Genomic DNA, 72089 nt, shown 5'->3' with positions numbered 1-72089 from the left:
TTCCATATGTTGCGAGCTTTTGTTTTATTATTATTATTGCCACAGCCCATATACAAACACAGACAACAATTATTTTATCGACGGGCAAAGTTTGCACATAAATGTAAGATTTTTCCGATCCTCACCAACCTCGTCATAAAACCTGTTTAATTGATAGTGCGCGTCCTCTACGCTCTTTGCTTTGTCACCGGTGGCCGCGGTGCGACACTGGTGGCTGGTGTTGCCAGAATGGGTGTTTTTTCGCTACATTTTAAGGCATGTTTACATGTGTTTTAGCCAGGTTTTCGCCTGGAACGCTCTATAGAAATCTGGCACCCTACTGTACGAAGTTAAACTGACAGAGAGCGCACGTTCACAGACACCAGAATGAACGTGTTCACAGTAATGTTCATCAGGCAGTAATACAGTATATGAACGCGTTCATGCACTATCGTTCATTGAACGCGTTCAGGCACAACACTGGGGAAGAGACACGTCTGCAGCGGTCCATAACAGTGCAGAAACGCGTTGGAGTTAGCGTGTATTGGCTAGCTACAGGTGAGTGCAATGACGTGCGGGTCGGATATATGTGTCCTGGCCGTTCAGATTGAATTCGCATTTCAAAAGATCGGATACATATCGGATTTGGACCACATACCCAAGTGGCCTGGGTCGCATTTGAAAAGATCGGATCTGTGTCGTTCAGACTGTCATGAAAAAATCAGATACAGGTCGCATGGGGCAAAAAAAATCGGAATTAGGTCGTTTCAGCCTGCAGTGTGAACGTAGCCTTAAACCTTATTTTGGGGAAAAGTCATCACACTTTTTCAGCGATTTTTGTCATATTGTACTGTTGTTTCTATACATGCAGTTTTTATGTCCCGGTGACCAGTGAAACTGCAGTTCTGACTCTCTGCCCATTAATTTAGATAGGAACCTGGTCTTTTTAGTCCGAAATAGCTGCCCAGAGGCGTTGCCAAGATGGCGGCCGAGTGGCAGGACTTGCCTAAAAGGACTTTGCTATCACTTCCGCTAGCATCATCCAGAGACATTTCTACGCGTTGAAGTGTCAACTGGTGTACTACAAGTGTAACCTCTTCGTCAACTGGTGCTCTACTCGCAGAGAAGACCCCCGTAGATGCTCGATTAGTGTCGTGCTTTCCTTCCTGCAAGATGGGATGGAGCGAAGGAAGTGTATGTTGCCGCTATCACCGCATATCATGACGCAGTCGGAAGTAAGTCCTTGGGAAAGCACGACCTGATCGTCAGGTTCCTGACAGGAGTGAGGAGACTAAATCCTCCTCGTTCCCTCTTGGGACCTCTCAATGGTTCTATCTCCCCGGGAGAGTGCTCCCTTTGAGCCTCTGCAATCAGTGGAGTGGTTGCACTGGCCTCCATCAAGAGGGTAGGGGACCTACACGCATTCTCCACTTACAAAGCCATTGACGTGATCCTGAGACCCCGGCCTGGATATGTGCCTAGGTTCCCACCACTCTCTTTCGGGACCAGGTGGTGAACCTGCAAGTGCTGCCCCTGGAGGAGGCAGACCCAGCCTTGGCACTGCTCTGTCCAGTACGCACTCTCCGTGCCTATGTTGACAGAACGCAGTGTTTCAGGACCTCGGACCAGCTCTTTGTCTGTTATGGAGGAAAGTTCAAGTTTCCCTTTATTGTCATTGTAACCTGTACAACGAAATTACAAGTTCCAACCAGTTGGTGCGTCAATAAAATCAAAACATAAACATAAAAAATAGAATAATAAATAACAATAAAAACCTCCCCAACTTATTGGGGATACACGTCGATGTATAATGCTACGTTCACACCGGACGCGAATCGCGCGTCAAATTCGCGCCTGACGCGTCTAGTTTGACGCTTGACCACTAGTGTTAATTCGCGTGTCAAGAGCGAAACTGCCGCGCGTAAAGTTTGAAGCGAAATTTACGCGCGTCAGAATCAAAATCCGTTGGCGGCCATTGTTTTTATGTCGACCGAGCATTCATCAAGAGAGTTACCGCTCTCTATTTACTCTGGAGAGTAGAACAGCGGCGTGGGGATCATCGTCGCCGTATATTTGTGTCCACCGGACCCTTCGGAGCCGAACCGTTTGGCGAGTTTCACCATTTGCTCTCTCCAGGAGCTGCGCTGGATGACGGCCGCTGTCAGCGGTACTTCCGCCTGTCACACGCCCAGTTTGATGACCTGTTGTCCCGCATCTGAGCGAGGATCACCCTCGCCCTCATCCATCTAATCTAGCTGTCATTTATTTTTGTTTTGATGATAAATAGAGCCAGCCTTCAAAAGTTATTAACCTGTCCTGTGATTTTTTTTTCTCTCTCTCACGTCCAGACACGAATTTATGCACATATGTTGATTGTCTTTACAACATAATACTATTTCTAGATATGGAATGAATAACATTCAATACAAAATGAACATGTCCCGTATATAGAAATAATGTTTTAAGTGATGAAACATTTGCTTTGTTGTGCATAATCCCACCATGCATTTAGTCATATTAACAAAATAATTTATTGAAGCATCCAGACACTTCACCACGTGAGCAAGCAGCTAGGCTCCTGATTGGCAAGCGCTCGACGCCTCATTCGCGCCGCAGGAATTTTTCACGCGCGTAAAGCGTCTTTGCATTGACTTAACATTGAAATCATTCGCGCCTGACGCCCTATTCGCGTCCGGTGTGAACGTAGCATAATGGCCAACTCTTACCCTCTGGGTGCGACAGGTGAGAAAGCTTTCAATCCACATACAGGTAGAGTATGGGATGCCTAGATCCATCAGTTTGTTCGACAGTTTTTGAGGAAGGAAGGCAGGGTCCCTTTTTTCTTTTACCTTTATAGATGACAAATCCAGTGAGAAACCAACCTTCGCTGTCCACGGTCACGAAACGGCTATAGATGACCCAACTAAAATAGCAAGCAGACACATCAAATGAAAAACTAAACAGTGTGAGCGAGGTTTCATAAGTCACATTAGAAAATTCTGCAGTGTGTTTGAATAATTACGTATCTTATTTATCTGATGTAAATTAAACTAAATACTCACGTATGCTAGATAAAGAATGAGACGGCACAATGAGCCCATCGTCATCGGGCGGTTGAATTTAGGCTGATTTTCGTGCTTCATTCAGGGCAGTGACGAGACTAGTAGCTGTCGTCCGTTAAGCAATGGCCCTGAACGGTGGTTTAATGTCAACATTGGGTCAAGTTCAACACAACACTGTATGAAATTCAAAAATAAAGAAATTAAAAGTGCCAAAAATTTGTATGCTGCAATGAGCCTGTTTTGCATTGCACAATTTCTCAAAGCAGGGTTGCAGCAGAGCCCGTCTAATGGAGAGCCCCATTGTGCATCACCTTGGTTGCAGTTCCATTAGAATTCCACTGGAGGTGATTGCGGGCGAGTGCAGAATGAATGGGAGTCTATGGGGCTAAACGGCTAAATGTGTCTCTTTCACCTGCTTGTCGTTAAATCAAAATAGATTTTATTGTTGATTCCGCAAGTTCAATATAGATTATAGGCCAAAAGTCGAATGAACGAGTACTTATGTCCTTTTGATTTCTTACAGGTTAGGCTGTTGTTGGCTGGAACACGCTAGCATTCTGCTATTGTGTGACGTCATAACAATTTTGAACAGATTTTTCGAACAGATAAGTGAAATTAAAAATGAAATTTTCTGCTGAGTGTATTTTCTTAGCCCTCCCTTTTGAATGCAACTTTCAAATTACTTGACAAAAAATTACATCCTGAGAAAAGTGGATTTCTGGGGGTGAAACCCCATTGACTCCCATTCATCTGCACTCGACCGCGAGCGCCCCTGCATGGACAGAGACGCGTTACTGCAGCCAGTCCAGAACCCGGAAGTAACCAGCCAGTGCCAATTCTCTTCAATTAGACATTCTCTGGTTGCAGGCTTTATACTGCCACTCTCAAAGTCCTGTTCAATGTTCAGCTGAGATCTGTACTTTGTTTTTCAGTGAAACAAAAGCTGAAAAGCCCATCTCACAGTGATATGATGTGGCAAATGGAAGAAGAAAGCACACTTATCATTTTCATAAGATATAAACTAATGATTAATTATTTTAATATTCCTTTGTTCCGATCAGAGCATGTGAACGGAGAGCGCATTTCTGAATATTCCGCTCAGGGGCGCGCGCTCAACCCAGAATGGCCTGCTAGTGCTAGCTGGTTAAATAATATGTGGACTATGTGCTGCCTCCGACTAAAGTTTTTTTTTCTAGCCGACTAGTAGTTGTTTATTTAAGCCATGACACATCGCCCCTTTATATTGATTAATTACTTAAATAGGCTACATAATGAACGTTATAATGCCGCTCTCAAGCAAGCGCATGACCGCATAAAGCTTGCCACAAAGAACCGGCAAAAGTCAAATTATGAATGTGTAAAAAAAATAAGAACGCAGCGATTAATGCATTATGACCTCTGATAATGGGCTCTATGCACGGCGGTATTTCCGGTGAAGGTTTAAGGATGCTCGATAACTTCCGCCGATCGTAGAGTCCAATGCAAAACCGAGAATTTATATTGAATTTTATACTCCATGGTAAAGAAACGTTAGTCACAAAAGACGAGAGGACAGTAAATTTTGAAGACTCTGCCATAATCCCGTTTTCCTCCGCTTTAATTTCCACAACCGGAAATGGACGAGCATCCTTGCGTCAAATGCGGAACTTATGCGTGCATATAGCCCATTCCATGTAGCCTGGATGTCTCTGTGTAGTCTTGCTAATTATTCATTCTCTGTCTTATACCATGTATTTACCAGGAGATTAAAAATAATTCAAGCTGAGCTCTGGCAGGGTGTGTTGTGGACCCTTGTAAACTTGTAACATTGAGTTAATACTTTTAAAAACACATACCAACACATTCTCACCTTATCGCAGTTCTTCGGGAGTTAAAATCTAGGCATTTTCACATCCAGAAGCTGCCCTATGTTGTGGCGTCATTGATTTTTTCTGTGAGTGACGACCATAGACAGTAAAAGATGACGATACGCTGACCGTTGTAAGATGGCGGGCGCGACTACGTGTGGAGTCGGTGGAATGAGGCTTCTACGTATGCTTTATGCCCCCAGCGGTGATCCATTGAAATGTCGACACGTTTCGGAACAGTTATGATGTTTTTTTCGTAATCGTTTCCTAGTTTGAGACACAGACAGGGGGTGCTCGCTGGACTCGGTAGCTGGGGTGCTGGGCATACAGCGGTAAACACACGGCTAGTTTTTGGCGGGTTAGCATCAACTGTGCTGAGACTGGAGAAGATGGATGCAGGTAGTATGGATGATGAAGATGATCCCTCAGTGATTGATAGTGGAGGGTGGTCTCAGATAACTGATGCATCAAACAAAAGGAAAAATAGAGATTCTGAGTCTGATGATAACAATTCAAGAGTAGTAATAAACAAAACAAGGAAAATGGAGGTAGAATTCAAAGTAATGGTTGCATTTTCTGGAACGGTCGAAAACATCAATAATCCAATGAAACTAACAAAAATGATCAAAAAATCAATCGGAAATATTAAATCGGCAAGGTATCTTTCTAACAACCGTGTCAGAGAGAGGATATGAGGCACAACCCATCAAACTGACAGGTTTATTGCCCCTCATAAAAATAAGCCCCGCCCCCTTTTTTACCCCTCCCGCTCACTTCCGGTCTGACCGCGTGACCGTGGGAAATTCCTACGGTCTCCCCTCCTCTTACCACCCACCAACACCCCTCACCACCACCTCCACTTCTGGACTGGTCACGTGATCGTGGGAAAATTTTCCCACGATACGGAACCCCTCACCACCACCAACTCCGCTTCTGGAGAGGTCATGTGAACCACATTTGATGATGTACTTTTACACAATTACATACAGTTTAAAAGTATTAAATAATATTGATTATAATAATAATTATCGATGTTCAAACACTAAAATGTTAAATTGTTTAGACGTAAAAATAAATAATTAATAAACGTTATCAAAATGCATATTAAAACAGTGTGTATTTACATTACATCAAACAATTATTAAAGGATATCAAAACTTAAAAGCATAAAAACTGACTTACCTTCTGTTTTCTTGGTGAAAGAAGAACAAAATTATCCCGTTTAAAGATTAATCACCTCCAAAGATATATCCAACAGCAACGCTTTTATCCAAAAGGTATATATCCAAAACTTTAGATAATTCCAAAAGTCCTCCGATTCAAACTTGTGTAAATGTAATCCCGGGAGTCCCAAGAAAGCACGTCCTAACAGGCCGAAGTCAGAGAGAGCAATGACATATCCAACCTCTCTACTGTGACCAGACTCAAGCTCCGCCTCTTAGATCCCTCCCACAACACGTGATGAAGATGGGCGTGGAAATAGAAAGTCCCCACGCCTCTTCACGCAGGATTAGAGGAGGAGCGTTCTAGTAGCTCCTCCCAATTCTACAACCGTTAATATCCTCCCACGCAGTCATTCTATCTCAAAACACACAACATGTCTCAAGAGGATATCACATCACCAAACCCCCCTTCCGGATCTGTTGATGGATATGGTACAAATGGATACCCCCACCAAAGCAACGACTGGCTAAATAAATTTTGTACGGAACTTGGATTTCACAATCTCGCATTCCTCACGAGCTACGGTGCTGACGTTTGTGCCGTCGCTGCTGCCACTGCTGCTGCTACTGCTACTATTGCAGCCGAGACTCCTGGCACCACGTCTAGTGACGAGCTGGACGGGTGCCTTGGTGATACCGGCCACAGGATTATTAAAGCAGTCGTTACCATCATACTGGAATATCTGATTGATAAGCAAATGAAGAAGGATTGCGCTGGATGTACCGTAGACCATCCGTCCCAAACAAGACATTCGTGCCTGTTTGAGCCTACACCATATTATTTTTACAATTGTTTTGACGAAATCAGTCTGAAACTCCTCAAACCTGAGCTGAAAACTATCTTAGCTCAGGCTTTGAATCTGTACGGGGCTACCCCACACCTGCAAAGAATTCAGGGAGCTGTGGAGACCATTTTGTTTGAGCTCAAAGATGAGATGTACATTGTGGAGCATCTGGCATCTATCAGGCAGAAGCTAGTCGACGAAAGCTGTGAACAGATCGTATACAACGCTGTTGACAACTGGAAACACGTTGATGCTGAAAACCTTGATTCTACCTCAGTTTGAAGATGGGAAACTGCTGCACCTCCTGGATAGCCAAACATTTCTTTAAATCATATGTAAAACGTGTGATATCAAACTTGCTGTACAAGATTATCGATGATAATCATGCAACAGGTGATAACGTTACTATGGTTGATAAACGTCTGACAAATTTATCGAATCAGATGAACGCTGTAAGAGGGATATCAAATCAATGGAATAATATGATAAACATGTCCGTCAAACACATACCTTGCACGACTATCAACAACATTCTTGAACTGATGCCTGAATGCAAGGAATCTCTTAGAATAGGAAATATATTATGTCTTTGTACGTATGTGACTGATGTTTGTAAATTGTCAAGGAATGAATACCCCGATGTTTGTAAAATGATTGATATTTTAGTTGAATACATGTTGGAGAAAAATTTTGAAATGTGTGTAAATTTTATTTTGATGTTCGGATGATCCGTGTAGATATCTGAAATAAAAATCTGTGTGACATCAAGACAACGGGTCATTATTTTATGAAGAGTGACAGAGATAGTAACATGTCAGAGCTAATGAAAAAAGTTTACTATAACCCCTCAAGCCCCGGAGCTTTTGGCGGTAAGGACAGATTAAAACAGGCTGTGTTACAGGAATACGGCGTAAAATTAAATGATAAGGATATTAACGAATGGTTGTCCAAACAGGACGTATATACGTTACACAAGACTGCACCAATAAATTATAAATGGAACCGTGTAGTCGTATACGGTAAGGATCATCAATTCCAGGCTGACTTGGTCGATATGACCGCATACTCAAAAGAGAACGATAATATTAAATTTATTCTTACAGTTATCGATGTGTTCAGCAAGTACTCATGGACACGTGCATTGAAAAATAAAACGGGTCTGGAGGTGACTAAAGCTTTCGAATCTATCTTGAAAGAAGGACGCGTACCGATAAAGTTGCAAACAGATAAGGGGGCAGAGTTTTTCAATAAACATTTTCAACTACTGATGAAAAAATATGGCATACATCATTTTGCCACAGCAACCGATTTAAAAGCGTGTGTAGTCGAGAGGTTTAATAGAACTCTAAAAGGACGGATGTGGAAGTTTTTAACGGCTGTAAACTCCAAACGTTACTGCGATATACTGCAAGACCTGACAGAGGGTTATAATTGTAGTTATCACAAATCCATCAAAATGCGCCCCATGGACGTTCATAAAGAAAATGAGACGGTAGTGTTTAATAATTTATACGGTAAAATACGTAAAGAGACACCCGTCTTTAAATACTCTGTAGGGGACGTTGTTAGAGTCTCTAAAGTCCGAGGCATATTTACTAAGGGGTATGAGCAGAATTATACGGAGGAATACTTCACCATAACCGCATGCATTCCACGTGTCCCTCCCGTATACCGGTTACAAGACTTAGATGGTGAAATCATCGATGGATGTTTTTATGAGGAAGAACTACAGAAAATTGTGAGGAGGCGTGGTTAGCGCGCCTCATTGCAAGGCGTTAATTCTCTCATTTAAGTTTCATGCTCCGTCCTGAACGGACGTTTTTTAAAACAGTCCGCCGTATGGGGGTGGACGTGCTGTACGTATGGATACCGCGTGCACTGGGGTCACGTGATGTGGGAGTGTCGTGGGAGGAGTCTGCGTGTGGTTCCATGCACAGATGCAAACAGTCACTATGGTTTCTCCCGGTCGAGATGAATGGACGTGTTTCGTGGGGCTCCCGGGATTACATTTACACAAGTTTGAATCGGAGGACTTTTGGAATATCTCTAAAGTTTTGGATATTTTGGATAAAGTGTTGCAGCCGGATAATCCTTGCTGTTGGATATGGTGTTGGATCTTTTTAAACAGGATAAAACGTAAGTCTGCAATGAAAAACTTGTTTGACTTTTTCTGTAAAATGACCGGTCTTTTGACTTTTTTCACATATGAATAAATTTTTAAACTGTTTTAAAGGTTTTAACATTTACAGATGTATAAAACAGTAAAGAGACGTGTATTTTAATACTTTTAAACGGCATGTAATTGTAAAACTTTTGCTCAAATACTTTTATTTTTTTTGTTATTGAAGACTCTAAAACACCCGTCTTATTTTAAAATGCATTGGATGTAACGTTAAAGGCTTGCACTGTATCTATAAATGGGTTAATAGATTTAAACATTATACATGTTATGTGAAAAGTAATACTTTTTTAAAATGTATGATAGAAATAGGTCTATTTGTTTGATATAGAACAACCGGTTTTATATGTTTTATTAAGAAAACATAACTATTTACTTGATATAAGTTTAATACATACGCTTTTAGATGTTTTTAAAAACACGATTTAATGCCCGCAGATGCATGAACGCTAAAGACACATGTATTTTAACTTTATACAATATTTTAATACTTTTAAAACGCGTAATTGTGAAAAGAGCGAAACAGATGTTTTATATAAAACGGAGCAATTTACTAAATAGCGTGTAAAGGTAAAGACTCCTGCCGTGTCTTAATGATATAAATTGACTAAAAACGGATTTTAAAACATTGTTTTGTAAACGTATGTCTTTTTAAAAAATAAATGGTTTAGAAAAAACAGTTTTCTGTAATGAAAAACCCCTTTGTTTGACTTTTTCTGTAAAATGGTCGATCTTTGACTTTTTAATACAATTTTTAAACTGTTTTAACATAAAATATATATGAAGCCGTGCATTTTTAATGAAACACTAAAGATGTATTTTAGAAAACTTTTTTAATAGAACACTATTACAACGTTATTGTATTTGTTATAGTTTGTACAACTTCAAGTCTGTGTAAAAGATTTTTCTTTTAATAAAAATCACTAAACCTATCTTTGTTTTATGTCATCATTAAAGTTTGAAAATGTATTGTTTTTTCACTATCGTGGGGATCGTGCGATCACCCTGAAGTGGTGAGGGGGTGGTGACACGACCCCTCCGTAACAGGTGTCCAGTTCGGTACCGGGTCGGATGGATGGGGGTCCGGTTCGTGGGGAAATTTTTCCCCCGATCACGTGACCAGTCCAGAAGTGGAGGTGGTGGTGAGGGGTGGTGGTGGGTGGTAAGAGGAGGGGAGACCGTGGGAATTTCCCACGGTGTACGTACAGTTCATAAGTGGGAGGGGTGGGAGGGGTAAAAGGGGCGGGGCTTATTTTTATGGGGGGCAATAAACCTGTCAGTTTGATGGGTTGTGCCGCACATCCTCTCTCTCGTGTCCTCCTTTTTTTGTGTTGACAAAAAGCAACACGAGATTGCATTGATGACCAAAGAGCTAGGAGGTAAACCAGTCAAATGTTATGTACCGGGTGAACTTGATAATCTTAAAGGAGTGATTACGGGGGTTCCTGTAGCTATATCAAATGAGGTCTTAAAGGCACAAATTACAAACGACATGGTGACAGAAGTGAATCGTCTGCTTTCAAGTAGAAATGGTAAAAAAGAAAGTAGTACTACTGTTGTTCTAACTTTCAATGGGAAAAACGTACCGGAGCGTATTAAGATAGGATATATGTCCTATACTGTCAGACCATTTGTGAGACCAGCATTGAGATGTTTTAATTGTCAACGTTTGGGGCATGTGGCAACAGTTTGTAAAGGAAAAAAAAAAGATGCTGCAAATGCGGCGGAGAACATGATTACAGGCAATGTCGAGAGGGGGTTGAACCCAAATGTTGTAATTGTGGAGGACCACATAGTGCAGCGTTTCTTGGTTGTAAAGCCCAAAAACAAGCTACAGAAGCAATGAGAATCAAAACTGTTCAGAATATATCATATGCTCAAGCAGTCAAACAAGTTCAAGTGACTAATGGAGATTTGATTGAAAACAACATAACCCATGCAGTCTAAAGATACTTGTAGTCATAAGTGTGTTGAGGACGGAAACATACTTGTGATAAACAAAATTAATTTTGTAGCTTTTATTGCAGAAGTCATTAATTGGTCAGCTCAAACAGACAAAAGAACAGAAAAGCTGAAAATTATAATATCTGCAGCTGAGCTGCCAGACATCTGGGTATTACTGAAGTATCTGTGGAACAGATTCAAACGATACTTGGACAAACTGATGGAACAGTAGGGATGGGTGATCCCTCAGGAAGTCAAAGAGGTAAAAAATAAAATATGAAAATTGTACAATGGAATGCTAGAAGTTTGATTGCGAATGGACAAGAATTTAAAAGATTTGTATATCAGCTTGCAGGTTTACCTGATATTTTATGCATTCAGGAGACTTGGCTTCGTCCACAATTACATTTTAGCATTCCTGGCTACAATTTGGTTAGAAAGGATAGAGTTGGTACAAACGGTGGAGGATGTGGGACATTTGTTAAAGAGGGGGTAGCTTTTAGAGAATAGACGCTCCAGGGGAATGTGTGATTGTAGAAGTGTGGACACGGGGAGGGGGAATAAAGGTAGTAAACTTTTATAACCCTTGCAATCAGTTAGTATTAGAGGATCTAAGTAAAATAAGGAGCAAAGCTGGGGACAATTTTATATGGTGTGGGGATTTTAATGCACATAACTCACTTTGGGGAAGTTTATGCACAGATAATAATGGAAGGATTGTAGAAGAGTTTATGGAGGAATTTGGTCTAGTGTGTTTAAATAATGGGAGGGGTACTAGATACAATATTAGGGAGTCATCAACTTCTTGTATAGATCTAACAATAGTCTCTGGAGCTATAGCTCTGGATTGTCAATGGGAAGTTCAAGATCAATCAACATTAGGAAGTGATCACTTTCCAATAACATGTGATGTGGGATTGGAAATTTATCAGCAAAATAAAATAGTGCAAAATAGATGGAGGTTTGATAAAGCTGATTGGGATAAATTTAACAGTTTTTGTAATGATGGATTTAAGAATTTTAGCTTAGAAGATGATATAGACCTGTGTACAGAACGATTAAATGCAATTATTATAAAGGCAGCTGAAGAATCCATTCCTAAATCAGAAGGTAAAGGCAGGTTGAAAATTGTTCCATGGTGGAATGATGAGTGCACTAAAGCCGTTAAAGATAGAAATAAAGCATTTAGAGAGTTAAAGAAAACCTTAATACCCATAACTTTAATTGTATATCAGAGGAAACGGGCTCTGGCAAGGAAGATAATAAAGCAGGCAAAAAGGAAGTATTGGCAATCATTCTGCTCCACTATAGGAAGGGAAACCCAACTAGGAGAAGTATGGTGTGTCCTTAAAAAGATGGTTGGTGTTGATAGAACTCGGAATATTCCAGTCATGATATGATTAAACAGATGGATGAAGTAACACTTAAAGTATTATTAGATCTTTTTAACAAAATTTGGAAGGAAGGTCAACTACCGTTATCATGGAAACAAGCTATAGTAATCCCTATTCAAAAACCAGGGAAAGATCTTGTAGGACACAATGCATAGTTTGTCCAATTTTAATTTGGCATTAGGCTAACAGTTTTACTGATTAAAAAAACAGTTTTGGGAGTAAAGTTAATAAATTATTGTTCTTTCCCATATGATTTAGTAAAACTATATTGAGACCTCTGTCCTTCTAGGGGGGTTCGGGGGCATGCTCCCCCGGAAGAAAATTTTGTACATTTTAAGGTTAAATGCATCAAATCTGGTGCACTTTGAGAGCTCAAAATTAAGAGTTTTAACCGGCTTCAAATCATGAACTGTGACATTCAACAAAGCAAAAGCCTCGACTTGTACCTGGACATAAAGAGGGATCAAACATCTTTTTAGTTATGATATAAAGTCTATGATATAAAGACTTTATGATATAAAGTCTCAGTCTCTTTTAGGATGCCAAACGATTATTATAATAATGTAATAATGATTTATATAATTATTCCTATTACGTAAAATCCATATTGGCCTAGTCTATAAATGTAGGCTGCTGTATAAATGAAAATGAATATTTCAAAAGTATATTTTACTTACACTATTGTATAGGAAAATTACAATAGTTTTGTCCTAATTTCTTCACTTGCAAGAAATAAACCCTTGAGCTTTTATTTTGGTGAAAACACCAGATGAGAAGAGAGAGTAAAAGGCAAAAGCCGGTTTCGAACTCGGGTCGAACACGTCAAAGTTTGCTATCAGCACCTCACGCCCTCGCCCTACGCCACTGTAGATATTAGTGAAAGATATCTTTTTTGCTAAAAAGACAGGCACGTAGTGCAAATGTACGCTCTCAACTCACGTTCAAGGTCATAGGCAGCGCAGGGTCTCTCTGTGCATCGTAAAAGCCCGTGTTGACAGTTTGTTAATATAAAGCGGGAGATTACAGTATTTTGCTCGTGCCCTGTGGGTGTTGTAGCCTAGGCAACTGTATCACGTGCCGTTTGAACTGACGCGCTACTGCGTTCTGTCACATTTAAAAGCGCCAAAACGCTCCATGTCAGGAGTAAACTTCTCTGTAGTCTGTCGGTGTCGGTGTCATCTTTTTCCGCGATTTTTCTCTGCGTCCAATCAGTAGTTAAGAGCCTGAACTTGGATATAGTAATACAAAAAAAATACAGCCCAGAAGAATGTCTAATTTAGCGTGAGATTTCTATGTTGAGCGTGAGACCGTGAGATTGAGGCTGAATGCGTGAGTGTCACGCCAGATGCGTGAGAGTTGGCAACCCTAGATTAGAAACGGATGTTAAAAAGGCTTTAGCAATGAAAGAGGTGTTAGTGGCAGTATACTTTGACATTGAAAAGGCATATGATATGATGTGGAGAGAAGGACTGCTTTTAAAGTTGCAAAGAATTGGAATTGAAGGAAGATTTTATAATTGGGTTTCAAGTTTCTTATTTGGACGTTCGATTCAAGTCAAGGCAATTCATTATCTCAGATGGTGAATGTAGAAAACGGAACACCACAGGGAAGTGCCATAAGTCCTGTATTATTTAACATAATGATCAATGATATATATGTAGGAATGCATCCAGGAATTAAAACAGCATTATATGCAGATGACGGAGCAATTTGGAAGAGGGGAAGAAATGTTAAATATACAGTGAAAAAAATACAAGAAGCAATTGAGAATGTTGAGAAATGGTCAGTGGAATGGGGATTTAGATTCTCTATTTCCAAAACGTGCTGTCAGTTTTTTACTAAAAAGAGGATTTCAGAAAATATTAAACTTTATTTATATAAACAGCCACTAGAAAGGGTAACAAATTTTAAATATTTAGGTTTATGGTTTGACTCGAAATTGACTTGGAAAATTCATATCAAATATATTGAAGAGAAATGCAGCAAAGTACTAAATCTAATGAGATGTATAGTAGGCCAAGAATGGGGGACTGATAAACAATCTTTAATCAATATATATTGTGCTCTATTACGATCCATTTTGGATTATGGATGCATTATTTATGGATCAGCATCAATTAGTATGCTAAAAGGTTAGACTTAATTCAGGCTCGAGCTTTGAGATGCATCACTGGAGCAATTAGAACAACTCCAATCTCAGCAATGCAAGTGGAAACAGGAGAGCCCCTATTAGAAATAAGACGCCAAAAATTATCTGTTGCTTATTGGATCAATTTACTTGGGCATAAACAGGATCATTTTACAATGTCACCACCCTTGGACCTTCTGTGTGTTGTCATTTTCCATGTGTGCCCCTCGTCTGAGTTCCCCGCCCTCATCTGTTTCCATGGACACTAATCACCTCCCGCACAGCTGATTGTCATCTGTTATCACCGTCACTGTGTATTTAAGTTCCTGCCTGTCTTCACTCCCTTGTCCGGTATTGTTCGTGTCTACACGCTGTCAACCTGTTCCTGAGCTCCATTTATTAAAGTTATATGTTTACTCTACTCTCCTCGTCGTCTTCCTTGGACTACCCCGTGACAGAATACCGGACCCAACCTCAAGATGAACGTCGTTTTCATCACCCTCGCTGAATTATTGACAGATCTTGTTTCGTTTTCCAGAGACTTTGTTTCACTTGCACTCTCCAGCCCCCTAGATGACGAAACCCTGAAGCCCCTGTTCTGGATCGGGGCCACCTACCACCAGCACTTCGACCTCCCAGACACCTCTGACCTGGACTGGAAGGAGACCGTTTCCCGGTGTCTGGAGAGCGTCGAAGCCCGATCCAGAACACTGCCAGACCCAGAGCCGGAATTACCACCCTCGACCGCGGAGATCTCGTGTGTGCCCCCCGCAGACGGAGAGTTACCACCCGCTGCGACGCGTCAACCAGTGCCCGAGACGAAGAGGACAGAGTTGACCCTCGCCCCGGAGGAGGAGCTCCAACAGGAGTCTGACCAGGGGTGTGAGCCCACAACATCTGCGTACGAGGGGACTAATTTCCTGGAACTGGAGGACTGGCTGAGGAAACCCAGGACTCTGGATATCGTTCCCGCCCTATCCCACCCGTCATCTGCATCTATCTCATACTTTGTACCGTCCTGTGATGACTTCTGTCCCGCCGTCTGTCGGATTCACTCCACTCCATCTCCGCCCCCAGTCAGTCCTCCAGCCTCGCCGCTGCGGGATGTGCGCAGCCCTGCACCATCTCCGTGGGGAGTCCCCGACGTCGAGCGGCAGGTCAGCCCACCATCCGCAGCGCCGGTGTTCGAGGATCCCACGGCTCCGCCTCCAGCCTCGGTCCTCGGCACTCCATCTCGGCCAGTCGACCTGCCGGCTCCGTCTTGGCTCCTCCCACCTGCGCCTCCGCCTGAGACCCTTGAGACATCGGCTACAGCGGGTTCCCTCGTCCTGCCGGCTCCCCCTTGGTCAGTCGTCACTCTGCCTGCGCCACGGACTTGCGGTCAGTCTGCTACGCTTGATCCCTCCACCCCTTCGGCTTCAGCGGGCTCCTCCTTCCCTGTGGCGTCTCCTCTGTCCTCCCTCACTCCACCTCCACCTCAGCTCTCGGGCACTCCGACTATGGCTCCAGCGCTCGTCGCCGCGACGTCGCCGGAGTCTCCTATACCGGTGACGTCGCTAGAGGCCACCGGCTCTCCGTCTGCGCCGAGAGATCCTGCCACCGAGTCTCCGTCGGTCATTCCCCAGCTGCCGTCAGTGCCCTCGCCATCTGGTTTCTTCCCTCCGTCATCTCTGCCATCGGCCGTCGGTACTGGGAGGCTCTGGGTCTGCGCCACCGCGCCATCTCCATCCAGGCCGCCAGGGAATCGTCATCGTCCCCTCACCGTCCCGTCACTCCAGCCTCTCGTCTGTGGTCCACCATCATCTCGTCCTCCACCTGAACCTCCCCCGGTTCCCCCTCCGTCATTTTGCCACGGCGCGAGGTCGCGCCTTGCCGGAGGGGGGCGATCTGTCACCACCCTTGGACCTTCTGTGTGTTGTCATTTTCCACGTGTGCCCCTCGTCTGAGTTCTCCGCCCTCATCTGTTTCCATGGACACTAATCACCTCCCGCACAGCTGATTGTCATCTGTTATCACCGTCACTGTGTATTTAAGTTCCTGCCTGTCTTCACTCCCTTGTCCGGTATTGTTCGTGTCTACACGCTGTCAACCTGTTCCTGAGCTCCATTTATTAAAGTTATATGTTTACTCTACTCTCCTCGTCGTCTTCCTTGGACTACCCCGTGACATACAAATACAATAATAGAGGGGAGTTGGGAAACTATAAATTTAACAGGAACAGGATTTGCTTGGAATGAAAAGGAATGGGCTACAGAAATGTCGCTAAATAATATATCATTTTCATCAACGACTACCATTTCTCCAATATCCCCCTGGTTGTTTACCCAACCTGAAGTTGATCTACAAATTCATGAGAGTGTTAAAAAAGGACAATTTGATATTAAGAGCTATACAATTGAATATTTAAGAACAGTTTATTTCTCATTTCTTCCTGTATACACAGATGGATCAAGAAACCCAGAGATAGGTCGTACTGGATCAGCATTTTATGTTCCTGAATTTAAAATAGGGAAATATGGAAGATTAACAGATGGGACTTCTGTGTATACAGCGGAATTGGTGGCAATTCAGATGGCGCTTAGTTGGGTGGAAGAAGTGATGCCAAATAGAGTTGTTATATGTTCAGATTCAATGGCATCACTTATAAGCCTACAAACATATCAAACAGTTAGATATGACATCTATATAGAAATACTGAATATGTTGTATCGATTAAGGCAAACTGGAACAATAATAAAATTTGTTTGGGTACCAGCACATGCAGATATTCCAGGTAATGAAAGAGCTGATAGAATGGCTAAAGAATCACTTACATTGAACATTCCTACTATTACAGTTGCATTAAGCAGGATGGAAGGGAAAAGTATTATTAAAGCTGCCTGCAACCAGAAATGGCAAAGAAAGTGGAATGAATGTAAAACAGGAAGACATTTTTATAATCTACATAAAACTGTAAGACAAAGTATATTGACACAACATTTAAAGAGAGAGGATCAGGTTATAACAAGACTAAGGATGGGACATACAAAACTTAATTCAACGCTTCATATTATAGGGAAACATGGTACTGGTTTATGCGAAATATGCCAAGTAAAGGAAACAGTTGAACATGTGTTGTTATTTTGTTCCAGGTATGAACTGGAAAGAAAGGATTTAATAAGTGAACTAAAGGAAATGGGATGCAAAGAATTTACAATCAATAACATATTGAACACAAAACAAGGATCCAGGGAAATTGTAAGGTCAGTTTTAAAATTCATAAAGAATAGTGGTCTTAGGACTAGAATATAGTCATCTTTTAACATACTTCTAGACTGAAATCACTTCACACTCCAGCACAGGTGGTGGCGGTATGCACCATAAAGTTGGTATGCAACCCGCCAATAAATCCCTAGAAGAAGAAGAAGAAGAAGAACAGTTATGATGTAACGACGCATCGTTTACTGAAATCACGGGACCTTGGCAGTTTGAAACACTATTGAGAGATTAATACTCATTGAACACCAAGACAGATGGCAAACACAAGCAAGACCGAGAAGTTCCAACTGCATGTTCCGAATCTCGAGGAGTTATGTCAGGGTAATTATCGCATTTCATTTTAATGTGTGCATTTTTTTTGCATGTGTAGGCTAACTATTTCTTTCATTGTGCTTAAGTAAAACCAAATGACTTGAGTCCAAAGTTCAACGTGACTATTTTAAATCATTTTGATCTTTAAACGTATTTAAAGCTAAATTCAAGGCGTAATAGTAAAAAAAAATCATTAAAGATGGAAATGATATCCTAAATAAAAGGCAGAGGAATTGAAGAATCAATGTTAAACATTTATCGGCATGAAACGAAATTTGCTGGAGTATTTTACTCCCAATATGGGTTATGCCAATCTCTGGTTATGCGCAACAGATATTCTATTAAATAGATTGCATCGCTTCGGGTTCAGGTCTTTTTGTTTCATTAAATAAAGAAAAAGTTGTTTTTACATTTTTAACATTTGGGTAGTACTCACACAAATTGCTTCAATACACTAAAGTTTTGTTATTTAAGAAATAATAATAAAGCAATTTAAACTAGTAGGGATGCACCGATATTAAATATATTTCAAATTTTAATATAACTTTTGAGAGTCTGTTTACATGTTCCAATCAGCATAAATCAAACTGTGCTCAAAAGTTTACAAAGATCTTGAAGAATCTGCAAAAATGTTAATGATTTTAAAGTTTTAATGTTAATGATTTCCTTTCTCCACTGATGTTCTAAGTTTTTAAAAGCGTTTCTAAGGATACTGATTTTTAGAAGGCATACTGAGATGATGAACGGGAACATGGTTTGTGTAACATTGGCAACACAGTATTAGCTGTTTGGTAATGTAGTTAAGCAAAAGGCTAATCATATTAATTACCATTATGTGTCCAACATTGTAGAGAGCGATATATAAAATTCATGACCATTGTTATGACCGGCTCAAAGCCGTGGCATAATTGGTTTACAAGAATAAATAAATAGAACAATATTGCCTATAAAACAAGTAAACATGGTCATCTGTAATGTCTGACTGATGCATGGATGTTAGTGTATCAAAGATGGAAAACTCCAAAACAAACAACAAGATAAAGTTAAACAAACAAACAGCCTAAGCTTTTACAGTGGGAAGAACGTTCCCTTGATGAGGCCATACCCACTGGCCGGCCTTAGCAGGAAGAGTTTGAGACCCGTCACACCATTCTGATATATCGACTTGTATACGAGCCTGTATAATTAACTCTTCCACTTCTGAATTAGTTTCTAGGCCGAATCACAGCCCTCCTGTGTGTGGATAGCGTTTAAGCCACGGGTCTTAGACTCTTAGGTCTTATCACGGGTTCAGACGCCCTCTAAGGAGCTGAAGCAGGCTGGTGGCGGTCTGTTAAGAGCACTGCACAGAAGAGAAATGAGAGGACCTATTTAGAATTTTTTTTTTTTTTTTTTACACCTTGAGGAAACACTCAGGGAAGGATACCACCGCAGTTCAGAAAAGGCCAGAGTCTGTTGCAATTCAGTAGGTTTAGAGTTGACAAAACAATACAAATCAAATCTGGTTTAGATCAGGTTCAGTGGGCTCACGATACTCTCATGGAGCTGAACTAGAGTATTATATATCTATATATCTACCAGCTTCTTGTTCACCACTCTAATCAAGGCCCTTCTCCATTGATCGCTCAATTTGGCATTGGAGGGCAGCTCTTGGATATAATTTATATAAATTATACATTATTATTATGTAATAATTAGCAGCAAAAGACAAGCAATTTTGTCTACAATTTTTCACTATAAGTTGCTTTAATTTGGAACAAGAGATATAGATGGAATGGCTTTATTGCATCTGATATACTGTATGTCACTTATATCAAAGCTGATTAATCCATTTTTGTTTTGAAATCTCTTACCCAGAATAATACCTGCTCCTGAATGCAAGTTACCATGCCAGCTAAACACAGCTAAAAACCATTCAACATTCTTGAGCCAGAAAAACCAGAGCTTGATTAAACTAACCTGGGTAGGAACTGAAAATAACTTCATGCAACTGGCCTCATAAGGATTCATCTGTGCAGTAAGGAGGATAGCTTTCTCAGAGTCCTTTATACAGTATCAGTCCGGGTAATGCCTTGTTGACACTGCATGATTTTAAAACGTCGGGCTGAACTGTGCGGTTCACACTACATGACCTGCTCTCAGTGAAATCAGGAGTGTTCAAGTTGTTTAGCTGTTCACACCACACAACACATTATTGATCCACAACAGGAGGTAACTCACTGCACGAACTGACAACGCACTACATAGAGATACAACCACGATCAGATGATAAGAGCAAATAATTTTTGACTCTAATGATAGCTGTTTCAGTACTGTCTAAAACCTGAAAATAATCAAATAAATAACAAGTTGACAACAACTGTCACCCAACGATTCTATCTTGTCTACAAACCACATTTTGTCACGAAAAACCAGCAATAAAACGAACCAGAAATGACTCCAAACAGCACATGCGCCAATACCCAGCAAAGAAGAGAACACAACACACGAATATGAACGTCAGACAGAAACTAGTGCTGCACACTGTTTGCACAACGATCTGCTCTGAAAAAAAATGCAAAAGAAAAATTAAGATTTACCTGGTGTCCTCAACCCATGCGTTGCTATGATTGGCTGTACTCATGACATCACTCTGTTTGAGTCGTGCGACGGCTCTGGATATCTAGCAGGCTAGATATTTTTCTGGGCTCTGTGACGCGTCTGCGAGCGGTTTTGCTGTGTTGTTGGCTCTTTCAAACTAACAGATTGGGAAGTGTTCACCGTCCGCTAATCCCCCGCGATTTGCACGCGATAACACCCTGACCTGTCGGCGAGCTCAGTGATTTGCAAATCGGGCTTAAAATCCTGTAGTGTGAACTTGGCTTAATCCACAGATGTCTGTCCAGCACAATGAGACTCCTCATACTATGGCCAACATTTTTGTAGCCAGGTCCGTGGCGCTGCAGAGCTCTGCAGTTCCGAGTCAGAGCTATTCTCTTCTGTGTTTCAGCATCTTGGCCTGAAACACTTGCAGAGGACCAGCTTTCTGGCGGTGGCCTGACTGATGGAACCACTCTTCTAGTGGGCTCAGTGGGGGAAAACCATTCCAGGCCGAGCCTTTTCACTGCCTTGGGCATGATGTGGAGGAGTTCCTCATCAGGAAAATTGCTCTTGTCGCTGCAATGCGTTGCAGATCCTGCCCCACCTAACTTTTTTAGGGCTTCCATACTTTGTAGTGACTAATATGTTTGTATGTGTTACAGTGCTGGAAACCGGACTGAATAATAATTTTTCTGATGTAAAAGTGTCTGTTGCCGACTGTCCAGATCTTACGCAAGAGCCTTTCAAGTTTCCTGTCAAGGGTAAGTACAGATGTACGGTAAGTCTGTATATGTCAAGGTGTAATAGGCTCTTTAAACAACATTTGTTACTTTGTATTAGGTATTTGTGGCAAACCACGTATTACTGATGTGGGAGGTGTACCCTATTTGATTCCTCTGGTCCAACTGGACAAGGTGCGTTAATGAACTGTAAATGTAATTTCAGAAAGAAACAAATTTGTAAAACTAACCGATTCCCCTCAAAGGTTTACAACATGAACCTTGTGTCCAAGGAGGTGGAGCTGCCTGGTGCATTTATTCTTGGGGCTGGTGCTGTCTCCTCCAAGACAGTTGGGATAAATGGAGAGGTCTGTATAATTACTCTAAAACCAGTGGCAGTTTTTCCACATTCGAATTTCAATACTTAAAAAAATAACGGTCCTTTTAGTTCTTTTACAAATATATTTAAATTTATGTTTAATTAGCAGTGGCATTCTTAAATGAAAATGTTTACTTCTGCGTAGTGCTACATATGGTGGTTTTGGTATAAAATACAAAATGCTGTCGTATCTACCAGCAAAATATAAACAAAAAAATCATATCACTATAAAACCTATTTTTCTTCTTGTAGGTTTAATAAAGAGTTCAATGGGGGTTTTAACACAGTATTGTCTTGTTTTCTCCTAGTTAATGCCTCTGGTGCTGACTGAAGCTGAGGGGAGACCTGCGGTGAATGGGAGTTATTTTTCCTCTGTCAACCCAGTGGATGGAAAATGTCTGCAGGAAAAGTATAGTGACAGGTTTCATGACTGTGACTTTGGCCTCCTTGCAAACCTTTATGCATGTGAGGGCAAACCTGGAAAGGTATGAGCCATGGGGACTTTGCGTGTCTGTACACCCTCAGTTCTGTTATTGAGTTACTACATGGAGTTTTTCCTTTAATAATGGCTATAAGTAATGAAAAGATTATTAGGAGTGAGCTACAGATAATTATTAAAGGAACCCCAAACCACTTCAAAGGTTTTGGGCCAATAAATGTTTTTAAATGGTTTTTAAAATAAGTATTTTATGTTTACCATGGCTACAAATAGTTGAGCTAAAATACAGTAAAAATGTGAAATAGTATTATTACCATTTAAAATAACTGTTTTTATATTTTAATATTTTTTTTTTAAGTTTTGTAATTTTATTCCTGTGATGGCAATGCTGAATATTCTGCAACCATTACTTCAGTCTTCAGTGTCACTTAAGGCCAATTTATATTTCTGCGTAGGGTGCGCGCAGTAGGTACGGCGTAGCATACGCACAGACGCGTCCCATGCCGCGTACTCTTCGCCGTCGCCTGACGCGCACCTCTTCAAAAATGTAACTACACGTCGCGACGACGCGGACCGCAAGATCGGTGATTGGTCGGCTTGGTAGCATCGCATTTCCTCCTACGCATTTCCGCACGTACCTTCTCACGCATTTCCACCACTGTCTATGATTTTCACACGTACCATCTCCTCCGACGTCTTCTCTCATTTCTGCCTTTCAGTTTTAGTAATTTCACTAAAGTGAACTGTTTTTCCACCTCAATAAGCTCCAACTCCAACATGATCCACTCTCTTTCAGTCGCTATTGCTTGTAGTAACCTAGCCGTGAGGAATCTAAACACAGTGGAACATTAAAACCCTCCGCCGCCAACTAGTGTTTCGGAGCAGTACTGCAGAGCAACCAAGACCTGAACGCAGAAGTATAAATGCTCACAACGGCGTCGTACCCTCGACGCAGAAGTATAAATTGGCCTTTAGTCCTTCAGAAGTCATAAATCATGCTGATCTCAAACTTTTAAATGTAACAAGGTTTGAAATAACTACAATTGCAGGTCATTGTGGTGAGAGCCTGCAGAAGGACTGGAGAGGACAGTCTTGTGAGCTGCATGAGAAAGACCATGGAAGAACATTATGGGGAGAAGAGTGTGGCCCTGGGGGGAACTTTTGTCATACAAAAGGGGAAGGCAAAGATCCATATCATGGTAATTAAAATTTTAATATGTGTCGGCCCTATAATGCACAAGATTATGGATGAGGATGTTAAAGTGTTTATTTTTTTGGGGGGGTGGTTATATATTGGCCCTCATTTATCAAAAGTGCGTACACCAAATTTCCAGCGTACACCTTGCGTACACTCAAAACCACGGTGAGTTTGCGATTTATCAATATGGACGTGGGCGTACGGCACGCTCAAATCCTACACCCGCTCAGGAGGTGGTGTACGCACGTTTTGAGTTCGTGAGGAAATGCGCAGAAAAATTCCTAACACCACAAAACGCACTGACAAACTAAAAGATATGATATATTATGACCCACTGTAAAACAAACAAACAAAAAAACAACATGGTAATTATAAACTTCAGTGTTTATTTTTGTGTAACGTGGACTTCAATGTTTAATTTGTGTGACTTTACCAAAGCATTTGATTTGTAAGCATATGTATTCCTTCAGTTGTGAGCCCGCTTTACCCTGACGTTTCAGGATTATCCCCGGCAGGTGCGCACGGACTGGGTTCGGTAGCCTAATGAAAGGCTTTCAATGACCAAAAAATAATTCAGACTGACAAAATAATAAAAAAATACGTTCTGCTTCTTTTAAATGATGATAATAATAACACAAATAATAATAACGACATCCTTCTTCTTAACAACGACATCCTTCTTCTAAATAACAATAAGCATCATTAATACAAATCATAATAATAAGAAGAATACTATTACAAATTGTCATGCAATTATTAATGTGAATGAATGGTACTTCACATCACATCATCATCACTATTATATATGTGACGTGATTCGAAATTGAATGCTAATTTCAAAAGACGTGCTGTAAAATAATGCATTGTAATAGGTCATTTCGGCTCCACGTCGGAGAAGTTTCTCTTCTTTTTTTAAATTTTTTTATTAAGGAATCAATATAAAAAAAAGAGTACAAGTAAACAAACATAACAGTAAGAGAAAAAAACAAATGAACATACAAACAAACAAAATAATAATACAAGACGAGAAAAGTGAGCCAACGTATACAAATATACAATCAAAATCGACAGATGGCAATACGGATGCATCTATATCTCTCTTACCTACACGTATAGACCCATACACGTGTTGTAACGATACATCTTCTGATGCTAAGCTAGGGCACATCATCAGTGATGTTCCTGATCTCATTGGGTGTTTCGGGTCTTTTGAAACATCAGACACCCTCCTTCAGGCGACCCAGCTGAAGTAGATCAGGCCTCAGCTTGTGCCCTAGCAGCATTTAACCACGGCTCCGCTCTTTTGATCCAGAGCCACCTCGAAGCCTTCTCTGCCGCCTCTGTGGTTTTGCCAATTGCCCTTCTCCTTCTCTCACCAGTGATGCCGAGTGCAGTGTAGGCCCCGTAGAGGGACTTCGCTGCAAAGCCTCTGCACCCCACCTCCACAGGTAAGCACCTTGCCTTCCAGCCTTGGTTGTGGCAGTCGCTGACAAGGCCATCATATTTCTCCTCCTTCCTCTCAAAGGCTTCCTCCATTCGGTCTTCCCATGGCACAGTGAGCTCCAACATGACCAGGTTCTTTGTTGCCTCTGATAACAAGACAATGTCAGGCCTCAGGGTGGTCTCAACAACATGCTGGGGGAACTTAAGTTGTTTGCCCAAGTCCACTTTCAGTTGCCAATCCTGTGCCGTGTTCAGGATCCCTGCTGTTGTCCTGAAGGATTTCCCTGGCTTCTCTCCGGCCCCGATGAAGCTGATGGTTTGTTTGCTGGGCTTTGACCTCTGGCAGCTGCTGATAGTAGTCTGGATGCTCTCTGCAATTGTTTTGAGCACCTGGTCATGCCGCCAGCGATATCGGCCTTCCCCCAGAGCTCTTGGGCAGCAGCTCATGATGTGCTCAAGGGTTCCCTTTCTCTGGCACAGGGCACATCCTGGTGTGTCGACCAGCCCCCAGGTGTGGAGGTTGGACGGGCTGGGGAGGACGTCATAGACTGCCTGGACCAGGAACTTGATGCGGTGTGGCTCTGCCCGCCAAAGGTCAGTCCACGTGATCTTCCTCTCCACAGCTTGTTCCCATCTAATCCAGGCACCCTGACGTGCCATTCCCACTGCTTTGCTGGACCTCTCCTTTTCTACCGCCCTCACCTCCCTTTGTACTAGCTGCCTCCTCTCCTTTCCACGAGCCTTGTCGAACCGGGGTCCTTGAAAGGTTCCTAGCCCAGCTCTTCCTCTGGCCACTGTTCCCACTAGGACACCATGGTGTAGCCGTGACTCAGCCTGGTCTACTGCCACCTCTGCCCTCCATTTAGGGTCCCTAGATTCACGGAGCTGCAGCACCTCCCTTGCACGCAAGACCTTGAACTCCTCTTCGATGGATTTTAGCGGGAGTTGCAGCTTGCAGGTGTTTCCATAAAGGGCGATACTGGTTAAGCACCTCGGGAAACCCAGCCATCTTCTTAGGTAGCGGCTGACTCTCCTTTCCAATTCTGAGATGGTGGAGATCGGAAACTCGTACAGGAGCAGAGGCCACTTTATTCTTGGCAGAATCCCATGTTGGTACACCCATGCCTTAAATTTTCCAGGGAGCCCAGTTTTATCGACAGTCTTCAGCCACCTCTCCAGCTCCTCGCAGGTGTTTTTTATGGATGTTGTATCCTTGAGGCTGCTGTCGAAGATCTTTCCCAGGCTTTTTACTGGTTTTTCAGACAGGGTTGGAATTTGAGTTCCTGAGATGGTAAAATGATGTTTCTCCACCATCCTGCCCTTCTTTAGCACTAAGGATCTGGATTTGGTTGGCTTGAATGACATCCTGGCCCATTCCATCACCCTCTCCAGACCCTTCAGGATCCATCTAGCTCCAGGCACTGACTCCGTTGTCACTGTGAGGTTATCCATAAAGGCACGGATTGGTGGTTGGCGCATTCCAGTCTTGGATTTGGGCCCTCTGCACTCCGGTTCAGCAGATTTCACCAACATGTTCATTGCAAGAGCGAACAGGATCACTGAAATGGTGCAGCCTGTGATGATTCCCACCTCCAGCCTGTGCCACTCTGATGTTGTTGACCCAGATGAGACTCTCAGCTTGAAATCTCTGTAGTAATCCTGGATAAGGGCTTTCACTAAAGCAGGAACATGGTGCCTCTCCAGAGCCTCCTGTACCAGTTTGTGGGGCATAGAGCCATAGGCGTTGGCCAGGTCTAACCACAGCACCACCAGATCACCCTTATTCTCCTTTGCTTCTCTGAGGAGCTGTGTAACCACGCCTGTGTGCTCTAGGCAGCCTGGAACACCTGGTATGCCGCCTTTCTGCACAGAGGTGTCGATGTATCCATTTTTTAGGAAGAACTCTGCCAACCGCTTTGCGACTATGCTGAAGAAGATCTTTCCTTCAACACTCAAAAGCGAGATGATTCTAAACTGGCTGATGATCTTGGAGTCCTCTTCTTTTGGGATCCATACTCCATCTGCACACCGCCACTGTTTTGGAGTTTTCCCTTTCCTCCAGATGACTTTTAGGATCCTCCACAGGCGATATAGAAGCTTGGGGCAGTACTTGTACACCTTATATGATGTTCCGCTTGGTCCTGGTGCAGACCCAGACCTTGCCTTCCTTACTACTTCCTGTACTTCTTTCAGGAATGGCTCCCTCAGGTCGAATGCCTTTACAGGCTCTGGTGGTGTTATCAAGGCATCGCTCTATTCTGATGTTATGAATTTTCCTTACCCTCTGGTTTTTGGTGTATGGCTTTGTTACCCCTCTCACCTCCTCCACACCAAACCTCTCAACTGCCATGCTCACTATGAGGGTGGTTATAGTTTGCAGCCTCCTCTCTGCATTACCTTTGGCCGTTGCTTCCAGCACCTTGTCCACATCCTCATCAAACTTCTGCCACTCAGTTGTTTTACATGCTTGAGGCCACCTGATCCTCCTCCTCTCGGGCTGCATGACTGGGGGGACAGTTTGTACCACGTGGAGGCTCTGGGCTCTATGGGGTTCTTCCAGGCCCTGCTCCTCCTCTGACTCACCAGGCACTAAGCCTGTGCATTGTGGTTCTTGCCGTGACTCCAGGCATTTCATCCGTGACTGATGGATCTTCAAGCCTCTTGCATTTTTACAAATCTTTCCACATTGACAAACCGCACTCGTAGTCGTTTTTCCTTTGCTGTTGGTCGATAACCTTAGGTCCGTCTGACTGGGGTTCTCTTTCTCCCCCCTCTCGGGCTCCCCTGGGGGTATTGATCATTTAATTTTTCCGTAGCTAGTTTTGGGTTCCTCTTCACAGAGGCTGCGGCTAGGGGTGCTAGCCCATACCGCCCCGGTTGCCGTCTTCCCGAGCTGCCATCTGCCTCTCCAGATGTCACCAACCTTTTCTTGGTTGTCAACCAGTCTGTTCCTGGTAGTCACTGGTTTCTTCAGATTGACAGTTGTAACGATACACCTTCTGATGCTAAGCTAGGGCACATCATCAGTGATGTTCCTGATCTCATTGGGTGTTTCGGGTCTTTCGAAACATCAGACACCCTCCTTCAGGCGACCCAGCTGAAGTTGATCAGGCCTCAGCTTGTGCCCTAGCAGCATTTAACCACGGCTCCGCTCTTTTGATCCAGAGCCACCTGCGTGCCACCTGCCACGTGCATACATATTCATACACGCATACCTGCATGTATACACACATACCCATATATCCATACATGTATACATAGACATACATTCATATATATATATATATATATATATATACATACATACATACATACATACATACATACATGCATCCACATACACAAATATATACATACATACCTACATACACACACATACCCTCATACACATGCACAAAAAAATAATAATAATAAAAAAAATAGTAATAAAAAAATAAATAAGGAGGGGGGGGGGGTGTAAAAAAAGGAACAAAGATTATACAAACAAAACAAAAAACAACAAAAACAAAGGGGAAGAAAAAAAGAAATTAAAAATAGGGAGGCTGAAGAGTTAAAATGGCTATTGCATATTGATTTTGCTTGAGTTTGCAGTTGCACCTTACTCTCCTGAATGTTTTTTTTTTTAACACCAACGCACAATGGCTGGACCTTCCGGATCATTTGTGCATGACACGGCTGCGTCTTTGCCTGCACATGGTTAAGACTGTAAGACTGAAGTGTCTGAGAGGAGTTTCCCAAACCACATTGGCCGGACCTTCCGGATCACTGGAACATGATCCGATCGTGTCTCTGCCCGTGCTTGGATATAGTCCAATTATTATTGTTGTTATTATTTTTAAATGACCACTGGTTGTAGTCTTGAGTTATGCATTTTAAGCCAGGTGTCATGTTTTTTTTCCCCATCCTTTCTTATTCTCATGACTTTGTTGAGGGGAGGAAAGGGGGAAGGAAAAAATAATAAAAATAAATAAAACAATTGTATACAATTATAACGAATGTATACATGCATGTTCATGCACACACATACCCGTATTTACACACACACACACATACATACATACACACGAGCCTGTATACATGTACACTGGTATAAACACACAAACACACATTTAATAATAATTGATGACATGCTTATAAGCTAGACGTGTGTGGATCATGCCTTAAAAGCCCTTCACACAATAATAATAATAATAATAATTCATTACATTTATATAGCGCTTTTCTCGGCACTCAAAGCGCTTTACATAGAGGGGGGAATCTCAACCACCACCAGTGTGCAGCATCCACCTGGATGATGCGACGGCAGCCATATTGCGCCAGAACGCTCACCACACACCAGCTTACTGGTGGAGAGGAGACAGTGATGAAGCCAATTGGTATATATGGGGATGATTAGGAGGCCATGATGGACAGAGGCCACTGGGCAAATTTGGCCAGGATGCCGGGGTTACACCCCTACTCTTTCGAAAGACATCCTGGGATTTTTAATAACCACAGAGAGTCAGGACCTCAGTTTAACGTCTCATCCGAAGGACGGTGCTCTTTGACACACTATAGTATCCCCATTACTATACTGGGGCATTAGGACCCACATAGACCACAGGGTGAGCACCCCCTGCTGGCCTCACTAACACCTCTTCCAGCAGCAACCAGGCTTTCTCAGAAGGTCTCCCATCCAGGTACTAACCAGGCTCAGCCCTGCTTAGCTTCAGTAGGCAACCAGTCTTGGGCTACAGGGTGATATGGCTGCTGGCACAAATCACAAAAAAAACAAAAACAAATCATACCCCAATAATTAAATGTCATTCAAAATAAACACGAACAGAATATTTAGAAGCATAATAAGAGATATTAACATAAATTATATTATTAGGCCTACGCACACGCCCTACACATACGCGATGTATTAACTAATATAATGCAGGATTAAAATGCTGAACAATCAAATTTAAAGTATATTCATTGGGTATTCGATAGTATTAATATGCATGGTATGCGTCTCATATATTTAACATAGGTAACTGGTGAGGCTCTAATTCACCTATCAGGGCACATTAATGTTTAACGATTCTGAAATGGAACCAAACATTTGTTTGAATATAGTTAATTTGTGTTTAAGGGTCTGTTTTTCTTTAGTAATATGATCTGTTAATAAGTGCTGCCATTGAGTAATACTGATTTTGCTTTTATTTTTCCAGTTAGTTAGGACAATTTTCTTGGCGATAACTAGAGACAGAAGTAAGGGTGATGCATGTACCAGTGGAGGGTTTATTTTTGATGTGTCTCCTAGAAGACATAATGACAGATTTGCCGGGATATTACATTTAAGATATTCAGATAGTTTACCAGTAATCTCTCTCCAAAATTTGATAACTGGGGGGCAAGACCAGATAGCATGAAAATAATCATCTTGTACATTTAGATTGCAGTGTTCGCATTTGTTTGATTGACAGCCCCATTTTAAACAGTTTATGTTGAGTTAGGTGTGTTCTGTGTATTACTTTTAATTGAATTAATTGTACATTGGTATTTCTGCTCATCTTAAAAGTATTTAAGCTAACTTGTTTCCAAAATTTGGCATCTGTGATTATGTTGAGATCATTTTTCCATTGTTTAATAGGTATTGAATATGTTGTATCTGTATTTATTAGTATAGTATATAATTTGGATAATAATTTTTTTGTGTTGCTGATTTGTTTTATTTTTTCAATAAGAGGTGGAGATTTAGGAAGAAGGTTGCCAATCTTAAATCTGGTAGCGTGATTGATTTGTATGTAATAAAAGTACTGATCTTGACTTTCCCTAGGTTATATTTTTCTATCAACTCTGAAAAGTGTTAGAATTTATTATTTAGGAATACATTATGCAAATGTGTGATGCCTGCAGTTTTCCATTTTTCATTACTAAGTGTAGATTTATTAATAGTAAAATCTGGGTTATGCCATATAGGAGAGAGGGAGTGCGGTGTTATTGAATTATGAGTTATATGATTACTTTTCCACCATGCTAATAATGTTGTACGAATTGTCATATTATTGTATAGATCATGGGCCTTAATAACATCAGTAATATGTGGTAGATCAGATAATGAAATCTTCTTACAATCTGCCTGTTCTAAGTCTAACCACGAGTTGTGAATATGATTGCCATTTATCCATTTGTAGAGATATTGTAATTGTGCAGCTAGATAATAATAGTAAAAGTTGGGTGCCCCTAATCCTCCCATCTCTTTATTTTTCTGTAATGTAGCGATGCTTATTCTTGGTTTTTTGTTTTTCCAATAGAATTTATTTATTTTTGTATTTAATGTGTCTAGCCATTTCTTAGTGGGTTGAATTGGTATCATTGTAAATAGGTAATTCATTTTGGGTAATATGATCATTTTTATTGTAGAAATTCTTCCTATAAGAGATAATGGCAAATTCATCCAACGTTTTAAATCATCTTCTGTATTTTTCAGTAATGGAATGAAATTAAGTTTAAATAAGTCAGATAAATTGGGAGAGATATGTATTCCCAGGTATGTGATATTACCTATATTAAATGGAGTATTTAGTTTTTTTATATACTGCAATGTTTTATTTATGGGCAGAATTGTAGATTTTGACCAGTTTATAGAGTAATCTGATATTTTCGAAAAATTATTAATGACATTGGTAACTTCTACTACGAGAGATTTTTCTGGTTTTTGTAAATACAATAAAATATCATCAGCATATAATGAGATTTTATAAGTGATTTTATCCGTTGAGTATCCCGTGATAGTATCGTTTTGTCTTATTGCGGCTGCTAAGGGCTCTATGAATAGTGCAAATAGGAGTGGAGAGAGTGGACATCCTTGTCTGGTCCCTCGTTGCAACTGGAATGATGGTGATATGATGTCGTTAGTGATGACTGAAGCCTTCGGTGTACTATACAATGTTCTAATCCAGTGAACGAATGACTCTCCAAAACCGAATTTATCTAAAGCGGCAAAAAGAAAATTCCAATTGACTTTGTCAAACGCTTTTTCCGCATCTAATGACACAATAATTGTAGTATTTTGTGTTTTATTGTTATTCATTATATTGAATAAGCGACGTATGTTGTCTGATGAATGACATCCTGTTTGGTCTGGATGAATAAGACTTGAGATAACTGTTTCTAACCGTGAGGCTAGGGTTTTACTAATTATTTTCATGTCAGTATTGATCAGGGATATGGGTCTATAGCTTGCGCATAATGTCGGATCTTTATTTGGTTTTAGTAAAACCGAAAGTAATGCCGTGTTCATATGTGGTGGGATAGATGAGCTGTTTTTAATGTCTGCTGACATTTCTAAAAACTGTGGTGAAATTATAGTTGACCAAAAATGTTTATAGAATTCTGGGGGGAAGCCATCTAAACCTGGTGATTTATTATTTGGTAATGCAAAGAGAGCTTTCTTGTATTCATCCTCTGTTATTGGTTTTTCTAATTCTTCTTTCTGTGCTAGGCTTAATTTGGAGAGTGTTATATTGTGCAAGAATTTACCAGTCTCTTTTTGATTTTCTTTTTTATCACTTTTGTACAAATTTTTGTAAAATGTCTGAAAAGTTGTTTTGATATCTTGCAGGTTATGGATTATTTTATTCTCGTTTTTAATATAGATATATGGGTTTTTTCCTTATTACGTTTCAGCAAATTGGCTAAATATTTTCCTGATTTGTCCTTATATTCAAAATGTATTAACCTTAAACGTTGTTTATAAAATTCTATTTTTTTATTTGTAATACTGTCAAGTTGATTCTTTGTTTGATTTATTTCATTTAATATTTGTTCATTTTGGTTTGAGTAAGTTTGGTGTAATATTTTTATTTTATCTTCCAGATCTTTTTCTAATTTTTTCTCTTTTTTATGTTTATACGTAGAGTATGATATAATATTTCCTCTCATTACTACTTTGGCTGTCTCCCATAACGTTGTAGCGGATATATCAGGGGTTTTATTTATGCTAATGAAAGATTTCCACTCTCTTATAAAATATTCATTAAATTCTGGAGAAGTTTCTCTTCTTTGCCGTCTTCCATGTGTCCATGGCGTAAAATGAGGGCGTGGGGGGAGCGGAGACTTGAATATTTAGGGGCGTGTTATTCTAATGACAATCGTTTTCGGCCGCGGGATTTATCAAGGGCAGGCATTGCGTACACCTGGATTTCAAAGGTACGCACATCTTCATAAATCAGGCGGTGAGAGGAGTGTAAGCATAATCTTACGCCAACATACACCCGTTTCTACGCAAGATTGATAAATGAGGGCCATTATCTTTTTTTCAAGCATTAAAGAAATGGTTGCCAGATTGCGTAAAATTTTTCTGTATTGACAAGTTTTGTACATCTATTTTAATAAACTGCAAAACTGCATGACCAATGAAAATAGCTGGGTGGGGAGGGATTTTTCTTGTTCATTAGTATAAGCCTTTTAGCTGTTATCAAGCAAAAGAGAGCATTTGACTGTAAGGATGACAAGGAAACATTTGTAGGATTAAGAAATAGGTCCATAAGGGGCACAGTTTAACATCTAAAATAAATGTCAGAAATTGACTTGAAAATTGATGTTCAGAAATAGGCCAATGCAGGGGAAAGACCAAAAAAAATAAGCTTGGCTCACCCAACTTGGGAACTTGGGTATCAAAATTATCCCTAACCTTCCCAGAGGTAAATACAATTTGAGAATACCTATACTAAAGTCTACCTCTTTGCCTTTAAAACCTGATAAAAACGCCTTCAAACTGTGGGTCTTATCCAATTCCATTAACATAGATATGAAAATCTTGGCCAAGGTTACATTAAGGTTAAGACTGGCTTTCTAAAAAAAACTGCAAACAAAGACAAAAAAGCTTTTTTTTATCCTTAGAAGGTTGATGAACAAAGCCAGTCTTGAATAACAGTCTCTAACCTTTCTATCCTGAACCTTAGCCAGGATTTTCACTTTTATGTTAAGAGGAATTGGATAAGACTGACAGTTTAAGGGGTTTTTATCAGGTTTTGAAAGTAAAGAGGTAGAATTTTAGGGATTCTTCAAAAACTGAGAGAAGCAGTAGGGAAACCTGAGGAGGAAAAAATCTCTGCAGGGATTTTCTGAAATTTACGTAATGGCTTTCAGAATTTTAGTTAGACTAATAGGATCATCAAATTTGACTATATTGATTTGAGGGATGTTGGATTTAAAATATAAATAAATACATTGTCAACAAGATTAGAATTTAAAGGAGTTTGACTGATGTAAAGAATAGTAAAAAAAATAATTGAAGTCGAAATGCAAGTGCTTTGCATGGCTAGTAGAAAGAAGATATATTCAGATTACAAAAAAGCCTTTTCATTATATAATGGAGTTGGATGTTGTACATATTTCTGGTCCAATCTGTTCATAGAGTTCACAAAGGTTTTTATTACACAACTTCATATAAGCAGAACGAGAAATTATTTTTCCATGCTAATAGTAGCCTGACTTCGTCGTACTCATTTTCTAATAAGAAAATGAGTCTGATACTGCTCCGTTGGGCTTTGATTATGAGGCGTGTCTTAAACCAACCAGGAAAAAAAAAACCTCTGCACTCAATTGGATAGTCGGTAAACCTACAACCAATCAGAGCAACGCAGTAAGTCAACTCCTTTGCATAGCGCAATTTTCAACTACAGAACTTACTTATTTTAGATTAGAAGTTAAATAATGATTGTTGCTTCTTTTACTTACTTCTCCATGAGTGCGACCAACGGAGAAACCACAACGACCACAGGCTTTTCATTACGTCCCATCTTCTTAACGACCGTCAGAGCCAGCTGATAAGTTACACTTTTCCCGAATCATGTTGGAAGGACGCCAAAAATATCTTTCCGATCGACAAATGCCTTGATTGCAGTTCTCTGTTTGTATATTAAAATTAATGCACTGTCGATTTATTTTACAACAGACGCGACAGCTGAATTTATACATCTCAATTCTCCAGCTGCAGTCATCTCTGAGGGAAAACAGTTAAGCGCTCTTTGATAACGTGATGATTACGTCCCTGCAGATCATCTGTCCATCATCGTATAAAGCCCGCCCTGGCAATCTGATTGGCCCGTTCATTTCTTGCCTGATCATAATTACTCCTCAATGGATCGAGTCCAGACCGAACTTCCCGACCAAAAAATGTTGTGGGCGGAGTTCGGGCTGGCATCCAGGCTATGATAATAGAGCATTTCCAAAAGATTAGATTGATTAGTTGATCTCAAGAAAAGTGGAAAAAACTCTATGGAGAGTTTTGGAGATGAACTCTACAAAATAGAAACAAATTAAATTCTGATAAGAGTAACACATTCATTCTCCAAACATGAGAAGACAAACAACAACCAGAGAGGGCTTTTTTTTAAATCAAATTAATGCTGCTTTAGTGAGCAGACCTTTCAAAAAACATTAAAAAAATCTTACTGATCCCAAACTTTTGAATGATGGTGTAATAGTTTTCAAATGTAATGTTGTGATTCTTTTCTTTTTTTGTTGGTGAAAGCAGTCACTGTTAAACTCAATAGAAGTTTATATATAGTGACTTGAACTATGATTACATTTTAAAAATATAGCTGCGAGCAGCGATGACGGGCCCAAGCTGGTGGCACCGCAACCCCGGTTCCTTTAGTTACCACGGCACCACGGCTTTGGCCCTTTCATCGCTATATTTTTTTATATGTATGTATATATATATATATATATTTAGGGTTGTTTGGAAAACGCATGCTTATATATAAATGTATATAGCTTATAGCATATATATATATATATATATATATATATATATATATATATAATTTTTTTTTTTAAGGGACAAGACAGGATATTACTTGCCTGATCTGATTAGAACAATAATGTCCGTGTGTGTGAGGCGTGATTGAACAATGGAGGCATACAAACATACTGTACTCTGTCCTTTTGTTCATACAGGAAATTATTCAAACTGGATAACCTACAACTGTCAAGCAACCAAAATCTCTCTCTCTGCCATCTTTTGGACATTCGTCATGTCACATTGGTTTTAATTTCTTGTCCTCGAACAGAGCCCTAATCTGTTGTCAGTTACACATTCTACATTGATTAAAAAAGAAAAATCAAATGTGTTATTTTATACAGAAATAAATTATTTATAATTCAGCTGAGAATAAACTTATGGTTTGTTCAAATTTTAAGAAAAACAAATATATGATCTGAAATATAGCACATTAATTTTAAATGCATTCAGGTTCAATTATCAAAAATACAATCTTAATTTAAAGCAAATAATAAATCTAAAATATACAGGTTGTATGCATATTTTGTTATTAAAAAGATGATGTATATCCAGAAAGACAAGGCCTTAAACTTTAACAAGGGTGCAACTCTTATCACTGCAACAAACGTAGTCACACACACAAGACACGTCACTTACATTTTAGATGCAATATTGACTTTTTCTGTTTTAGCAGAGAAAATAGTTCGACAAAGATCACAGCGAACCATCTCAAAGCAGTGTTTTCTCATTACTGAATGATTCAGCATTTTGAACGAATGAATCCATAACTCGTTCATTAAGACGGTCGCCTGGCGACACCTTATGACGATGTTTAAAATTATCGTTCTTTACAACTGTAGCATGAAAATAGAGACTAGTAGGTTAAAATGATTAAATGCCAAAACGGCTTGCCATACTCTATCTGTCGTTTCGACTAGTCACAATTATGTTACAGATATCTTAAATGATAATACAAACTATCCAAAATGTAATTACGACTAGTCAGAAAGACATTGTTATCTGCAATGTTAATTCTGGATAGTCAGACTTAGCTTTTAAATGTTAAAAGGGCTTGCCATACAGAGACGTATGCTCATAGAGAGAATGACCGCATTCAAACCAAAATATCTGACTTTCTATACTCTATATTTGGACTTTGGTCCAAATTAATGAGTGTGAATTAGAAAGTTCTCCGGCTCGAGCAGTACAATATACATACCGACTTTTGTAACTGTAGATTAAACTAACAACCCCACTTTTGTCAAAAGGTGGCGCTATTGAGGCCTCAACACCGCCCGTTTCTGAAACTTTGCACATGTCTTCTGGCTAATAAATGTGATTTGTCTGACGAGTTTCATGCAATTTGAAGCATGCTAAGGGTCTCAAAAGCATGCTAAAAGAATGGTAAAGTTTGATGCGTTGCCACGGCAACAGTTTCAAAGATATTAAGAATCCATTCACAGGTCTACATTCTCACCATAATTTCATTTCCTCGCCAAGGCCAAACCGTTCAAGATATGAAAAATCCCCTCGCAAACTTTCATCCTCAATGTGTTGGCTTCAGGCTGCCCGAGTTTCGTTCCATGTGGATGAATGCTCTAGGAGGTGTATACTGTATTAAATTCCATTGCATGCGTTTTAAAAACAACCGTAAATTTCTGACTTCCTGTTGGGCTATAGTCACAGACTGTACAAATATCAAGGCCATATGAGACACAGACATCTTTTAACCGTATAAATACTATATTTTCTGAAGGAGGAGCACTGATACTTGGGCAGAGTGATAACCATCACCTGAGATGCACCGTGACGTGGAGCAGAGAGTTCGCTCAATGTTGGAGTGAAGAGCAGTGGCGCAAAAAGTGGGTATGCGCTATATGCGGCGCATAGAGGCGCAGCACAATGGGGGGCGCCAAAGCGATGGTAAAAAAAAAATAAAAAATTATATAGGCTATATTGTATTTCTATATGTAGCTGCCGTTGTGCGTTTCTAAATCATTTCTGCATTCCTTCATTGTTATATAAAATTTTAGAGGACTAACAGCTAGGCTAGAGTAGGCGCCCTCATGGAGAAGGGGGACGGGTAATATCGCGAGCGGGCGGGGGCGCCGTGAGCGCTGAGCGAGCAGGTAGTGAGTTGTCGTCGAAAAAGATGGATAAAACAAAATGCTGTGGGGCTAAAAATAGAAAAAGAAAGAGAGAAAAGGAGATGGCATGTCAATTGATACGACAGCAGCTAAATAACTGCATGCATTGCTGAAAGCCAACAGGTAGGATTTAAAATGCGACATCCAGGCATGTAGGCTATCTATATCTCGGTGGCCATCGGGACTACCGGGAGATTCCCGCTGGGCCGACGTGCTTTTCAGCCAATACATTTCATCCTTTTTTAATTTATTTGTCTTAACGGCCCACAAAACTCATACATCGGCGGCCCATTTGTTTGTTGTTTGTTGTTTGTTTTTGTTTTTTGCTTAATTGGCGGCGCTGTGCTGGTTTAATGCATTGGTCAAAAAAAGTCAGCTTTAGTTTTTTTTCTGACACACTGGCCCATGAAATACTTCATTATGCGCAAGTATCTTTCAAGTATAGAAATTAGTGCAAAACTAATTATGAAAGTTTCCTTTATTTTTTTTTTTTATTTTTCTGTGCATTTGTTTTACAATAGCCTTTATGGCTATTACTATCATGGGATTAATATTATAACTATTATTATGTAGTAGTGTAATGTAGACAGACACTAACTAAAAGAGGTTCAAATATTTCTCTGTTTAATTTGCACCCTGAATATGGGTTGGAGCTTTCAATTTTGAACTCTCAAAGTGCACCAGACTGCTGAATTTAACATTACAGAACACAAAATTTTCTTACGGGGGAGCATGCCCCCGAACCCCCCTAGAGAAACAGAGGTCCACAGTTTTACCTAAAATCCTGTGAGAAACACTGGTATTGCTGTTCCAATGGAGCTTATAGTTTTCTCAGGGGGGTTCATCAAGGTGGAGTAGCTATAGTTTAATTGTGTTAATAAACGACAATTTTGCACTTATTTTCTTCTGTTAGCTCTCATTTCTTCCTACTCACTTATTACACAGCACACTTACATTACATTTATTTTTCCTTTTTTGTGGGGGGGTGGGGGGAGGGGGGCGCTAAAATTGTTGCTGCATACCCCTCTGAAACTGGGTAGTTGCGCCCCTGGTGAAGAGTCAGCAATTACTAATGTTAGAAAAGCATAGTTTATCATGGGTGTTTGCTTTATTGTACGAGCTGTGACAATAAACAGGGGAGACCAGCTAATACAGTACCATGTTTCATTGAACTCCAACCAAAAACGCATCCAGATATATAAATATCACAGAACATGAATAAACAATTATTATTACAGGAATCAATATATTTTAAATGTAATTTATTAGCTGAACCAAATGCATTCAACAGCATATAATATACAGTATAATTGCATTACTATAGGATAGAATAAGGGGAAAGTAATAGCACAAATTGTTTTTGCACAATTAACTCGGCCTGAACAGCCTATCGTACCCTTTTGCACGCTCAAGTTCGTTATTTCCATGGTTATTTCAAATTTAGGCTACTAGGCGCACAGGGTGAAAAGTTCAACACGCTCGTTTTTTTCTAAGCGCGTCCGTGTTTATATTATAATCAATTATATATTATAATCATATAATAGTGTCACTAACGTTACATTAGATCTGGCTAATGGCACTGTTACAGTAGGTCATCTAAAAACATAACGGAACACCGCAGGTGATCCACTTGTCCTGTCTGTGCTATAGATGGGATGGCCGTATCCTTCAGCACATTATGGTCCGTGTGGCAAATTCCATTTTTTTCAAAATAATCGTCCTCATTGAAATGTACCGAGCAAACATAATGTCCCTTCATAATCTATTTAGGTGTGTTTGGATCAATATCCAGAGTAAGTAAGTTAGCCATTTCTTCATCCAGTCAGCGTTTTTAGTTGGAATTCTGTGAAACATGGTATTACCTCCCCTGTTTACTGTCGCAGCTATTTACAATAGAGCGAAAACCCATGACTAAACTACGCTTTTACTATTTATAAATTGCTGACTCTGTTACCCAAACACTGAGCGAACTCTCCGCTCCTCACCATGGCGTGTCTCCGGTGATGCGGTTATACCAAAGTAGCAGTGCTTCGCCTTCAGAGAATAGTTCCCAGGTTTTATACGGTTAAAAGATGTCTGTGTCTCATTTGACTTTGTTATTTGTACACTCTGTAACTATACAAATCACAACATGTAAATAGGAAAACGTTTGCGTTATTTTGTCACTCATTTGGATTAGTATGAAAGCTGCAACCATTCACATCCAGTCTTTGTGCTAAGCTAGGCTAGCGGTGGGTGCATCAAACAGACTTATAGCACGCACGGAGATGAAAAAGGTATGTATGGACTTATCTAACTCTGGGGGATAAGGTGAATAGGCTAAAGTCCCAAAAAGTCGGAGTGTTCCTTTAAGGGCTCCAAAAGTGCCAAAAAGGTAGTAAAATAATAATAAGAAAAAATAATCCCAAGGAAAACAATAGGGCCTTCGCCCTTTCAGGGCTTGGGCCCTAATGAAAATGTTACAACATAAATTAGTTCCTTACTTTTCATTGCTCTTTGTCTTTAAGCCATGTGAATTCTCTACCTGCCCTCTAAACACCAATAAGGATGTCGATAACTGGCTTAAGCATTTTGAAGTCAGTGCACCACTGATCTTTCAAACTGTCATGGTGTCCAGAGACCCAGTGAGTACTGTACCTACCCAGTAGCAATGTCATTCCTTCCTTTTTTTTTCTGACAATATTATTTTGAATCTTTGCCAAGTATTTCATATTAGCTAAAGTTTGTTGTGCCCAATTTAATTTCTGTTGTACTATTAATTCACAGGGTCTTGACCTGAGAGTAGAGCATACCCATGGCTTCAGTCACCATGGTGAGGGGGGCCATTACTACACAGATACCACTCCAAACACAGTGGAGTACCTGGGATACTTCCTCCCTGCTGAACTCCTATACCGAATCGACCGACCCACAGAGACGCACAATGTGGGCCGAGATTAAACTGTTGACAGTTCTGATTTTTTTTTATGCTGTAAAAGCATTTAAAATTCAAATAATTTATTTGCTTTTTTAGTCAGACCACTTTATATTGATGAATAATAAAATAAATATAATAAGTCTTGAAATTATAATTATATAAGTATTGACCACGATTCACAATCCAGTCAATCTATAAATCAATCTCTACATTTTGTACTTGCTATTCAAGCAATTCATTTCAATTAGCTAAATTATTACTTTCATTTCAGAGGGAAATTAGCCTATTATAATATTTCCTAATCTGAATTTTGACACTATACATTACCTTTTTGCTAGTGACAGACCTAGTTTATCCTTATTTTCTTGTACTGTAGCCAAGCACAAATTAAAATTCCTTTTGATCAATAAAGTGAGAACCTGGTGAGGTATTCCAGAAAATGCTTTTATGTAAAATAAAGAAAACAAACAGGATAGGATTTCTGCCCTCTTGGTCTTCATAAAATGAAGCGTGTCACAGAAAGGAACCAAAACTCTGTAGGCTACTTGCCTCAGTCACGATTAGAATAATGTATATAGAAAGCTTGAGGGAACAAATATTCTGATTATGTAATCCAAATGAAACCAATGAGAGGGACATCTGCTCAAACTTATGTTTTTAATGTTACATGAGTGCATTCCAATGAGGAAAGGACAAGGCATTAGAGTGAAAATCTTGCTCTATTTAAATGTATATCGCTCTGAATTAACATGTATAAATGTATTTTAAAATTATTTGTCAAAATGTTCAGACATTGTTTCATTAAAGTTTATAATTAGTCTATAAAAGAATATAAGCTGAAAATATGTATTAAATTTTAAAAAACATCCCCCCTCTGCTTTTTTCACAAATCGCACCCTATATATACTGTATATATAAAATGACAAGGTCCATTATATGCATTTAGAAAGTAGATAGTGTGGAATTTCATTTTTTGCTCATCATGTGACTTTGTATACCAAAGATAATAGGCTTGTTCGACTTCATGCAGCTCTGCGCAGACCGATCGTCGGCTGACTTGAAACAGTGCATGCCGGTTAGAAATTTTGTCCGACTTGATGCAGCGCTGACTCCACGTGACTGTGACATATGCCATCAAAGTACCGCGAGAGCGATACGAGAGTAGCCGGAGGACTCAGCCAGCGCAGCTTTTTAAGAGCGGCTGCACGAGCTCTGATGATGTCACAGCTGTTCCACGATTCGCCGGATTCACCGCATGACAACGATCACGTGCGTTTCGTGTTTATTCTCACACGTTTAGTTCCACTAAAGCTCACAAATCAGTATTTTATAACAGTAAACACTGTTTTCATGTAGTCGCAATGTTATATTGTGTCATGTTTATCATGTTTATCAAAATAAAACTGATTAAAAAACGTTGATTCCACGTCATTGATTATAGGCTTATTTTGAACTTTATTCTAGTTCAAACAGATGCTGTATGAAGCAGTAAAGTTATGAATGAAAATGTGTCTGAAATATCTGTTTATTTGGCAAATGTTGCATTTATTTCACTTCAGCTGTGGTAAAGCATGCAAACACCACGTGAGCGGTCACTACGGGAACCAGAAATTGTTCGACTTCACGTCTCCGTTTGCAGCTCCTCCCCGCCTGCACGCGATGTCGAACACACCTAATGTTAAGACTTGTAGGCCTTGTTTCAAAGACGGGTGTAAGGTGTAACAACTGAGACAAACCAGACACAATTATTTAGAATCTGTAATGACTGAGACAAATTTCAATGACAAGATTAAAGCTGCAAGCAGCGATGGGCGGGCCCTCGCACCTGTAGCACGTCGGGGTGTGAGGCGGCCGCGTTGCACATTCTGCAGCTCAGCCAGTGCGGCTGTGCATTTGCTACGCTGCTTCGTTAAAGGTCACTTCCTGTTGCCAGCAGGTGGCGCTATGACTGTGGGTGAATGTCGGCATATAGATTTGTTCAGGGTGTGACTCTTGTCAAATAAGTAAAATTTGGTGCAGATCTGGGCATTTACAGCCAAGTTACTACAACTTCCTGTTTCATGGTGAATCATCGACGCCGCGGACACGCCCATCAACGAAAACGCGCAGATAGCACAACTTTACATTGTCAATGCCTTTAGAAGGTAGAGCAGAAATTTGAAGTTGATCCGACTAAATCCCTAGGAGGAGTTTGTTAAAGTACGGAGTGTGTAAATCGTCCCAAATCGGTCGCCAAATTCAAAATGGCGGACTTCCTGTCGAGTTTAGGGTATGGGTTCTTGAGGCTTTTTTGTGCGTCTTGAAATGATACACCTCTCCACCAAATTTCGTGCATGTAGGTTGAACGTGGACGAGGGGCTAATTTTTTCCATTTTTCTAGGTGGCGCTAGCGAGCCATTTTGCCCTGCCCATCCGCGAAACCCACAAAATACGAAATTTTTCACCAGTCCTGACATGCGTGCCAAATTTGGTGAGTTTTTGAGCATGTTGCGGCCCCGAAAATGGCGCTTACTTTGCAGAAAAAAAATAAATAAAAAATATAGCTGCGAGCAGCGATGGCGGGCCCAAGCCGGTGGCACCGCAACCCCGGCTCCTTTAGTTACCTAAAGGCACCGGGGTGGCGGTGCCGAAGGCTTTGGCCCTTTCATGATTAAATATTAAAACGGCTTGCCATAGTCTGTCATTTTGACTAGTCACAATTATGTTACAGATATCTTAAATGATAATACAAACTATCCAAAATGTAATTACGACTAGACAGAAAGACATTGTTGATATCTACAATGTTAATTTCCGGATAGGCAAACTTAGCTTTTAAATGTTAAAAGGGCCTGCCATACACGGACGTAGGCTCAGAGAGAGTCTCACCATATTCAAACCAAAATATCTGACTTCCTCTTGGTCTGAGCTAATGACTATGAATTAGAAAGTTGTCTGGCTTGAGGAGTACAATGTATATAACGATTTTTGTAACTGTAGATAAAAATAACAACCCCACTTTTGTCAAAAGGTGGCGCTATTTAGTCCCTGCACCATGCCCGTTTCTGAAACTTTGCACATGTCTACTGGCTAATAAATGTGATGTGTCTGTTGAGTTTCATGCAATTTCATGCATGCTAAGAGTCTCAAAAGCATCCTAAAATAATTTCAAAGTTTGAAGCTTTGCCACGGCAACAGTTTAAAAGATATCAAGAATCCATTCACAGGTCTACATCTACCGTATGTTTACATTATACAGATGAAGTTTTTCATCTGTTTTTCATCATTATACAGATTAAGTTTTTCATCTGTTTACATTATACAGATGAAGTTTTTCATTCATATTATTACATGCAAGCGTGTTTGATTTATGGACCAAGTTTTCGGACCCCGTTCCAGGGGGCGCTGTCTAGCCCCCCTGCCACGCCTAGGTACCATCTTCAGCCCGGGCCTGATGGCTGTGGGATATGACCTGTGTGCAAAGTTTCAAGAGTTTTCAAACCCGTTAAGGGCCTCAAAAGCCATTAAGAGTCTCAAAATCATCAAAAAAAAAGAATTTTAAAGTTTGATGCGTTGCCACGGCAACAGTATCAAAGATATCAAGAATCCATTCACAGGTCTTCATCTGCCATGTATTTACATTATACAGATGAAGTTTGAAGCAAATCGGGTAAAAATAAGAGGTTGATTTCAAAGCATTTTGAAAGTGACACACTTCCTGCTGCCAGTTGGTGGCGCTATAACTTTGACTCGAAATAGTCACATCCATGTGATCGTCCTCTTACAGCGAACACACTGATGAAGTTTCATCAAGATATGTTAATGTATGCTGAAGTTATAACACACTTCCTGTTTCACGTTTCTCGCCATAATTTCGTTTCCTCGCCACGGCCAAACCGTTTGAGATATCAAAAATCCCCTCACAAACTTTTATCCTCAATGTCTTGACTTCTTGCACACCGAGTTTGGTTGTGATTGGTAAACACATGCGTTGTAATTTGATGTATTTCTCCTAGGACAACTATTCAAACAACCCATAATTCTCAACTTCCATTTTAATTGTCGTAAAACTTAGAGCACGAAAGTTGTTTGGCCTTATGTGATCTATAATTGTACCGAGTTTCATATTAATTCACGCAAGTGTGTTTGATTTATGGACAAATGTTCGAATCCCAGTCCAGGGGGCGCTGTCGAGCCGCCCTGCCACGCCCGATGACCAGCTTCAGCCCGGCCCTGATGGCCATGGGTTCTGACCCGTGTGCAAAGTTTCAAGAGTTTTAGAGGATGTTAAGGCCCCCGAAAATGCCAGAGAAGTCGCACACAGCAAATAAAGGGTTAAAATTAACCTGACAGGCGCCCCTCCTCTCACTCACACAGAGAGACACTGAGAGACTGGCAAAATTCTAAGATTTTCTCTACATTCAAACAAAGATATCTGACTTTCTGTGGGTCCTAGCTAATGAGTGTCAATTAGAAAGTTGTCCGGCTCGAGGAGTACAATATACATACTGATTTTTGTAACTCTAGTTAAAACTAACAACCCCACTTTTGTCAAAAGGTGGTGCTACTGAGCCCTCACCACGCCCGTTTCTGAAACTTTGCACATGTCTACTGGCTAATAAATGTGATGTGTCTGTCGAGTTTCATGCGATTTGAAGCATTCTAAGGGTCTCAAAAGCATCCTAAAAGAATGGTAAAGTTTGATGCGTTGCCACGGCAACAGTTTAAAAGATATCAAGAATCCATTCACAGGTCTACATCTGCCGTATATTTACATTATACAGATTAAGTTTGAAGCAAATCGGGTAAAAATAAAAGGGTGATTTCAAAGCATTTTGAAAGTGACACACTTCCTGCTGCCAGTTGGTGGCGCTATAACTTTGACTCACAATAGTCACATCCATGTGATCGTCCTCTTACAGCGAACACACTGCTGAAGTTGCATCAAGATCAGTTAATGTATGCTGAAGTTATAACACACTTCCTGTTTCACGTTTCTCGCCATAATTTCGTTTCCTCGCCACGGCCAAACCGTTCGAGATATCAAAAATCCCCTCGCAAACTTTCATCCTCAATGCCTTGACTTCATGCTGACCGAGTTTCCTGCCGTGTGTTTGAATTCTCTAGGAGGAGTATTGCACATTCCATTGCGAGCGTTTTACAAACAAACCTCAATAGCCGACTTCCTGTTGGGCTGGGGTAAAAAGTAAGAGTGTGAGGTATAGATGAAACGATGAGATCAACATGTGTACCGAGTTTCATATTATTACATTCAAGCGTGTTTGATTTATGGACCAAGTGTTCGGACCCCGTTCCAGGGGGCGCTGTCTAGCCCCCCTGCCACACCCAGGTACCATCTTCAGCCCGGCTCTGATGGCTGTGGGATCTGACCTGTGTGCAAAGTTTCAAGAGTTTTCAAACCCGTTAAGGGCCCCAAAAGCCGCTAAGAGTGTCAAAATCATCAAAAAAAAGAATTTTAAAGTTTGATGCGTTGCCACGGCAACAGTATCAAAGATATCAAGAATCCATTCACAGGTCTTCATCTGCTATGTATTTACATTATACAGATTAAGTTTGAAGCAAATCGGGTAAAAATAAGAGGGTGATTTCAAAGCATTTTGAAAGTGACACACTTCCTGCTGCCAGTTGGTGGCGCTATAACTTTGACTCACAATATTCACATCCATGTGATCGTCCTCTTACAGCAAACAAACTGCTGAAGTTTCATCAAGATCAGTTAATGTATGCTAGAGTTCTGACACACTTCCTGTTTCACGATTCTCTCCATAATTTCGTTTCCTCGCCACGGCCAAACCGTTCGAGATATCAAAAATCCCCTCGCAAACTTTCATCCTCAATGCCTTGACTTCATGCTGACCGAGTTTCGTGCCGTGTGTTTGAATTCTCTAGGAGGAGTACTTCAAATTCCATTGCGAGTGTTTTATGAACAACCCTAAATAACCGACTTCCTGTTGGGCTGGGGTAAAAAGTAATAGTTTGAGGTATATATGAACGATGAGATCTATATGTGCACCGAGTTTCATATTATTAAAGAAGTGTATTGTAGAGCTTGCATCAATGCGGACTCGATGCGCTGTGCGCTGTAACTCCATGTGGCTTTAAGCGCATCATTCTCCACTCGGGATGCGCATAAGCGTTTTGTGCCACACTGTACTGAGCCTTTCATATCATAATGCAGTGACGCAATGACAGATTATTAATTGCCTTTCTTGTTCTGTTCCATCTATTATATGTTGATAATAGATAGGACAGAGCACTAAAAACCTCAAACAAAGCACTAAAAACTTAAGCTGTTTGCTGTGTAGTCTGAGAATGAGCTGTTTGATTTGCACCCTCTTCCTCTTCACTGTCCTCCATAAAAACCAGCTATTCAGGTCCATGTTGTTCTAGAAAGTTTGTATGTTGCTGCCTCAATTAACATCTCTGCTATACATTTAAAACATGGCTATATCTAAAATAATTTATCTTTTTGATTTTTGTCATCTTGTTTTTCATGAATATTTTACAACAATACAAAGAGCAATGTGTATTTTCCATTAATATAGTTTGTAATGGCTTTTTTTGTCATAGATTATAATCATATATTTTTTGGATTTGTTATTTATCTTTATAATGAAGTTGTCTGTATTAAGTAGATTGTGTTTAACACACAAGAGTGATTTATTAGTTCAACACATAGTTATAGAAATTCTACTTTATCTAAAAAAAAACCCTGCACTTTATACACACACACACACACACACACACACACACACACACACACACACACACACACACACACACACACACACACACACACACACACACACACACACACACACACACACACACACACATAAATACATGTAAATAAAAATACCAAAAAAAAAATAATACTCTGACTAAAAAAATGTGTTTTTAGTCAGAGTATTATTTTATACAGAAACAAATATTTGTAATTCAGATAAGAATGAAGTTAGTGTTTTAAAATCTTAAGGAAAACAAATATATTGAAATATAGCACATGAATTTTAAATTCATTCAACTTCAATTACAAATACAATCTTACTTTTATTTAAAGCAAACTATACATTTAAAAGATGGGGGTTATATGCCTATTTTGTCATTTAAAAATATTGTTATGCAAATTGTTATGCAAAAAGACAAGGACTTAGAGACAAGGACTTGTAGGAAAAATCACAGCCAGCCACACACACACACATAAACACAGACAACAGCCCTCCCCTCCCCACACAGACACACACACACAGAGAGAGAGAGAGAGAATCGCAGGGGAAATAAATCCATTCAAACTACAATATCTGACTTTCTGTTGCTCAGAGCGAATGACTTTAAATTGGAAAGTTGATCGGCTTGACGAGAACAATATACGTGGTAAGTTTTGTAACTGTAGGTAAATTGAGCAAAGTTATAACACACTTTATGTGTCCTTTTTTAGTCATAAAATTCATTTCCTCGCCACGGCCAGACCGTTCGAGATATCAAAAATCCGTCCGGAATTGAGCATCCTCAATGTCTTGACTTCATGCACACCGAGTTTGGTTGTGATTGGTAAACACATGCATTGTGATTTGATGTATTTCTCCTAGGACAATTATTCAAACAACCCATAATTCATAATTCATAAATAACTTCCATTTGAACTGTCATAAAACTTAGAGCACGAAAGTTGTTTGGCCTGATGTGATCTATAATTGTACCGAGTTTCATATTAATTCATGCAAGTGTGTTTGATTTATGGTCAAATGTTCGAATCCCAGTCCAGGGGGCGCTGTTGAGCCGCCCTGCCACGCCCGGTTACCAGCTTCAGCCCGGCCCTGATGGCCATGGTTTCTGACCCGTGTGCAAAGTTTCAAGAGTTTTCGAGGATGTTAAGGCCCCCGAAAATGCCAGAGAAGTCGCACACAGCAAATAAAGGGTTAAAATTAACCTGACAGGCGCCCCTCCTCTCACTCACACAGAGGGACACTGAGACACTGGCAAAATTCAGAGATTTTCTCTACATTCAAACAAACATATCTGACTTTCTGTGGGTCCTAGCTAATGAGTGTCAATTAGAAAGTTGTCCGGCTCGAGGAGTACAATATACATACCGATTTTTGTAACTGTAGATAAAACTAACAACCCCACTTTTGTCAAAAGGTGGCGCTACTGAGCCCTCACCACGCCCGTTTCTGCAACTTTGCACATGTCTACTGGCTAATAAATGTGATGTGTCTGTCGAGTTTCATGCAATTTAAAGCATGCTAAGGGTCTCAAAAGCATCCTAAAAGAATGGTAAAGTTTGATGCGTCGCCACGGCAACAGTTTCAAAGATATCAAGAATCCATTCACAGGTCTACATCTGCCCTATGTTTACATTATACAGATGAAGTTTGAAGCAAATCGGGTAAAAATAAAAGGGTGATTTCAAAGCATTTTGAAAGTGACACACTTCCTGCTGCCAGTTGGTGGCGCTATAACTTTGACTCACAATAGTCACATCCATATGATCGTCCTCTTACAGCGAACACACTGCTGAAGTTTCATCAAGATCAGTTAATGTATGCTGAAGTTATAACACACTTCCTGTTTCACGTTTCTCGCCATGATTTCATTTCCTCGCCACGGACAAACCGTTGGAGATATCAAAAATCCCCTCGCAAACTTTCATCCTCAATGTCTTGACTTCACGCTGACCGAGTTTCGTCGAATTTGGATCAAAGCTCTAGGAGGAGTATTTCAAATACCATTGCGAGCGTTTTACAAACAAACCTCAATAGCCGACTTCCTGTTGGGCTGGGGTAAAAAGTAAGAGCGCGAGGTATAGATGAAACGATGAGATCAACATGTGTACCGAGTTTCATATTATTACATGCAAGCGTGTTTGATTTATGGACCAAGTTTTCGGACCCCGTTCCAGGGGGCGCTGACGAGCCCCCCTGCCACGCCCAGGTACCAGCTTCAGCCCGGCCCTGATGGCCGCGGATTCTGACCCGTGTGCAAAGTTTCAAGAGTTTTTGAGCATGTTAAGGGCTCCAAAAGTGCCAAAAAGGTAGTAAAATAATAATACTAAAGAAAAATAATCCTTAGGAAAACAATAGGGCCTTCGCCCTTTCAGGGCTTGGGCCCTAATAATAATCGTTAGGAAAACAATAGGGCCTTCGCCCTTTCAGGGCTTGGGCCCTAAATAACCCTAACAGATTCAAAAGGGTCCTCGCACTGTTAGTGCTCGGGCCCTAATTAAAGCTGCAAGCAGCGATGGGCGGGCCCTCGCACCTGTAGCACGTCGGGGTCTGAGGCGGCCGCGTTGCATTTTCTCCAGCTCAGCCAGTGCGGCTGTGCATTTGCTACGCTGCTTCGTTAAAGGTCACTTCCTGTTGCCAGCAGGTGGCGCTATGACTGTGGGTGAATGTCGGCATGTAGATTTGTTCAGGGCGGGACTCTTGTCAAAGGTGTAAAATTTCATACATAACTGGGATTTTACAGCCAAGTTACTACAACTTCCTGTTTCATGGCGAATCATCGACACCATGGACACGCCCATCATCAATGCCTTTAGAAGGCACCGCAGAAATGTGAAGTTGATCCGACTAAAGCCCTAGGAGGAGTTCGTTAAAGTATATAATGAGTAAATCATCCAAAAATGGCCCACTTTCTGTTGAGTTAGGGCATCGCTCCAAGAGACTTTTCTGTGTGTCTGGACATGGTAGATGTACCACAGAAATTTCGTACATGTCGGTCAAACATGCAACGGGGGCTGCTTTGTTAAAGGTCACTTCCTGTTGCGACTAGGTGGCGCTATGACTGTGGGTGAATATCGGCATGTAGATTTGTTCAGGGCTGGACTCTTGTCAAATGTGTAAAATTTCGTGCAAATCTGGGCATTTACAGCCAAGTTACTACTACTTCCTTTTTCATGGTGAATCATCGACGCCACGGACACGCCCATCGACGAAAACGCGCAGATAGCACAAATTTACATCGTCAATGCCTTTAGAAGGCACAGCAGAAATTTGAAGTCGATTCGCCCAAATCTCTAGGAGGAGTTCGTTAAAGTACGTAATGAGTAAATCATCAAAAAATGGCTGTAAAATTAGAAATGGCCGACTTCCTGTTGAGTTTAGGGCATAACTCCAAGAGACTTTTCTCTGCATCTGGACATGGTAGATGCACCACAGAAATTTTGTACATGTCGGTCAAACATGCGGCGGGAGCTGCTTCGTTAAAGTTCTCTTCCTGTTGCCAGCAGGTGGCGCTATGAATGTGGGTGAATGTCGGCATGTAGATTTGTTCAGGGCGGGACTCTTGTCAAATGTGTAAAATTTCGTGCAGATCTGGGCAATTGGCTTTATGCCCAGCTGCACTACTTCCTGAACTTCAGCCAGCTCCTTGTTTCCTGTATGCCATTTTTGGTCAAATTGATTAATTCAGGTGTGCTTGACCTCAGTAGTCATGGCAACAATAATCAGACACACCTGAATTAATCAATTTGGCCAATAATGGCAGACAGGAAACAAGGAGCTGGCTGAAGTTCAGGAAGTAGTGCAGCTGGGCATAAAGCCAATTACAGCCAAGTTCCTACAACTTCCTGTTTCATGGCGAATCATCGACGCCACGGACACGCCCATCGACGAAAACGCGCAGATAGCACAACTTTACATTGTCAATGCCTTTAGAAGGCACAGCAGAAATTTGAAGTCGATCCGACTAAATCCCTAGGAGGAGTTCCTTAAAGTACGGAGTGTGTAAATCGTACAAAAATGGCGGTAAAATTTGAAATGGCTGACTTCCTGTTGAGTTTAGGGCATCGCTCCAAGAGACTTTTCTGTGCGTCTGGACATGGTAGATGTACCACAGAAATTTCGTACATGTCGGTCAAACATGCGACGGGGGCTGCTTCGTTAAAAGTCACTTCCTGTTGCCACTAGGTGGCGCTATGACTGTGGGTGAATGTCGGCATGTAGATTTGTTCAGGGCGGGACTCTTGTCAAATGTGTTAAATTTCGTGCAGATCTGGGCATTTACAGCCAAGTTACTACAACTTCCTGTTCCATGGCGAATCATCGACGCCACGGACACGCCCATCGACGAAAACGCGCAGATAGCACAACTTTACATCGTCAATGCCTTTAGAAGCACAGCAGAAATTTGAAGTTGATCCGACTAAATCCCTAGGAGGAGTTTGTTAAAGTACGGAGTGTGTAAATCGTCCCAAATTGGTCGCCAAATTCAAAATGGCGGACTTCCTGTCGAGTTTAGGGTATGGATTCTGGAGGCTTTTTTGTGCGTCTGGTCATGGTAGATGTACCACAGAAATTTCGTACATGTCAGTCAAACAAGCGGCGGGGGCTGCTTCGTTAAATGTCACTTCCTGTTGCCAGCAGGTGGCACTATGACTATGGGTGAATGTCGGCATGTAGATTTGTTCAGGGCGGGACTCTTGTCAAATGTGTTAAATTTCGTGCAGATCTGGGCATTTACAGCCAAGTTACTACAACTTCCTGTTCCATGGCGAATCATCGACGCCACGGACACGCCCATCGACGAAAACGCGCAGATAGCACAACTTTACATCATCAATGCCTGTAGAAGGCACAGCAGAAATTTGAAGTTGATCCGACTAAATCCCTAGGAGGAGTTAGTTAAAGTACGGCGTGTGTTAATCGTCCCAAAATGGCTGCCAAATTCAAAATGGCGGACTTCCTGTCGAGTTTAGGGTATGGGTTCTTGAGGCTTTTATGTGCGTCTTGATATGATACACGTCCCCACCAAATTTCGTGCATGTAGGTTGAACGTGGACGAGGGGCTAATTTTTTCCAATTTTCTAGGTGGCGCTAGCGAGCCATTTTCCCCCGCCCATCCGCGAAACCCACAAAATACGAAATTTTTCACCAGTCCTTACATGCATGCCAAATTTGGTGAGTTTTTGAGCATGTTGTGGCCACGAAAATGGCGCTTACTTTGCAGAAAAAAAAAATTAAAGCTGCAAGCAGCGATGGGCTGGCCCTTGCACCTGTAGCGCGTCGGGGTGTGAGGCGGCCGCGTTGCATATTTTGCAGCTCAGCCGGTGCGGCTGTGAATTTGCTACGCTGCTTCATTAAAGGTCACTTCCTATTGCCAGCAGGTGGCGCTATGACTGTGGGTGAATGTCGGCATGTAGATTTGTTCAGGGCGGGACTCTTGTCAAATGTGTAAAATTTTGTGCAGATCTGGGCATTTACAGCCAAGTTACTACAACTTCCTGTTTCATGGCGAATCTTCGACGCCACAGACATGCCCATCGACGAAAACGCGCAGATAGCACAACTTTACATCGTCAATGCCTTTAGAAGGCACAGCAGAAATTTGAAGTCGATCCGACTAAAGCCCTAGGAGGAGTTAGTTAAAGTACGTAATGAGTAAATCATCCCAAAATGGCGGTAAAATTTGAAATGGCTGACTTCCTGTTGAGTTTAGGGCATCGCTCCAAGAGACTTTTCTGTGCGTCTGGACATGGTAGATGTACCACAGAAATTTCGTACATGTCGGTCAAACATGCGACGGGGGCTGCTTCGTTAAAAGTCACTTCCTGTTGCCACTAGGTGGCGCTATGACTGTGGGTGAATGTCGGCATGTAGATTTGTTCAGGGCGGGACTCTTGTCAAATGTGTAAAATTTTGTGCAGATCTGGGCATTTACAGCCAAGTTACTACAACTTCCTGTTCCATGGCGAATCATCGACGCCACGGACACGCCCATCGACGAAAACGCGCAGATAGCACAACTTTACATCGCCAATGCCTTTAGAAGCACAGCAGAAATTTGAAGTTGATCCGACTAAATCCCTAGGAGGAGTTTGTTAAAGTACGGAGTGTGTAAATCGTCCCAAATTGGTCGCCAAATTCAAAATGGCGGACTTCCTGTCGAGTTTAGGGTATGGATTCTGGAGGCTTTTTTGTGCGTCTGGTCATGGTAGATGTACCACAGAAATTTCGTACATGTCAGTCAAACAAGCGGCGGGGGCTGCTTCGTTAAATGTCACTTCCTGTTGCCAGCAGGTGGCACTATGACTATGGGTGAATGTCGGCATGTAGATTTGTTCAGGGCGGGACTCTTGTCAAATGTGTTAAATTTCGTGCAGATCTGGGCATTTACAGCCAAGTTACTACAACTTCCTGTTCCATGGCGAATCATCGACGCCACGGACACGCCCATCGACGAAAACGCGCAGATAGCACAACTTTACATCATCAATGCCTGTAGAAGGCACAGCAGAAATTTGAAGTTGATCCGACTAAATCCCTAGGAGGAGTTAGTTAAAGTACGGCGTGTGTTAATCGTCCCAAAATGGCTGCCAAATTCAAAATGGCGGACTTCCTGTCGAGTTTAGGGTATGGGTTCTTGAGGCTTTTATGTGCGTCTTGATATGATACACGTCCCCACCAAATTTCGTGCATGTAGGTTGAACGTGGACGAGGGGCTAATTTTTTCCAATTTTCTAGGTGGCGCTAGCGAGCCATTTTCCCCCGCCCATCCGCGAAACCCACAAAATACGAAATTTTTCACCAGTCCTTACATGCATGCCAAATTTGGTGAGTTTTTGAGCATGTTGTGGCCACGAAAATGGCGCTTACTTTGCAGAAAAAAAAAATTAAAGCTGCAAGCAGCGATGGGCTGGCCCTTGCACCTGTAGCGCGTCGGGGTGTGAGGCGGCCGCGTTGCATATTTTGCAGCTCAGCCGGTGCGGCTGTGAATTTGCTACGCTGCTTCATTAAAGGTCACTTCCTATTGCCAGCAGGTGGCGCTATGACTGTGGGTGAATGTCGGCATGTAGATCTGTTCAGGGCGGGACTCTTGTCAAATGTGACTTCCTGTTGAGTTTAGGGCAACGCTCCAAGAGACTTTTCTGTGTGTCTGGACATGGTAGATGTATCACAGAAATTTCGTACATGTCGGTCAAACATGCGACGGGTACTGCTTCGTTAAAGGTCACTTCCTGCTGTCACTAGGTGGCGCTATGACTGTGGGTGAATGTCGGCATGTAGATTTGTTCAGGGCGGGACTCTTGTCAAATGTGTAAAATTTTGTGCAGATCTGGGCATTTACAGCCAAGTTACTACAACTTCCTGTTTCATGGCGAATCATCGACGCCACGGACACGCCCATTGACGAAAACGCGCAGATAGCACAACTTTACATGGTCAATGCCTTTAGAAGACACAGCAGAAATGTGAAGTCGATCCGACTAAAGCCCTAGGAGGAGTTAGTTAAAGTACGTAATGAGTAAATCATCCAAAAATGGCGGTAAAATTCGAAATGGCCGACTTCCTGTTGAGTTTAGGGCATCACTCCAAGAGACTTTTCAGTGCGCCTGGACATGGTAGATGTGCCACAGAAATTTCGTACATGTCGGTCAAACATGCGACGGGGGCTGCTTCGTTAAAGGTCACTTCCTGTTGCCAGCAGGTGGCGCTATTACTGTGGGTGAATGTCAGCATGTAGATTTGTTCAGGGCGGGACTCTTGTCAAATGTGTAAAATTTCGTGCAGATCTGGGCATTTACAGCTAAGTTACTACAACTTCCTGTTTCATGGCGAATCATCGACGCCACGGACACGCCCATCGACGAAAATGCGCAGATAGCACAACTTAACATCGTCAATGCCTTTAGAAGGCACAGCAGAAATTTAAAGTCGATCCGACTAAATCCCTAGGAGGAGTTCGTTAAAGTACTGAGTGTGTAAATCGTCCCAAAATGGGCGCCAAATTCAAAATGGCCGACTTCCTGTTGAGTTTAGGGTATGGGTTCTTGAGGCTTTTTTGTGCGTCTTGATATGATACACGTCCCCACCAAATTTCGTGTTTTTAGGTTGAACGTGGACGAGGGGCTAATTTTTTCCAATTTTCTAAGTGGCGCTAGGGAGCCATTTTGCCACGCCCATCCGCGAAACCCACAAAATACGAAATTTTACACCAGTCCTGACATGCGTGCCAAATTTGGTGAGTTTTTGAGCATGTTGAGGCCACGAAAATGGCGCTTACTTTGCAGAAAAAAGAAAAAAATAACCCTAACAGTTTCAAGAGGGTCCTCGCACTGTTAGTGCTCGGGCCCTAATTAAAGCTGCAAGCAGCGATGGGCGGGCCCTCGCACCTGTAGCGCGTCGGGGTGTGAGGCGGCCGCGTTGCATATTTTAAAGCTCAGCCGGTGCGGCTGTGAATTTGCTACGCTGCTTCATTAAAGTTCACTTTCTATTGCCAGCAGGTGGCGCTATGACTGTGGGTGAATGTCGGCATGTAGATTTGTTCAGGGTGGGACTCTTGTCAAATGTGTAAAATTTTGTGCAGATCTGGGCATTTACAGCCAAGTTACTACAACTTCCTGTTTCATGGCGAATCTTCGACGCCACGGACACGCCCATCGACGAAAACGCGCAGATAGCACAACTTTACATCGTCAATGCCTTTAGAAGGCACAGCAGAAATTTGAAGTCGATCCGACTAAATCCATAGGAGGAGTTCGTTAAAGTACGAAGTGTGTAAATCATCCAAAAATGGCAGAAAAATTAGAAATGGCTGACTTCCTGTTGAGTTTAGGGCATCGCTCCAGGAGGCTTTTTTGTCTGTCCAGACATGGTAGATGTACCAAAGAAATTTCGTATATGTCGGTCAAACGTGCGGCGGTGGCTGCTTCGTTAAAGGTCACTTCCTGTTGCCAATAGGTGGCGCTATGACTGTGGGTGAATATCGTTATGTAGATTTGTTCAGGGCGGGAGTCTTGTGAAATGTGTTAAATTTCGTGCAGATCTGGGCATTTACAGCCAAGTTACTACAACTTCCTGTTTCATGGCGAATCATCGACGCCACGGACACGCCCATCGACGAAAACGCGCAGATAGCACAACTTTACATCTTCAATGCCTTTAGAAGGCACAGCAGAAATTTGAAGTCGATCCGACAAAATCCCTAGGAGGAGTTCGTAAAAGTACGAAGTGTGTAAATCATCCCAAAATGGGCGCCAAATTCAAAATGGCCGATTTCCTGTTGAGTTTAGGGTATGAGTTCTTGAGGCTTTTTTGTGCGTCTTGATATGATACACGTCCCCACCAAATTTCGTGCTTGTAGGTTGAACGGGGACGAGGGGCTAATTTTTTCCAATTTTCTAGGTGGCGCTAGGGAGCCATTTTACCACGCCCATCCGCGAAACCCACAAAATACTGAATTTTTCACCAGTCCTGACATGCGTGCCAAATTTGGTGAGTTTTTGAGCATGTTGTGGCCCCGAAAATGGCGCTTGCTTTGCAGAAAAAAAAAAAAAAATTAAAGCTGCAAGCAGCGATGGGCGGGCCCTCGCACCTGTAGCACGTCGGGGTCTGAGGCGGCCGCGTTACATTTTCTGCAGCTCAGCCAGTGCGGCTGTGCATTTGCTACTTTGCTTCATTAAAGGTAACTTCCTGTTGCCAGCAGGTGGCGCTATGACTGGTGGGTGAATGTCGGCATGTAGATTTGTTCAGGGCGGGACTCTTGTCAAAGGTGTGAAATTTCATGCATATCTGGGCTTTTACAGCCAAGTTACAACAACTTCCTGTTTCATGGCGAATCATCGACGCCATGGACACGCCCATGGACGAAAACGCACAGATAGCACAACTTTACATCGTCAATGCCTTTAGAAGGCACAGCAGAAATGTGATGTCGATCCGACTAAAGCCCTAGGAGGAGTTAGTTAAAGTACGTAATGAGTAAATCATGCAAAAATGGCGGTAAAATTAGAAATGGCTGACTTCCTGTTGAGTTAGGGCATCGCTCCAAGAGACTTTTCTGTGCGTCTGGACATGGTAGATGTACCACAGAAATTTCGTACATGTCGGTCAAACATGCGACGGGGGCTGCTTCGTTAAAAGTCACTTCCTCTTGCCACTAGGTGGTGCTATGAATGTGGGTGAATGTCGGCATGTAGATTTGTTCAGGGCGGGACTCTTGTCAAATGTGTAAAATTTCGTGTAGATCTGGGCATTTACAGCCAAGTTACTACAACTTCCTGTTTCATGGCGAATCATTGACGCCACGGACACGCCCATCGACGAAAACGCGTAGATAGCACAACTTTACATCGTCAATGCCTTTAGAAGGTACAGCAGAAATTTGAAGTTGATCCGACTAAATCCCTAGGAGGAGTTCGTTAAAGTACGGAGTATGTAAATCGTCCCAAATCGGTCGCCAAATTCAAAATGGCGGACTTCCTGTTGAGTTTAGGGTATGGGTTCTTGAGGCTTTTTTGTGCGTCTGGTCATGGTAGATGTACCACAGAAATTTCGTACATGTCGGTCAAACAAGCGACGGGGGCTGCTTCGTTAAATGTTACTTCCTGTTGCCAGCAGGTGGCGCTATGACTGTGGGTGAATGTCGGCATGTAGATTTGTTCAGGGTGGGACTCTTGTCAAATGTGTAAAATTTCGTGCAGATCTGGGCATTTACAGCCAAGTTACTACAACTTCCTGTTTCATGGCGAATCTTCGACGCCACGAACACGCCCATCGACGAAAACGCGCAGATAGCACAACTTTACATTGTCAATGCCTTTAGAAGGCACAGCAGAAATTTGAATTCGATCCGACAAAATCCCTAGGAGGAGTTCGTTAAAGTAAGGAGTCTGTAAATCGTCCAAAAATGGCCGCCAAATTCAAAATGGCGGACCTCCTGTTGAGTTTAGGGTATGGGTTCTTGAGGCTTTTTTGTGCGTCTTCAAAGGATACACGTCCCCACCAAATTTCGTGCATGTAGGTTGAACGTGGACGAGGGGCTAATTTTTTCCAATTTTCTAGGTGGCGCTAGCGAGCCATTTTGTCCCGCCCATCCGCGAAACCCACAAAATACGAACTTTTTCACCAGTCCTGACATGAGTGCCAAATTTGGTGAGTTTTTGAGCATGTTGTGGCCCCGAAAATGGCACTTACTTTGCAGAAAAAAATAAATAAATAAATAAATAATCCCAACACTGTTAGTGCTCGGGCCCTAAAAAAAATAATCCTAACAGTTTCAATAGGGTCCTCGCACTGTTAGTGCTCGGGCCCTAAATAACCCTAACAGTTTCAAGAGGGTCCTCGCACTGTTAGTGCTCGGGCCCTAAAAATAACCCTAACAGTTTCAATAGGGTCCTCGCACTGTTTGTGCTCGGGCCCTAAAAATAACCCTAACAGTTTCAATAGGGCCCTCGCACTGTTTGTGCTCGGGCCCTAAAAAAAAATAACCCTAACAGTTTCAATAGGGTCCTCGCCAGTGATGCGCGGGTCAATGTATAAACAACCCGCAACCGACCGACGTTTTCAACTACCCGCCCGCAACTCGGACCGCAAAAAAAAAAAGTAAAAAAAATATTGTACCCGACCCGCTTCCTGACCGCATTTTTTAAAAGTAGTAAATGCTCATCGGAGCGTTATTGGGCCATAGACTTGTAACAACACAGCATCGTAACGCAGTTCTACACATAACAAAGGCAAAGGCAGCACTTTGGTCATCATCTTTCATTATTTCAGCAAATGTCTCCCACACTTTTACTCTTTCTATTTGTGTATTTGCGGAGCTTCCACTCCCCAGTCTTCACCTTTTCTCTTGCCGCCTCCATCTCTCTGCAGACTGTAGTGATCATAGACATGGCCGGTTCGTGAACGAATCGTTCTTTTGAACCGGCTCTTTTTAGTGAACCGGTCGAACCAGTACACTAAATCGAACTGAAGCGTTCGAAACAGTTTGCGTCTTGTGTCAGTGCTGATCCACAAGTTACTAAAGTTACTCACTTTCAGACATGCCTGACACGACAGTCCCTCCGAATCGAAATAAATCAATATCCTGAATTATATTTTACTCCAGTAACTCCAACAGTTCACTGAACCGAGACATGTTGGTGCCACTGTTGAGAGAAGTGAGGAGATGAGCACGAGCAGCTGATACTGCGCATAGATACTGCGTACTACTGAACGCACAGGGACAGCGGTTCTCGAATCACCAGTATAGAACCGACTCCGAGAACTGTTTAGACTGAGCTCGTGTTTTATCTTCGTGCCAGTTATTCAGCCAATAATGTGTAGGGCTGTATATTTCATCAAAAATTGTGTCTAGTACTATATTAATACAAATGTTTAATTGGCATCTTTTTTCAAACGACCTGAATATCATTAAAAACATTTTTGGATGACCCGTAACCGCGGGTAACCGCGGGTGACCGCAGGCACCCGCTCATTTCGGATCAACCCGCGCATCACTGGTCCTCGCACTGTTAGTGCTCGGGCCCTAATGAATATGAGGTGCTAGAAAAACAAAATTCATCAGGTGGTATCCAATGATAGTCCCATCATGGGCCCAAACTTTTCTGTAGATTTTTCCATAGACAGCTTTTCAAAGTTGCCTCAGTATAATAGCCTACCGCTGTCCCAATCTGTTCTTCGGAGAAGCCCGTTCGCGCCATTTACGCTTAAACATAGCTATATTGCGCGATCTATGTCAGTCAGCTTAAACGCGAATGCATGATTAAAATACATAAATGTAAAGAATGATTTTCATGACAACTAAATATTTTCGCTTTGGTATATTAAAGAATCCTCTGTGCAAAACAACACTATTTAATTATTATTTACCGCATATAACTACCGCATCTAACATTAGCCTATCTGATACGGTCAGGAATTTACGTCAATTTTAAAATATATATATTTTTTTATGTTATTATTACTTATTAAACCATCCTTGATTTAACCTAAGCCGAGTCATTTCCAGAAGTGGTCTAGATCAAACAGCCGGAGCCGGTTTTTATGGTGAACATGAATCGGCCCAGTGTTCCACAGCCGTAACAAAAATGCATGTTCCAGAGCGAGCTGCGGGCCACAATCGGCCCGGTTAGCCGCAGACGCCGTGGGGCAGCCGAGCTCAGGCTGATTGTTCATGCTAGCTGGTGTCACAGTCTTCATCTGCACCGTCCTATCTTGTCATCAGCACTACACTTCCCAGGATCCTCTTGTCTCCACTCCTGAACTCACTCCCTCATCAGCCACCTGTTCCTCGTCTTGTTCATCAGTATCACCTGTCTTCACCTCATTATGTCTGATTCTTCCATGTATTTAGTTCCCTCTGTTTCATGCTGTGGTTGTCGGTCAATGTTGAATGTTACCCGGTGTACCCTGTCTTCCTGCCTGTATTTATGGAATAAACCCTGTTCTCCCCGATATTCCGGTCTCCTTGTTCCTTTGCCTGCTCCACACCCATGACAGATTGACCGACCTCTTAATGGATACCTTCGCTGCGGTCCAACTGCTCTGCTTAGAGCAAGAAGACCGGTCCCTGGAGGACCATTTGATTGATTTCCTCTCCCTCGTTCCATCCACAACCTTCCCGGACGACAGCCTCTGCAGCTTTCTCTATGCTGGCCTTAACACCGCCACCAGAGGGCAGTTGTCCGGGAATGGTCCCCCGGGGAGTTTTGCAGCATATGTGGAGTGGGTGCTGGTGTCCTGCGGTTCTCCCTTCACCATCGATGATGGCACCAGCCCCACTCCAACACCGGAGCCCTCCTCTCCGCTGGTCCCCACCAGCCCCGCCGAGCCCGAGCTCTCTCCTCCGCTGGTCCCGCCCAGCCTCGCCGAGCCCGGGCTCTCTTCTCTGCTGGTCCCGCCCAGCCTCGCCGAGCCCGAGCTCTCTCCTCCGCTGGTCCCGCCCAGCCACGCCGAGCCCGGGCTCTCTCCTCCGCTGGTCCCGTCCAGCCTCTCCGAGCCCGAGCTCTCTTCTTCGCTGGGCCCGACCAGCGCAGCCCCAGAGACCGTCCAGCCAGCGCCAGAGACCATCCAGCCAGCGCCAGAGACCGTCCAGCCAGCGCCAGAGACCGTCCAGCAAGCGCCAGAGACCGTCCAGCCAGCGCCAGAGACCGTCCAGCCAGCGCCAGAGACCGTCCAGCAAGCGCCAGAGACCGTCCAGCCAGCGCCAGAGACCGTCCAGCCAGCGCCAGAGACCGTCCAGCCAGCGCCAGTGACCGTCCAGCAAGCGCCAGAGACCGTCCAGCCAGCGCCAGAGACCGTCCAGCCAGCGCCAGAGACCGTCCAGCCAGCGCCAGAGACCGTCCAGCCAGCGCCAGAGACCGTCCAGCAAGCGCCAGAGACCGTCCAGCCAGCGCCAGAGACCGTCCAGCCAGCGCCAGAGACCAGGATCCCACCCAGCCTCCCTCTCCCGCCTCCTCTCATCTGTCCTCCATCTTCTCTCCTGCCCTTCAGCTCCCCGAAACCAGCTTGGTCTGTGGATCCCCGGTTTTCGCCTCGCACCGCCTCCACATGGACACTTCCTCGGCCCTCTGTCCCATCAGCTCCCCCGTGGCTCCTACCTCCCTCAGCTCCTCCATGGCCCCTCAGTCCACCAGCTCGGCCAGGCTCCCTCGGTCCTCCGGATTCCCTTCACTCCCTCGTCATCCTCCCCTCACCTATGGACTTCCTTCCTTTGGCTCCGCCCCGTTTTGTCACCCCTCCGGTTCAGTTGGACTCCTCACTCCCTCCAGTCACCCGTCAGCCCTCACGCCCTCTGACCTCACCGTGTCCCTCTGTGCCCCTGTCGTCACTTCAGTCACCAGAGCCTACGGTGTCACCATGGTCCCTCGGTCCCTCCTCAGCACCCAATGTCGTCTGTCCCTCAGCTACACCCTGGTCTCCTCTCCCATCTGCTCCGCCCCTGTCAGTCGGCCCCCTGGTGTTGTCAGCCCCACTACCATCGGCTCCACCAGGGATCCTCCCTCCATCTGCTCCGCCCTGGTCTCGCCCTCCATCTGCTCCGCCCTGGTCTCGCCCTCCATCTGCTCCGCCCTGGTCTCGCCCTCAGCCTGCTCCGCCCTGGTCTCGCCCTCAGCCTGCTCCGCCCTGGGGACGCCCTCAGCCTGCTCCACCCTGGCCACGCCCTCAGCCTGCTCCGCCCTGGCCACGCCCTCAGCCTGCTCCGCCCTGGTCTCGCCCTCAGCCTGCTCCGCCCTGGCCACGCCCTCTGCCTGCTCCGCCCTGGCCACCCCCCACTCAGCCCCCAGTTCGTCCCCCCTCTGTCAGAGTTCTGTCACAGTCTTCGTCTGCACCGTCCTGTCTTGTCATCAGCACTACACTTCCCAGGATCCTCTTGTCTCCACTCCTGAACTCACTCCCTCATCAGCCACCTGTTCCTCGTCTTGTTCATCAGTATCACCTGTCTTCACCTCATTATGTCTGATTCTTCCATGTATTTAGTTCCCTCTGTTTCATGCTGTGGTTGTCGGTCAATGTTGAATGTTACCTGGTGTACCCTGTCTTCCTACCTGTATTTATGGAATAAACCCTGTTCTCCCCGATATTCCGGTCTCCTCGTTCCTTTGCCTGCTCCACACCCGTGACAGCTGGGACACGAAGTTGCGTAGGCTCAAGGTGTAGCTATGCACTTGGTGTCGGCAAACTTAAAAAAAAACATAATAAAATCTTTTTTTTTTTTTTTTTTTTTTTAGAAAAATACACCAGATATCACAGACTATCGCTGCTGTGATTTTCATGTTGATCTATTGTTTTATTAATTATTGCCAAATCATGACCATAGGCTATAGGCTACATGATCAAATATGCCAAACATGAGGAGAAAGAGCTTATTTTGGTGAGTAGGCTAATGCCTTAAGCAGCAGTGCTAAGAAACATGATTTGTGAAAGCAAAGTTATAATGGAAAGTTTTTATTACAGAACATAAATCAATATCTCCATTGACAGTAGCTCGCACACAGCAGACACAGTGTGACACCTACTGGTATGTTTTTGTAATCGTTTTGAACTGCCCTAGGTTTTAAACTTCGTTGGATTATTAGTGGACTGAGAACCTTCACATATGTCGTTTTTGATTGTATTATTAACAAACTACTATCACTATTAGTCTATTACCTAACTAGCCTGTTCAATACATTTCTATGAACACTGTAACGTGAGCGACGCTGTCCGTTACGGTGGAAACCACATTAAATATAAATTTAATTATATAATGTTGTAGCGCTAACAGTAACAACTCTGCACACATAATAAGTTCTTAGGTTAACCTATATTACCAACTGTATTGAGCCAAACAATGCGCTCATTAAACGTGAGTGATGGCTGGATAGGCATGATATTAAATAGCTGTAATAAACTACTGTTGCTAACATATTTATTCCGGTCCAGGTTTCTATTTATTCATTGATTTTTATTCTTCTGACGTTACTCTGGTATAACGTTAGTGCTGCATATTATGACCATAGACAGTATGATTATGACCGTTCTTAAAGCTTGGCTTTTATTTTGATAGGCCATATTTACTATTACTTTCGGGTCACGTGACCAACCTGTCCGTGTTTTAAAGTCCCCGTGAACCGGAAGTTGCAAACGATTTTTCTCCAGTGCTGTGACGTATTTCCAAGTGAAACGGAATATTGAACAGAGGGCAGGGTTTTACTCTAGCGCTCCTCCTCTCCATCTCTCGCTCATAGCAAACTAACAGTTTGAGGGGAGTGGTTAAGCGTTTCCCCACCCAAACTGTGAAATCTACGTCATCAGAAAAAGAAACCGTTCCAGACCGGAAGTAACTTTTCAGATTTTGATTAAAGATTACTAAGCTAAAACATTTTTTTAATATATATTAACTTGCACGGATTAATTGTTCACCACAAGACTAGTAATATGCGCTAACAAAGTAAATAGGTTCAATTTTGATTTCACGGGGACTTTAATGTAGATCTTCAAACGGAAAAATGGAAAAAGGAATTTCAAAAAAACAAAATCGGACCGTTATTTGATTTTGGTTTTTTCGTTTTTGGATTCAGAACCAAAAACGGGAAAACGGCTCTTTTTTTACGGTTTCTTTGTTTTTGGTTTGAAACGAAAAACGAAAAAAGGGTGGTTTCTCATTATTTTGTTTTTTGTTTAAAACGAAAAAACAAACTATCAAAACGTACACGGACCGGGCCGGTGTAAACAGTGAATGACGAATCAGGGAAGGATGCGTCATGACTGATAACACCCAATCATAGAGCCAAGCGTCAGCCTCTGCGTCATCGTTTCTGAAGTTCTCCGTTTTGTCCTCGTCCACACTAAAACGCCCTCCGGATATTCAAAACGCAAAACGCAGCTGCAGCGTTTCTAAACTTCTCCGTTTTATGTCTTAGTTTTTCCCGTTTTAGTGTGGATTGGAGGTGCAAACGTAGCAAAAGGTCTCCATTTTTAAACGAAAACGCAGTAGTGTGGACGGGGCCTTAGACTCTTGTAAGTAACTTGTGTAATCGCGCTGGGCAATGGTTTCAGCTGCGATGGTCGCACACAATGACGTGTGCACAAAATTGTGCCAAAATATCAAACATAATGAAAAAACTTTTTCTTAAGTTTTAATATTTTATATCCTTTCTCATAATTTTCAAGGGGTCGGCATAAATACCTAAGTGAAGGAAACACGGATTTATGTAGCCATTACATTTAAAAACACCACCCAGAATGCATCCATCACTTTGCCAAAGGATATGTCCATATTAAAGGTGCCCTCTGGGATAAAAAAATCAAATCATGCGCCTTATTCCATACCAAATGGGGGCAGTATACCTCCAGAAAAATACCTCCGCGGCTGCGCGCACTCCTGTCTTCAAACAACACGGGCGAGCGCTGTTGTCTCCCTCGTGCATATTAATCAAATCAATTGACACCTGACACGATAGTAAAAGGTTGGAAGACCGCAGTTTCATGTGGATCATTTGGAGATTTTCAGAGATTAGAGACTAAATGAACAACATCTCAATACTAAATTATAAAGGCCGTCTCATAGACAAGCCGGTGCATTTCGACGATATGGGAAAATTAAAGCCCAGGCATTTCTAGTTTATGGTATTCGTTTTGTTCATGTTACATTTTTATCATTAGTTTGAATTAATTTGACAGACAGCATTCCCTGATGGGGACCAAGCTAGCGTCTTTCAGAGCTGCCAACTCTCACAAATTCACCGTGAGACACACAACTTTTCACACACTCTCATGCCACACATCCATTTTGTCATGCACAGAAAAGGACACAGAGACCGATCTCAGCTCTCAGATTCTGTTAATTTTATTACGCAATTCAAACAATAAATGCAATTTTGGCGCTTAGCTGCTATAAATGTTAAACGACAGATCCCTAGCGCACGTGAACTGATCATCTCTACTAGCTAATGGTAAAAGAAAAAGAACACTGTTGAAAGATATGTTACAACTTACCTAAATGTATTCCTCATGCATAATATCGACCAATAATTTTTTTTAACTCATCTCTGAACTGAAATTTAGTAGTGGGCTGTATTTCCACATGACTGACATCAGGTTCAAGTACACACAAGCCGGCGCGAGCGCGACTTTTTCTTCTACTTCTTGTGGTGTTTAATGGCGGATTGGCAGACCAACATAAATGGTGCATTCCCACCACCTACTGATCTGGAGTGTGGAGTATGCTTGGCTTTGGAAGGAAAGGACACGAAGAAAAAAAAAATCAAATTCTATTTACTATTCCTGTTTTATTTAAATATTTAAATATTAATTCGTGAATTGTTTATTGTCTTGACCCATTTCCTAACAATACTTTCATTGAAATTGTATCAATTCCCATCCATTGTAGCTCTTGGATTAACTGTTGTCTCTCCCATTCATATGCAGCACATTCTAAAAGAATATGCTGCACTGTTTCTAACTCCCCACACTTATCACATTTTCCTGTATCATGTTTCCCTATTTTATAAAGACTATAATTCAATGCAGTGTGACCAATTCTTAACCTCATAATAATAACATCTTTCTTCCTATTTCCATATCTTTTCCTCTCATTTCCAACCTTTCGTTGAATTTGATAAAGATGTCTTCCTTTACAGTCATTATTCCATACCTTTTGCCATCTTTTATTAATTTCAATTGCTAATTATCTCTTTATTTCTGATTTACTTAGTGATACATTCATTTCTATTTGTGAATGATTTAAAGCTTCCTTTGCCAACTGGTCTACCTCCTCATTAACATCCACACCCACATGTGCTGGCACCCAGAGAAAAAATACCAATATCCCTAACTGCTTGGCTCTAAATAAACACTGCAAAACTTCAAATATTAAATCTTGTCGAGATTCCGATTTTCCACTCATAAGACTAGTGAGAGCTGCCATTGAATCAGTACATATCACAGATCTTACTGGTTGAACTTCTATAATCCACTGTAGTGCTAATATGATAGCTATTACTTCAGTAGTAAATACCGAGGTATGATCCGATATTCTTTTTGCAATTTTAATATTAAATGTAGGAATAAATACTGCTGCTGCAGTTCTTCAAGACTCTGGTTCCTTTGACCCATCCGTAAATTCCTGTAATATGGAATAGTACTCTCGATTTACATACTGTTTAACTACTAATTCAGTTGATAATTCGAATTCTTTCTATTCATATTCCCAACATTCCTTCAACAATATTTTTACTGGATGATTTTCCTGATGTCCACATACACCAGACCAGTATCTCATCCTCAATAGCATTCTACGTTGTTCCAGCGGTAATTCTCCCAATTCAACTTGTAGTGATACTACCGGAGAAGATTTAAATGCTCCACAACAAATTCGCAAGGCCTGATTTTGTATTACTTGTATTTTTTTAAGTAAAGTTTTATTCGCTGAGCTGTATACCACACTTCCATAATCCATATTTGACCTTATCACTGCATAATAAATTATTTTCAGTGACTGACAACTTGCCCCCCAATCAACACCTGACAAGCACCTTAAAACATTTATTCCTTTTTTACACTTTTCTATCACTTTCTGAATATGAACTCCAAAATTTAACTTAGAATCCATCCACATACCCAGAAATCTCACTACTTTGACTTGTTCCAGCTGATGACCATACATTTTAATATTTAACTTAGGGTGATTTTTCTTGTTAGTAAAGCAAATTACTTGTGTCTTTACCACAGAAAACTGGAAACCCCAACTATTCGCCCATTTCTCGACCTCCTTCACTGCTTTTTGCATTTTATTTTCTACAAACATCAAATCACGTCCCCTTTTCCACAATGCCCCGTCGTCTGCAAACAACGATCTTCCTATTCCAATTTCAATATTGTTAAATATGTCACTAATCATTAAGTTAAAAAGAATAGGGCTGCTCACACTTCCCTGAGGGGTTCCATTCTCAATAGAGAGAATCCTAGAGTATTCCGACCCCACTCTAACTTCGTTCTTCGTTCTTCCAAACAAAAAACTTGAAATCCAGTTATACATTTTTCCCTCGATTCCCAAACTTTCCAATTTCATTAACAGCCCTTCTTTCCACAACATATCATAAGCCTTTTCCACATCGAAAAACACTCCCATCAACATTTCTTTATTAATTTGAGCCTTTCGAATTTCCGCCTCCAAACTCAGAATTGAGTCCATCGTATTTCTCCCTTTTCTAAATCCGCTTTGACATGCTGACAGAATGTTTTTACTCTCCATTATATACATCAACCTATTCATAACCATCCATTCCATGAGTTTGCATAAATTAGATGTCAACGCAATAGGTCTATAACTACCTGGCTGGGAATGGTCTTTTCCAGGTTTAGCAATTGGTACTATTACTCCATGTTTCCAATTAACAGGAATATTCCCTGAATCCCAAATTTTATTAAAGAGTCTTAAAATTATATTCAATGACACATCTGACAATTGCTTAATCATCTCATAACATATTTCATCCTTTCCAGGGGAAGTATGTTTAACCCCTACAAGTGCTCTCTTTAACTCATATAACAGACTGATCTCATGAAGTAGCGTGTGTATGACACGTGTTGTGGAAATTTTAATCTCACATATATTAATATGATTATTGGATCTTATGTCTCATTATTTCCTTATTATGTTCACTTTCTATATGTAACCACAGAGGAAAGTCTTATGGGATGGGGGAAGTGATTTGTTCTCCCTTATCAAGAGTGGAGCTAGGCACCAGAGGACCGGCCGGGTCAGGGGTCATCTTAGACTGTCAGGGGTTGAGGGGGTTAGTAAATCTAACCTGGCATCATGAATCCTATAACTTTGTGGAAATTTACAGAGAAGGCTCGGCTTGCAGTAAATAACCTTGGGGAGGGCTATTTAGTCTTCACCCCGGCCTGTGTTCTGGGCGTCACTCCACTTCGCAGTAATCTGTGTTGGTGACTGAGCCTTATTGTTCTTGCAAGAATAATAAACCTTTTCCTTTATTAATTTGACTCAGAGTGTCTCTTACGAAGTGATGTCTGTTTATTGAATTTTTGCCTTAACAATTGGTGTCAGAAGAATGGGATTCCTTGGAAGTGCCTTCTGGACCTGAGAGCGGACGGTGTTTGGCCACCTGGACTGAGCAGTTCCAGCTCTACCTCGTAAGCTTGAGAGAGAGGGGCCGACCGCTATCAGGCCCAGGAGAGGCTCCACTGGAATCAAAAAGAACCCGAGGCACAGCGAAAAGACATCCTGGTAAGACACAGCTAAATTCATTTTATATTGGGTATATAATTGAGAGGAACTGTACTGGCTGGGGTCTATTTCGGTGGTTGCGAATAAGAGAGTAGTCCAAAATTAATTGAGACCTGTTGGCAGGTCAAGAGATTTCACATGGACACTGAGTTTTCGTAAATTGCGAATAAGAGAGTAGTCCAAGATTAATTGAGACCTGTTGTCAGGTCAAGAAATTTCACATGGACACTGAGTTTTCGTAAATCTGAAATTAATTGACATTTGTCAGGTCAGAGATTTCGCCCAGATTACGGTCCGAGATCACTTGAGAGCTGAAAGCAGGTCAAGAGATTTCAGGTGGACTCTAATCTGTGGGGTAATTGAAGATCTGCAGCGGGGTCAAAAGATTTCCAGTAGATAAAGCGCTGGTAGTGCACCTTGACCGATCTTGGGTTAAGAGATCGGATCTGTTGGAGACTTCCGACAGATTATTAGACGCGTCGAAAGGAAAATCCATGGGGGAAATAGAAACAGCCAGTATGGGGAAATCTCAGAGCAAGCTTGCCAGATATGATAGACCGGTGTTTTGCCAAATGAGAAAACATTATGGGCAGAAATGTGTGGATATAGAAAAATTGATAAAGTATCATGATTTTCCCAGTGAGGGAACACTGAGCGCTACCAGACTAAAGTAGTGAAGGAATCAGTGGAACAGGACAGCGAAAAGCAAACAGGCTGTTGTGGCTGCGTTCATCATGAATGTAAAAATGTGAACAGACAGTGGACATTTGGCTTGAGGAAGCTGGTAGAGAGAAAAGAAAATTCTGAAAGAATTCATGGAACTATTTATGAGCGACTGTTAAGTCAGGTTAAGTTGAACTTATATGAAAATAAGTTTCAGATAAAACAATAAGGCATTGAGTATGATTAACAGTTATATAAAGATAAGGAATGTTTCATTAAGCAGAATGGGGAACAATTTTATATTTTAGTGGTAAAATAATGATTGAAATTATGTTTAATTTTGGTTTGACAACCATTGTTTGAACCTAAAGGGTCCAGCTATGCTGGGAGTACAGTTAAGAAACTTTGTGAAAACAACTTAGAATATTTTGAGCATTTCGATGCGGCTTATGAAAATGAATGATCTGTCAATAATAATAATGATGAAGATTATGATTGGGCTATTGTGATTAAATCCGCCACTGGTGGACTGTAAAAGAATACAGAGAACTGCTTATCAGTGGCTCTGTGTGCATTTCTGAATGGGTCACACACTGCTTCAAGAGTGTGCAATAAGTTGGAGCAGATAGAGAGTGTTTTAATTGTGGTCAGCAGGATCATTTAACTGTAAATGCCCACCGAGAATGTGTTTTAAAATGTGATAACAGACAACACATTTCTGGTATTAATGTGGGTTTGGAAGTAGATCTGTGTTTAAATGACTACATTAACATTTTTCATCTGAGAAATAAGAGATAAAAACTAGGTCAAGAGATTGAAGTTTTAAAGTGAATCCTTTTAAAGAAAAGATCTATACTAGTAATTTTTATAGTGAAATAATGAAATACAGTTTGATGTAAAATGAATGACTCCAACAAATGCGAGTTGCAAAATATATCAAAGTAACTAAAAGGATGATTGTGTTTTAATTAAACATTGTAAAAAGGTTTTTAGATGATATAGAGAGACTAATCGCACAGATGATTTACAATAACTGCAAAAGTATCACAAGCAGAGAGTGCTTGCCTCGTCAAAGTTAGTGTGAATCCTAATTGGAGACTGATAAACTCCAAGAGAAAACTTAAGTCAAATATTAAACTATGGTTGAGAACTTGACGATTAAAATTGAGATTGAGAAATGAGAAACGTTATTGAGAACTAGAATAACTATTTTTATTTAAGAACAAATAAAGCAGTACTTTATTAGCAGTTGTTGAATGCTGATTAAACAAACAACTTGAGAAGTTGACCATGAAAGAACTAGAAGCTGATGTTTAGCTTTCAAAAAGATAAGTTTGTTTTGGGCTGTAATGAAACAGTTTGCTTATCTGAATCTGGTGTGTACTGTGGCTGAAAACTGCCAGTGCAACAGAGACTCAATCTGAGAGGAAATTAGTAATGATTAAATTCCCTGATGTGGGCAAAAGACAAATGTAAATAATGTTTATTTGAAACCGTATGTAATTTCTGGCAAAGATGCCTTAAGCTGGAATAGAATATAAAGTTTGATGTTAGAAGTTTATGAGCATGCAGTACCAGTCCTGAATCTCTCACAGTCTCTCTCTCATTCAATGTCAGCTAAAGATGTTATCTGAGCCTGTGTCATTAGTGATAATAAGCTATTTGTATTAAAACACAGTGTTTCAGTTGAAGATCATAGACACAGAGATGTTAAGAGAAATCATTGCCATTCAGAGGCAATTTTTATTTTAAATGTTTTAAAAGCAAAACTGAAGGACTTTCAAGAAGTCATTAAAATAATAATAGACGAAACGAAGATAGATCTTTGACTAGGTTGTTTGTGAACCAATAACTTATTTGTCTGAAGATCTTAGTCCCCACCATGAAACGGGGGCGGGGACGATGGCTCTGCCTACAGATGAAGTGCATTGAATGTATGGTTGTGATCTAAATCCACTGAGTAGCTAGTTGCTGCTTTTAAGAAGGTTAATGGATTTAAGTGATTGAATACTGCTGTTATTAACCTGTCTCCCTGTGTTACAACTATTAGGCAATCCGAATGGCCCTGGTGACTCTCGAATGTTTTTCCTAAGCTCCAGAAACAACAGATTTTGTTGAAGAAAACGGTTTTGAGAAAATGGCGGTTACCATGTGTGCACGAGTGGTCATCTCGATGACGGGTAAGACCTTCTTTGGCCAAATAGGAGGCAACCTAAGGCAGGGGGATCACGCAGACACTGGGCATCTCCTGATGGAGGTGTTTATGTGAGGTT

General features: G+C 41.6%; 1 protein-coding gene across 1 annotated transcript; it reads left to right on the top strand.

Moving 5' to 3' along the window:
* Positions 1-17938: 17938 nt before the first annotated feature.
* bkgd (beta-keto-L-gulonate decarboxylase) lies at positions 17939-42116 on the top strand. The gene is made up of 8 exons (XM_039661729.2): positions 17939-18120; positions 21354-21452; positions 21532-21605; positions 21677-21778; positions 22098-22274; positions 23278-23427; positions 40286-40402; positions 40545-42116. The coding sequence occupies exons 1-8, from the start codon at positions 18054-18056 to the stop codon at positions 40716-40718; spliced, it is 960 nt and encodes a 319-aa protein (XP_039517663.1). The 5' UTR covers positions 17939-18053; the 3' UTR covers positions 40719-42116.
* Positions 42117-72089: the final 29973 nt, after the last annotated feature.

This window comes from Pimephales promelas, chromosome 4, assembly GCF_988280905.1.
Source record: "Pimephales promelas chromosome 4, fPimPro1.hap1.1, whole genome shotgun sequence".
Classification (NCBI taxonomy): domain Eukaryota; kingdom Metazoa; phylum Chordata; class Actinopteri; order Cypriniformes; family Leuciscidae; genus Pimephales; species Pimephales promelas.
This window is presented reverse-complemented; position numbering and strand designations above follow the sequence as displayed.

What these genes read in the sequence shown, in the direction of transcription:
- bkgd (XM_039661729.2), top strand. Translation starts at nt 18,054, where the DNA reads ATGGCAAACACAAGCAAGACCGAGAAGTTCCAACTGCATGTTCCGAAT. An exon ending in TCTCGAGGAGTTATGTCAGG is followed by an intron (nt 18,121 to 21,353) that starts GTAATTATCGCA and finishes TATGTGTTACAG; the next exon opens with TGCTGGAAACCGGACTGAAT. An exon ending in GTGAGGGCAAACCTGGAAAG is followed by an intron (nt 22,275 to 23,277) that starts GTATGAGCCATG and finishes CTACAATTGCAG; the next exon opens with GTCATTGTGGTGAGAGCCTG.